Source organism: Macaca thibetana, chromosome 2, assembly GCF_024542745.1.
Source record: "Macaca thibetana thibetana isolate TM-01 chromosome 2, ASM2454274v1, whole genome shotgun sequence".
In the NCBI taxonomy this organism is placed as follows: domain Eukaryota; kingdom Metazoa; phylum Chordata; class Mammalia; order Primates; family Cercopithecidae; genus Macaca; species Macaca thibetana.
This window is the reverse complement of record NC_065579.1, coordinates 84619829-84691917: the sequence shown is the minus strand read 5'-3', so window position 1 is coordinate 84691917 and position 72089 is coordinate 84619829. Positions and strand designations below refer to the sequence as shown.

The 72089-nt window shown below is 38.5% G+C and overlaps 1 long non-coding RNA gene and 2 pseudogenes across 1 annotated transcript; 1 reads left to right on the top strand and 2 right to left on the bottom strand.

The window, feature by feature from the left end:
* Nucleotides 1–2479: 2479 nt before the first annotated feature.
* On the bottom strand, nt 2480–4984 carry LOC126948400 (uncharacterized). Its single transcript, XR_007723429.1, has 3 exons — nt 4841–4984; nt 4328–4412; nt 2480–3094 (listed from the first exon to the last, which is right to left on the bottom strand). It is a non-coding gene; the product is annotated as an uncharacterized LOC126948400 (long non-coding RNA).
* A 36581-nt stretch (nt 4985–41565) lies between these two features.
* Nucleotides 41566–43400, top strand: LOC126948385 (FLYWCH-type zinc finger-containing protein 1-like; annotated as a pseudogene).
* Nucleotides 43401–49926: 6526 nt separating this feature from the next.
* On the bottom strand, nt 49927–50994 carry LOC126948949 (actin, cytoplasmic 1-like; annotated as a pseudogene).
* Between the last annotated feature and the right edge of the window lie 21095 nt (nt 50995–72089).

The following is a 72089-nucleotide window of genomic DNA, read 5'->3' as shown; positions in this document are numbered from 1 at the left end:
GCTGGGTACAAAATTAGTCTCTTTGTTCTATTTCTTTTGGTTTCTTGTCAGTTTTCAAGGCAGCTATTAATATATTACAGTTACTGCCTAAAACATACCGGCATTCCATCTAATTTCCTAAAACTCTCAGAGAAAACTCAGTTAGGAAGGTTCAAGGAGAAAAGTCCAGGAACTCTGCCGTTTGCTGGTTTTGGGATAAGATTCTCAAGACCTTAAAAAATAATTCTTTATTATAGTTTTTATTCATAATCATAATCAATTTAACAATTTCCTCAATATTCTTCTTATATAACAAGGCTTTTCTCTGAGGCTCTGAATGAATGAAGCTTAAACCTTCTAAATTAGGACTACTGAAATTTTCTTTCTTTTTTTTTTTTTTTGAGACAGAGTTTCACTCTCATTGCCCAGGCTGGAGTGCAATGGCGCCATCTCGGCTCACCGCAAACTCAGCCTTCCAGGTTCAAGCAATTCTGTTCTCCTGGCTCAGCCTCCCAAGTAGCTGGGATTACAGGCATGCACCACCACGTCTGACTAATTTTGTATTTTTAGTAGAGACGGGGTTTCTCCATGTTGGTCAGGCTGGTCTCGAGCTCCCGACCTCAGGTGATCTGCCCACCTTGGCCTCCTCAAGTTCTGGGATTACAGGCGTGAGCCACCACACCTGGACAGGACCACTGAAATTTTCTAAAGAGATATAAAACACACAAACAAATAGCAACTCTCCTCCCATTAAATTAAACAGGACACCGGGAAGATAAAAAATTTATGCATGTTGCTCTACCAGTGAAAATGCCTTTGGCTGCAGATAACCTAAAACAATGACTCGATTCACTTAATAAGGAAAACACATACCTTCACTTAGCAAGAGATTTTTCTAAGATTGCCTGGGAAGACAATGGGTCCCCAACAGAGCTTCTGAGAAGTGGGCTCTTGTTTCCAGCTAAGGGTGGATCAGGAACTATAAGAAAAGAACATTTGGCCCATGTCATAGGAGTTGTAGTTGGAAGGGTCCTGCAGGATAGTGTCCAAAGAATCTATGAAACCATCTTTAAGTATGACTCAGCTTTAAACATCTGCCAAAACCAGAGAGTGCAAAGCCGTCTTAAAATAGTACCAGTCAAGGAAGAACTTTCTGCTTCCCTTTCTTCTCCTCCTTCCTCGTTTTCCAACTAAGAGGGGTCAGCTACAGCAGCTGAGAATGTGAGAAGAGGTGAACAAATAAAACAATGATTACCACATTCCCTTTTGCAAAGACAGATGGCCTGCCACAATTACACACTAACTGGGTAAACGAGTGAGTGGAGGGAATCCTATTTTTAATGAAGGTTGCAGCTGGGTGCGGTGGCTCATGCCTGTAATCCCAGAATTTCGGGAGGCTGAGGCTGGTGGATCACCTGAGGTCAAGAGTTCAAGACCAGCCTGGCCAACATGGTGAAACCTCGTCTCTACTAAAAACACAAAATTAGCTGGGTGTGGTGCTGCATGCCTGTTATCCCAGCTACGTGGGAGGCTGAGGCAGGACAACTGCTTGAACCCAGGAGGCAGAGGTTGTAGTGAGCCGAGATTGCGCCATTGCACTCCAGCCTGGGCAACAAGAGCATAAAACTCCGTCTCAAAAAAGAAAAAAAAAAAGAAGGTTGAACTATTGATTAACATAATGGCCTGTGCATTGGAGTTTCACCTTCTAGTCTGTGTAATGTGGTTTAAAGTGGTGATTCAACTTTGTATTGCCTAAGCATGAAGAGGAAAGTTAATCCTCCAAGGATCCAGAAACAAATTCCTTTATTGAATATAATTTTCTGAGGCGTAGTGGGAAATAATAATTTCGTGAGATGTATTGATTAGAAATGTTCCATTTCTTTTGTGTCTTTAACTGCTCCCTCTATATTGGCTACTCTGCACAAGCATTTAAACATGTTCAAGTCACGTCTATTCTAAAGAAAACACCTCATCTCCACACTCTAGCTACATTGATCTCTTGCTCTCTTCTTCCTTTTAAAGTCAAACTTCCAGAAAACATTAGGTGGGTGGCACGGATGTCTGTCCCAGGACCCTGAATTCCTGATTTCAGCAGTGGGCACATGATTCTGACTCCTCAAATCATAATGAGCTATCTCTATGGGAACAGTGATTGGTCTAAAGAGTAGGTCTGTAACATAAACAGTTTCAGTCAGAGTATGTACTTCCTTGAGATTGCTACTCAGAAGTTGAGAAGCCTGGAGCTCCTGGGAAACCTAGTTGCCTCCACTACCTTACTGATCATGCATTTGCAAGATTAAGTATTTCCAATATTTATTATTTTTATTATATTTATTATTTATTTTATTATATTTATTATTATAAACCACATATTATATTTTTATGCTACTATCACTGTAGTATATATTACTAGACCTGGAATAGCTAGACTAAGGTATATGCATATTTTTAAAAAAATTACTTAGATATAATTCATATATCATACAGTTAAAGTACACAATTTAATAGTTGTTAGTATATTTATAGTTGTGCAACTATCACTGATACAGAACGGCTGGGCTCCCAGCTAAACCCTACCCGTAAGCCTGGAATCACGGCCTTGAAAACAGCTGACCCTGTTTTTCTGCGCAAATGTTGCTTTTTTGGCCTGCCACGCCCCTATCCTATGGCCATAAAAAAGACTTCAGCCGGCAAATCAACAGAAGCGGCTGAGCAGTGAGCAGAGAAGCAGCAACGGAGTGCTGAAGACTAGAGGTAGACGCAGCTAACTTCAGACGGTGCGGCTTCAGGGAAAGATGATCCTCTCTCACCATCTACTTTCCAGTTTCCATCCCACCAGGAGCCACCACTCAATCAAATCCTCCGCATACACTACTCTTCAATCCGTTCATGTGACTTAATTCTTCCTGGACGCCGGACAGGCACCCGGGTGCCGAGAGGGCAGGGCTTGGACGCTGCTGTGAAGCCCGTACAGAGCCTATTCCCGCCAGAGAGGGGTGACTGGCCGGTTCCAGTATTCGTTAGCTCCGGTTCCCGCACTCGCACGCTCTGCAGCCAGGTTCCCGCCCACGAAGGGGGTTAAGGTGAAGGGAACAGTCCTGTCTCATATGGGGGCCTGTCCAGGATATGAAAAAGAGTGAGTTAAAATGAGGAACTGTCGAATTTGTGTCTTTTCCAAGACCCTGCCACCTCTCTCTTTCCTTTAGGTAAAAGGAATGTTGGCTGTTTCCTTTCACCGAGGTCTAGCCGGTCTGAACCTGAGGAGGGATACAGTGATTAAAGAAACCCATTTCAACAGAGCAAGAGACCCTTCCCCCAGGTCCCCCCAACTTAGGTAATTCAAGCTTTTTTTCTTTTCTAAGCGAGAGGATTCTTTTCCTACCTCAACTTTGTTTATGACAGGGAGGCAACAGAGGAGCAACCCCTCCTGGCTGATAATTTGGCAAAGTCTTGGACTTAAATTTAAATGAATCCATGCAGCCTCTGAAATACCATTTGTGTGTGTGTGGGGGGGGGGGCGGGGGGGAGATCTAAAACTTGTTTCTAAACTTGAGGTTGAGGCCCTAGAAAGGAAAACCAGATCTGAGGGAACAAAAGCCACGCAACAGGCCCAGTGTAAATAACTGGGCAGGACCGATTCCTGCCAATTAACCCCCTGCTTCCTGGAAGGAGGCCATGCTACACGGCATAAATGAGACCAAGGGAGCTCAAAGGTTGTCGACAGTAGGGGAGGTAGAGGCACAGATGAGTGTGGGTAATTCTTATTTTCTAGGCCCTCCCTGCTTCTGGGTGCAAGCCTCATTGGCATGCATGGGTGGCACCTGCCAAGGTTGCCGAGATTCAGACAAAAAGAAGAGAAAGGGGGAATGCCTGCTTTCTTTCTCCCTCACACCCCAAGATTTCACTGAAAGAAGAAAGGGAATGAGAGACACCAAATTCCCTCTTTCAGAATGGGCAACCAATAAACTTGACCACCTCCAGTTTAAACTTAGAAAGGCACCCTGGGACCAGGTAGCATTTTAGGGGACCTCCTGAAAGTGGCAGCTTGGTCATTTAGACACAAGAAAGAGGAAGAAGCTTTAATGACCACCATGCAAGCCCACAGACCCCAGAATTCCTAGGGTTCACCTGTTAACTGCCACAGACGTGACAAGAGCAGTTATCTCTCAAAGTTTAACTGCTCTCATACAAGGTTTAATTTCTTTCACCAGGGTGAGAGCTTGGGGTACAATGTTACTAGCGTATTTCACTTTTTATTTCTGTAATATTTCACACTAGATTCTTTCCTTGTATAATACATGTTTGATGCATGCATATTTGGCCTTGTAAAGCTTGTTTTTTCTCTCACCTAGAGGCCATCAAAGCTCCAAACAGGCAGGCAGCCAGAGACTTGGACTATGGCTCCCTTTCGCTGGGGATCCTTGGGTGGACTTCTGGGAGGAAAGGAAAGACCGGTCGTTGTCCATATTCTAATGGCAGTTAGATGTGCCTCTTCAGAGGGGTGAAATGATACAGAATGGCTTGGCTCCTGGCTAAACCGCACCCTTAAACCTGGAACCACAGCCCTGTGTGAAAACAGCTGACCCCATTTTTGTACTCAAATGTTGCTTTTTGGCCTGCCATGCCCCTATCCTGTGCGCATATATAAAAGACTTCAGCTGGCAGACCAACACAAACGGCTGAGCGCCGGGTATATGCGCAGCAACCGGAGAAGCAGCAACTGAGTGTCAGAGACTACAAATAGGTAACTAACTTCAGATAGTGTGGCTTCAGGCAAAAATCACTTTCTTCCCGCACCATCCCCTTTCCAACTCCCATCCTGCTGAGAGCCATTACCCAATAAAATCTTCCACATAACTACCCTTCAATCCGGTTGGGTGACCTAATTCTTCCTGGAAGAGCTCGGGTGCCAAGAGGACAGGGGCTTGGATGCTGCTGTAGGGCCCGCACAGAGCCTGCTCCCGCCAGAGAGGAGTGACTGGCCAGTTTCAGCGTTCACTCCCTCCAGTTCCCACACTCGCTTGCTCGCGCACACTGTCTCGCAAGGAGTGGCTAGTGGCGGGCTAAGTGAAACGAGCCACTTTCATTCCCACCCACGAAGTGGGTCAAGGGAACTATCGTGTCTCATTTCTATAATCAAGTTTAGAACATTTTTATCACCCCAAAATAATATTCTATGCTCATTAGCAGTCACTCCCCATAGCAGTCAGTCCCCATTCCAACCCCAGTCCTTGGCAACCGCTAATTTACTTTGTCACTATAGATTTATCTATTCCGGACATTTCATATAAACGAAATCATATAATGTGTTTTTTTTGTGGTGGTTTCTTTCACTTAGCATAATGCTTTCAAGGTTGATCTATGTTGAAGTGTGTATGATAATTTCATCCTTATTGCTAAATAATGTTCTACTGACTGGATATACGACAGTTTATTAATCCATTCATCAGTTGATGGTCATTTGAATTGTTTCCTTTTTTCTGGCAGTTGTGAATAATGTTGCTCTGAACATTTGTGTACAAGTGTTTGTGTAGATTAATGTTTTCATTTGGCCTGAGTATATACCTAGGATTAGAATAACTGGATCATATAGTAACTCTATGTTTAACCTATTGAGGAAATGCCAGACTATTTTCCAAAGCTGTACCATTTTACATTCCCACCAGCAATGTACAAAAGTCCAAGTTCCTCCACATCCTCACCAACACTTGTTGTTGTCTGTCTTTATATGTATGTGTATGTATATATACACACATACATATATACATACATATATAGTGCAATCCTAGTAGTTTTGAAATATCTCATTGTGGTTTTGATTTTCATTTCGCTAATGGCTAATGATGTTGAGCACCTTTTCATGTGCTTCTTGGCCATTTATACTTCATGGAAATGTCTATTCAGACAATTTGCCCACTTTTAATTTGTTATTTATCTTTTTATTATTGAGTTGTAACAGTTCCTTATACATTTAGACCCTTACCTGACATATGATTTGCTAGTATTTTCTCCAATTCCCTGGGCTGTCTATTCATTTTCTTGGAAGTATCCTTTGATGAACACAAGTTTTTTATTTTGATGGTATGATTTGTTTAATTTCTCTTTGGTTGCTTATGCTTTTGGTGATGCATCTAAAAAACCATCATTGGAACCAAGGTAAAAATATTTACTCATTTTTCTTCTAACTTTTTTTAATAGCTTTAGCTTTATATTTATGCATATATCTTGTGTTATTTTTTGTATATGGTGTGAAAAAGGGTCTAACTTCCTACATTCTTTTACATGTAGCTATATAGTTGTCTCAGCACCATTTGTGAATATTCTATCCTTTTACTCATTGAATGGTCTTGGCAACTTCATTAAAAATCAACTGACTGGGCCAGGTGTGGTGGCTCACACCTGTAATCCCAGCACTTTGAGGGGGCGAGGCAGGAGAATAGCTTGAGCCCAGGAGTTTGAGACCAGCCTGGGCAACATAGGGAGACTCTGTCTCTGCAAAAAATAAAAAAACAGCAACAAAATAGCCAGGCATGGTGTTGTGTGCTTGTGGTACCACCTGTGGTACTTGGGAGCCTGAGGTGGGAGAATTGCTTAAGCCTGGGAGGTCGAAGCTGCAGCCATGATTGTGCCATTGCACTCCAGGCTGGGCAACAGAGTGAGACCCTGTCTTTTTTTTTTTTTTTTTTTTTTTTGAGACGGAGTTTCGCTCTTTTTGCCCACGCTGGAGTGCAATGGTATGATCTCGGCTCACCGCAATCTCCACCTCCCGGGTTCAAGCGATTCTCCTGCCTCAGCCTCCCGAGTAGCTGGGATTACAGGCATGCACCACCATGCCTGGCTAATTTTGTATTTTTAGTAGAGACGGGGTTTCTCCATGTTGGTCAGGCTGGTCTTGAACTCCCGACCTTAGGTGATCCACCCGCCTTGGCCTCCCAAAGTGGTGGGATTACAGGCGTGAGCCACCGTGCCAGGCCGAGACCCTGTCTTAAAAAATAAATAAATAAATTGGCCAGGTGTGGTGACACACATCAGTAGTCCCAGCTACTCAGGAGGCTGAGGCAGGAGGATTGCTTGAGCCTAGGAGATTAAGGCAGCAGCGAGTCATGATTATGCCACTGCACCCTAGCCTGGGCAACAAAGTGAGACCCTGTTTCAAAAAAAAAAAAAAAAAAAAAAAACACTGTAAACTGAGTGGGATGGCATGTGCCCATAGTCCCAGCTGCTCGGGAGGCTGAGATGGGAGGAATTCTTGAGCTCAAAGTGTGGTGTTGCAGTGAACTATGACAGTCCCTCTGTACTCCAGCCTGAGTAACAAGGCAAGACACTGTCTTAACAAACAAATCAACAGACTGTAAATGTAAGGGATTCTTTCTACACTGTTAATTCCATTCTACTGATGTATATATCTGTTCTGTTTCATGACCATACTGTCTTTATTACAGTAGCTTTGTAGTAAGTTTCAAATGAGAAAGGGTGAGTCCTCCAATTTAGTTTTTTTCCTGATTGCTTTGGTTATTCTGAGTTACTTGAATTTCTACATTAATTTTAAGATCAGCTTGTCTATTTCTGCGAAAACTTCAGTGATATTTTGATAAGGATTGTGTTGACTCTATAGATCAGGGGAATATTGTCATCTTAATAATAGTAAATCTTTTAATCCATTATGAAATGTATCTTTATTTAGATCTTCTCTAATTTCTTTCAATAATGTTTTGTAATTTCCTGTGTATGTATCTCAGATTTTTTTTTTTTTTTTTTTTTTTCTGAGGCGGAGTCTCGCTGTCGCCCAGGCTAGAGTGTGGTGGCGCGATCTTGGCTCCCTGCAAGCTCCGCCTCCCGGGTTCACGCCATTTTCCTGCCTCAGCCTCCTGAGTAGCTGGGACTACAGGCACCCGCCACTAGGCCCGGCTAATTTTTTGTATTTTTGATAGAGACGGGGTTTCACCGTGTTAGCCAGGATGGTCTTGATATCCTGACCTCGTGATACGCCTGCCTCGGCCTCCCAAAGTGCTGGGATTACAGGCGTAAGCCACCGCGCCCAGCCATGTTGAGTCTTATTTACCTTATCCAAATCTGACAATATCTGCCTTAAAATAACTTTTTAAATTTTTATAGATTTAGCAGGTACACACGCAGTTTTGTTAAGTGGATATATTGCATAGTGATAAAGTCTGGGTTTTTAGTGTACCCATTGCCCAAATAGTGAACATTGTACCTAATAGGTAATTTTTCAACTGTCATGCCTTCTCACCTTTTGGAGTCTCCAGTGTTGATTATTCCCTATGTCCCTGTGTACCCATTATTTAGCTTCCACTTATATGTAAGAACATGCATTTATTTCAGTTAGGGTCTTGGCCTCCAGTTTTTCTATACACATTGCTGTACAATACATGATTTCATTCTTTTTTTTTATAGCAGAGTAGTATTCCATGGTGTATATATCCTACATTTTCTTTATTCAGTCATCCATTGATGGACATTTAGATTGATTCCATGACTTTGCTATTGTGAACAGTGCTGCGATAAACATTCAAGTGCAGGTGCCTTTTACGTAAGAATTTCTTTTTTTGGGGGCAGACACTAGTAGGATTTCTGGATTATAGGGTAGTTCTACTTTTAGCTCTTTGAGAACTCTCCATACTGTTTTTCTTAGAGGCTGTACTAATTTACATTCTTATCAACAGTGTATAGCATTTTCTTTCTCCACCTTCTCACCAACATATATTGTTTTTGACTTTTAGTAATAGCCATTCTGAATGGTATAAGATGGTATCTCACTGTGGTTTAAATTTGCATTTCTATGATGATTAGTAATGGTGAGCATTATTTCATATGTTTGTTGGCTGCTTGTATGTCTTCTTTTGAGAACTGTCTGTCCACATCCTTTGCTCACTTTTTAATAGGGTTATTTGTTTTTTTCTTGTTGACCTGTTTGAGTTCCTTGTAGATTCTGGATATTAGCCCTTTGTTGGATGCATAGTTTATGAATATTCTCTCCCATTTTGTAGGTTGTCTGTGTACTCTGTTGATTGTTTATTTTGCTGTGCAGAAGCTTTTTAGTTCAATTAAGTCCCATTTGTCTATTTTTGTTTTTGTTTCATTTGCTTTTGAGGACATAGTCATAAATTATTTGCCTAGGTCAATGTCCAGAAGAGTTTTTCCCAGGTTTTTTTTTTTCTAGGATTTTCAGAGTTTCAAGTCCTATGCTTAAGCCTTTAGTCCATCTTGAGTTAATTTTTGTATATGGTAAGATAAACGGGTTCAATTTTATTCTTCTGTATATGGCTATCCAGTTTCCAAGCACCATTTATTAAATAGTGTCATTTCCCCCCAGTGTATGTTTTTGTCAACTTTGTCAAAGATCAGTTGGTTGTAGATATGTGGCCTTATTTCTGGGTTCTCTATTCTGTTCAATTGATCTATGTGTCTTTTTTTATACCAGTACAATGCTGTTTTGGTTACTATAGCCTTGTAGTATAATTTGAAGTCAAGTAATGTGATGTTTCCAACTTGGTTCTTTTTACTTAGGATAGCTTTGGCTACTTTGTCTTTTTTTGGGTTGCATATGAATTTTGGAATTGTTTTTTCTAAATCTGTGAAAAATGACCTTAGTAAGTTGATAGAAATTGCACTGAATCTGTAGATTGCTTTGGGCAGTATGGTCATTTTAATGATACTGATTCTTTCAATCCATGAGCATAAGGTATTTTTCCATTTGTTTCTGTCCTTATGATTTCTTTCATCAATGGTTTATAGTTCTTCTTGTAGAGATGTTTCATTTCCTTGATTAAATGTATTCCTAGGGGTGTGTGTGTGTGTGTGTGTTTTGTAGCTATTGTAAATGGAATTGCCTTCTTGACTTGATTTTCAACTTGATTATTATTGGTGTATAAAAATGCTACTCATTTTTGTTCATTGATTTTTGTATCTTACAACTTTATTAATTTATCAAATCTAAGAGTGTTTTGAAGGAGTCTTTAGGGTTTTCTAGGTATAAGGTCTTATCTGCATCAAACAGATAATTTGACTTCTTCTTTTCCAACTTGAGTGTCTTTTATTTCTTTCTTTCTGTTGCCTGACAGCTCTAGCTGGGACTTCCAGTACTATGTTGAATAAAAATGGTAAAAATGGGCTTCCTTGTTCTGTTTCAGTTCTTACATGGAATGCTTTAAAATTTTCCTCGTTCAGTGTAATGTTGGCTGTTGGTCTGTCATAGATGGCTTTTTATTATTTTAAGGTATGTTCTTTCAATGCCTAGTTTGTTGAATTTTTTTAACTATGAATGGATACTAAATTTGATCAAATACTTTTTCTGTACTTATTGAGATGATCATACAGTGTTGGTTTTTAATTCTGTTTAGTGATTCATATTTATTGATTTGCATATGTTGAACTATCATTGCATTCTCGGAATAAAACCCACTTGATCATGGTGTATTAAATCCACTTGATCATGGTGTATCATCTTTCCAATGTGCTGTTGGATTTCGTTTGCTAGTATTTTGGTGAGGATTTTTCCATCTAGGTTCATTAGGGATATAGGTCTGTAGTTGCCTTCCTTCCTTCCTTCCTTTATTCCTCCTCTCCTTCCTCCTCTCCTTCCTCCTCTCCTTCCTTCTCTCCTTCCTTCCTTCCTCCTCTCCTTCCTTCCTCCTCTCCTTCCTAACTTCCTTTCTCCTCTCCTTCCCTCTCCTTCCCTGCCTCCCTCTCTCCTTCCCTCTTCTTTCCGTTCTGTTCTTTCTTTCTGTTCTGTTCTTTCTTTTCTTTCTTTCTCCTTTCCTGACTTTGGTATCAGGGCAATCAATATTGTATTCATAGAATGAGCTAGGAAGGATTCTCTCCTTCTCATTTTTTTTGGGACAATTTCAGTAAGATTGGTACCAGTTCTTCTTTGTAGCTCTGGTAGAATTCAGCTATAAATCTATCTGGTCTTGGGCCTTTTTTTAAATTGGGAGATTTTTTTTTAAATTACTGATTTAATTTCATGACTTACTATTCATCTGTTTAGGACTTTTATTTCTTCCTGGTTCAATCTTGGGAGATTGTATGTTTCCAGGATTTTACCCATTTCTTCTAGGTTTTTCAGTTTATTCCTGTAGAGATGCTCATAGTACTTTCTGATGATCTTTTGTAGTTCTGTGATACCAGTTTTAACGTCATCTTTATCATTTCTGATTGTGCTTTATTTGAATTTTATCTTTTTTTCTTGGTTAATCTAGTAGCAATCTATCAATTTTGTTTACCTTTTCAAATAACCAGCTTTTGTTTCATTAATCCTTTCTTTTTCTTTTTTCTTTTTTGTTTCTATTTCATTTAGTTCTGCTCTTACCGTTGTTATTTCTTCTGCCAGCTTTGGGTTTGGTTTGTTCTTGTTTTTCTAGTTCCTTGAGGTGTGACATTGGGCTGTAACTTGAGATATTTCTAATCTTTCAATCTGGTTTTGTTTGTTTGTTTGAGATGAAATCTTGGTCTGTCCCCCAGGCTGGAGAGCAGTGGCACGATCTTGGCTCACTGCAATCTCTGCCTCACCACTTCAAGCAATTCTCCTGCTTCAGGCTCCTGAATAGCTGGGATTACAGGCACCTGCCACCAGGCCCAGATAATTTTTGTATTTTTAGTATAGACGGTATTTCACCATGTTGGGCATGCTGGTCTCTAACTCCTGATCTCAAGTGATCCATCTGCCTTGGCTTCCCAAAATGCTGGGATTACAGGTGTAAGCCACTGCATCTGACCTTTCTGCTTAATGTAGGCATTTAACCCCATAAACTTCCCTTTCAGCACTGCTTTTGCTGTATCCCACAGGTTCTGATATGTTGTGTCTCTATTTTCACTCGTTAAAAATTTTAAAATATTTTCTGCCTTAATTTAATCATTTAACTAAAGATTATTCAAGAATAGGTGTTTTTGTTTAGTTTTGAGAGCACATCTTCATATTGATTTCTATTCTTGCTTCCACTGTTGTCCAAGAAGATATTTGTTATGATTTCAATTTTTAAAAATTTATTGAGACTTACTTTGTGGGTTAGCATATGGTATATTTTGGAGACTGTTCCATGCACAGATAATATTCTGTGGTTGTTAGGTAGACTGTTCTATAAATGTCTGTTCAGTGTATTTGATCTCGCTCTGTCGCCCAGGCTGGAGTGCAGTGGTGTGATCTCGGCTCACTACAACTTCCGCCTCCTGGGTTCAAGTGATTCTCCTACTTCAGCCTCCCAAGTAGCTGGGATTACCGGCAGGTGTCACCATGTCTGGCTAGTTTTTGTGTTTTTAGTAGAGATGGGGTATCGCCATGTTGGCCAGGCTGGTCTCGAACTCCTGAACTGAGGTGATCCACCCACCTTGGCCTCCCAAAGTGCTAGTGCTAGGAGTACAGGCATGAGCCCGACTAGTCTATTTGATCTTGAGTCCAGTTTAAGTCTAGTGTTACTTTATTGAATTTCTGCCTCAGTGATCTGTCTAGTGCTGTCAGGTGGGGTTTCGACATCCCCCACTGTTACTGTATCGCTATTTTCTTATGTGTAGTAGTATTTGTTTTATGAACTTGGGTGCTCTGGTGTTGGGTGCATATATATTTAGAATTGTTACATCTTGTTTAATCGGTCCCTTTATCATATAATGACTTTTTTTGGTCTTTTTTCACTGTGATTGACTGTTTTACCTGTTATAAAGTCTGTTTTATCTGAGGTACATGTAGTTACTCCTGCTTGTTTTTGATTTATGTTTGCATAGAATATATTTCCCACCCCTTTACTTTGAGTCTGTGAATGTTTTTACTCATTAGGTAAGTTTCTTATAAACTGCATAAGGTTGGATTTTTTTGAAAAAATTCATTCCCCCAGACTGTATCTCTTAAGAGGAGAATTTAGTCCATTTAAGTTCAAGGTTAGTATTGATATGTAAGCTTTTGTTCCAGTTATAATGTTGCCCTGTAGTCTCAATTGTGTAATCGCTTTATAAGATCTGTGAGTTTTAAACTTTCATGTGCTTTTATGATGGTAAATGTTACCCTTTCATTTCCATCTTTAGAACTCCTTTGAATGTTTCTTGTAGAACCAGTCTGGTGGTGATGGATTCCTTTAGGGTTTGCTTGTCTGGGAAATACTTTATTTCTCCTTCATTTATGAAACTTAGTTTTGCAGGACACGAAATTATTGGCTGGCAGTGTTTTTCTTAAGAAGACAGAAAATAGGGCTCCTATTTCTTCTGGCTTGTAAGGTTTCTTCTGAGAAGTCCGCTGTAAATCTGATGGGATTGTGTGTATATATATACACGTGTGTGTGTGTGTGTGTGTGTGTGTGTGTGTGTATGTTATTAGATGCTTCTGTCTTGTTGCTTTTAGGATTTCTCCTTTTATAATGAGTTTGGAAAGCCTGATGATTATATACCTTGATGAAGTTCATCTTGCAAAGTATCTCTCAAGTGTTCTTTGAGTTTCTTGTATCTGGATGTCTGAATCTCTAGCAAGACCAGTGAAGGTTTCCTGAATTACTTTCTCATAGGTTTTCCAAGTGCTTTACTTTTTCTTCTTCTCCCTCAAGAATACCTATTACTTTGAGATTTGGTTGATTTACATACTCCCATATTTCTTCAAGTCTTTTTACATTTCTAAAAGTTCTTTGTTCTTTATTTTTGTCTGACAAGGTTAATTTGAAAGAACTGTCTTCAAACTCTGGAATTCTTCTGCTTGGTCTAGTCTATTGTTAAAGCTTTTCAACTGTATTTTGTAATTCCTTCAATGAATTTTTCATTTCCAGAAGTTTTTTTTTTTTGTTGTTGTTAAATCTCTTTAGTAAATTTCTCATTTATATTCTGAATTTTTTTTTATTTATTTGTATTGGTTTTCTTGAATTTTCTTTCTCTTTCTCTTTCTCTTGAATTTCTTTTCTCTTCTTTTCTTTTTCTTTTTCTTTTATTTTTCTTTTTTCTTTTTTTCTTTTTTTTTTTGAGAAGGAGTCTCACTCTGTCGCCCAGGCTGGAGTGCAGTGGCAAGATCACAGCTCACTGCAAGCTCTGCCTCCTGGGTTCATGCCATTCTCCTGCCTCAGCCTCCCAAGTAGCTGGTACCACAGGCACCCACCACCACGCCTAGCTAATTTTTTGTATTTTTAGTAGAAATGGGGTTTCACCGTGTTAGCTAGGATGGTCCCGATCTCCTGACCTCATGATCCGCCCACCTCAGTCTCCCAAAGTGCTGGGATTACAGGCATGAGCCACCACGCCTGGCCCTCTCTTGGATCTCATTACAATCTATATTTTGAATTCTTTATCTGTTATTTCAGAATTTTCATTTTGGTTAGGATTCATTGCTAGAAAGCTAGTGTGATCCTTTGGGTGGTGTTGAAGCACTCTGCTTTTTAATATTGCCAAAATACTTATGCCGGTTCCTTCTTATCTGGAGAAGCTGTCACTTCTTATTTTTTAATTTACTTTTGCTTGACTGGGACTTTTAAAAAGCATTTTCCCCACTTGAGGGTGTGACTGTAATGTATATTGTGTGGTTGTTTGGCTTTGATTCTGTGTGCTTTCAGGGGCCCAAGTCTTATGAGTTTCTTGGTTATAAATAGCCTTTGTACAGTGGCTTTCTCAGATGCTGGTTGTAGTAGTGATATACTGAGCATATAAACACGCTTACTGCACATGGTGGGACTAGAATTGCAGAGGTCTTAAGGAACTTATTTTATTTGCCAGTACTGTGCACTTCTGTCAGCACATTTGATTTTTATTTTTTATTCATCTATTCATTTCTTTTGAGACAGGGTCTCCCTCTGTCACTCAGGCTGGAGTGCAGTGGGATTATGTTGGCTCACTCCAGCCTCAACCTCTTGGGCTCAAGCAATCCTCCCACCTCAGCCTCCTGTGTAGCTGGGACTACAGGTGCGTGCCACCACACCTGGTTACTTTTTGTATTTTTAGCAGAGATGGGGTTTTTGCCATGTTGCCTAGGCTGGTCTTGAACTCCTGGGCCCAAGCAGCGCCCCCACCTTAGCCTTCCAAAGTGCTGGGATTACGGGCATGTGCCACAATGCCTGGCCTCTATCAGCACATTTTAAATAAGATTATGCAGTTCAACCTCCATATCAGTAGGTGGCACTTATGGGTAAGAGCCAATTGTGGCAGAAGCTGACTGGTATGCTTTGATCTTTGTTTTCCGGGAGGGGCACTCTGTTGTCTCAGCTGGTGGGCTGGTCTGTGGAATGCCAGGTGTTCTGAGTTCTCTGCTCACCCCTGAGGTGGGGACAAAGCTGGGCAGTACTGCACTGCTAAATTCACCCACAGATACCTCAATGATCCATTCAAGTACCAGACCTGATGGGATTGATGACAGAAGCTGTGGAGGGGAGGGATTCTGCACCAACTCCGTATCCTGAGCAGTCAGGAAAACAACCCACATCCCTATCATACCCCTGTCCAGAGGCCCCTGCTTTCAGTTCAGATAGAATCTGTCATTTATCTCCAGTCTGCAATGTAGCTGAAGGCTGTGGAAGACACCAGTACAAAACCTCTCTGTGTAAATGACTTCAAGGTGGAACCTCTTCCCTCAGACCCAAGCTGACAGTTTTGCAGCTTGCCTAATCTCCACTGCAGGAATGCTGATACTCCCTATAGAGAGGAGGAGGGGTCAGCCATTCATGCAAACCCAGGCCTGGTGGGCACATCCTCAGTGGAGGTACAGCTGCCCCTAATAACATTGGAATGGTCATCTATAGGCATACCCATGCCAATCTTTTGCCAGAATAGCTGTGGTTGCATCCAGAGCAATGGGTAAGGGGGAAGAAGTCTCCCTCTCCACATCTGTTTGCAAGCACTGGTACCATCTGGCTGCACCCACGTCTCCACTGGGAGAAGAGCAGTCACCTTCAACTCACAAGTGAGGAGCTCTTAGGCACAGGAAAACACACGCTTTGGTGTCCTTAGTCCCAAGGGGTGCTTTGGCACACTGCACTCTTTCTTCCTGTAGGAAGTTTGCACTGAGGGTTAGACCTCTGAGAATCCTGCAGCTCCCTGGGTCCTGCCAGTCCTTTGTGGTTGCCACAGTCCAAGGTGCTGGGAAATGTTTTGCAGAGGGTCCAGTGATGCAGAGACACAGGGACTGAGATGTCCAGGGCGGGACAGAGGCCCACAAAGAGGGCACAACCAGTATGGTGCCTACCATCTCAGCTAAGGTCTGGACTGAGGGCAGTGACCCTGCATGAGCTAGTAGCCTGGTGCTCAGCGCTCAAGAAGTTCCCAAATCACTGCCTACACCAGTGCTAGAGCTTGCAAGTGCAGAGTGGCTGTCCAATAATTCAGGAAAGAGTAGTTTGCTGCAGGAGTGAGGGGAGCAAACAACACCCTCACCTACCTTTTCCATAGGACTCCAAGTTCCTCCGGATTCAACATCTGCCATAACTTTGCTTCATTTTTCTTTTCATTCATTTTTTTCTTTTCTTTTTTGTTTTAGAGACAGGGTCTTGCTTGTCACCCAGGCTGGAGTGCCATGGAGCAATCACTGCTCACTGCAACCTTGACCTCCTGGGCTCAAGCAGTCCTCCCACTTCGTCTTCCTAAGTAGCTGGCATGCACCACCACAGCCAGGTAACTTTTTCTCTTTTAGAAGAGATGAGGTCCCTGTATGTTGTCCAGGCTGGTCTCAAACTCCTGAGCTCAAGCACTCCTCCTGCCTTTGCCTTCCAAAGGATTGGGATTACAGACATGATCCACTGCGCCCAACCTCATTTATTTTCTGCATCTCAACTTTTTCTTGTGATTTCTCTAATAGGCCCTTGCACTCTTCTCTCAGTATTTTACTGGGGCCATGATTATTCACCCGTAACCTTGGTTCATTTTTATCTGAGAACGGGCATCCATTGTCTCTAGTGAGCCATCTTGAAAAACCTCTGTCTGTTAATTGAGGTGTTTAGATCATATACATTTATATGATACTATGAGTATTGAAATGTTTGGGTTTAAATCTATCATCTTGTAATTTGTTTTGTTCGCACTACTGTTTTTCACTTTTTTTTTCTTTTTCTGCCTCATTTTAGATTAACTGAATATTTTATTCTGTTTTATCTCTGTTGTTAGCTTATCAGCTATGATTCTTCTATGGTTTTTTAGTGGTTACTTTATGGTTTACAGTATACATCTTTAACTTAGCACAGTATATCTTAAAGTGATATTAAATCACTTTTCATATAGTATAACACCTTATAACATTATATTTGCATTTGTTTCCTCCCAGGCTTTGTGCTATTATTGTCACACATTTTACTCTTTCATATGTTATAGACCCCAGAATATATCGTTATTTTTACTTTAAGCAGTCACTTATCTTTTTAAGAGATTTAAACAATAAGAGATAGTATCTCTGTAATTATTCACGTAGTTGCCATTTCTGGTGCTCTTCATTCTTTTGTGTAGATGCAGATTTCTGTCTGGTATCTGGTATCATTTTTCTTCTGATTGAAGAACTTCCTTTAACTTTTTTTTTTTTTAGATGGAGTTTCACTCTTGTTGCCCAGGCTGTAGTGCAATGGTGCGATCTCGGGTCACTGAAATCTCTGCCTTCCAGGTTCAAGTGATTCTCCTGCCTCAGACTCCTGAGTAGCTGGGATTACAGGCTTGTGCCACCAAGCCCGGCTAATTTTGTATTTTTAGTAGACGCGGGGTTTCCTCCATGTTGGTCAGGCTGGTCTCGACCTCCCAACCTCAGGTGATCCACCTGCCTCGACCTCCCAAAGTGCTGGGATTACGGGCGTGAGCCACCTCACCTGGCCCTTTAACATTTTTTATAGTGAAGTTCTGCTTGCTGGTGATGAATTCTTTTAGGTGTGAAAGAGCTTTTGTTTGCCTGCATTTTTAACAGACATTTTTTCTAAGTATAGAGTTCTAGGTTCATAGTTTATTTCTTTTAGTATTTTAAATATGTTATTCCACTGTCTTCCAGCTTGGATTGTTTACAATGAAAAATCTGTGCTCTTTTTTATCTTAGTTCCGAAGTACATAGTGTGTTTTTCTCTGCTGCTTTTAAGACTTTTCTCTTTATCAATAATTTTAAGCAATTTGTTAATGATATGATTTGCTATATTTTTCTTCATGTTTTTTGGCTTATGGTTCATTCATATTTTTAAATATATGAGATTACAGCATTTATAAAATTTGGAAAATTCTTAGATGTTATTTCTTCTAATGTTCTTTTTTGCCTTCTCATCTCTCCACTCCTTTGGAGACCTCAATTATACTTATATTAGACTACCTGAAGCTCTTCTGCAGCTTAAAAATGTTCTGTTAATTTTTTTCATCCTCTTTCCCCCTCTAGATTTTTCATTTTGTATAGTTTCTATTTCTACATTTTTCATTCGCTAATCTTTTCTTCTGCAATGTCTTCCTGTAGTTAATTTCATTCCATATATTTTTCACCTCAGACATTATAGTTTTCACTCATGTTCAATCATTTCTGTAACTTATTGAACATATGGAATATAGTTATATGCTTAAAATATGTGTTTTAATGTCCTCTATTAATTTTATAATCTGTGTCATTTCTGGATTTTGTATTGATTCATTTTTATTCTCATTAAGGGTCATTATTCCTCTGCTTATCTGCATGCCTGGTAATTTTTGACTATATGTAAGAGATTATAATTTTACCTTGTTGGGTAAAATAAATTACTTTTCTATACCTATGAATATTATTGAATTTTTCCTGGGATATGGTTAAGTTACATGGAAATGATTTGATCTTTCTGGATCACATTTTGTTAGGTAGTACCAGAGTAGCATTTACTCTCAGACTTATTTTGCCCTCCTTCTGAGGCAAAATGCTTTTGTGTAATGTACCTTGTATTACACAAATTATGAGATTTTTCCAATCTGAGTGATGAGAACAGGAATGATTTTCAGTCTTGTTGGAGGATTGTACCTCTGAACCATTGAATGTTTCTTTTCCCTGGTGTCTTGTATTTTCCTTACATGTATACATTGATTAGTACTTGGTTGAATATGCTAAAAGCATCCTCTGCAGACGTCTGGAGTTCTCACTCAGTGCAGATTTCTCTCTCTAGCATTCTGCTTTGTGAATTCTACCTGCTTGGCTGGTCTCGAACTCCTGGCCTCATGTGATCTGCCCGCCTCGGCCTCCTAAAATGCTGGAATTACAGGCGTGAGCCACCACACTTGGCCACTTTATCTGTTTCATATTTAATTGTAAAGCTCACCTAATTTATTTCTTTTCTCTCAGATATGAGTGTCCTTTTTTGTCTAATGTCCAGTGTATTTTAAGCTGTTGTATAAAACTAAAAAGTGTCTACACAGTACAGGAAGCAATCAACAGGACGAAGGGACCACCTATGAAATAGGGGGAAAAATTGTAATCCACATATCTGATAAGGGGCTAATATCTTATAAAACATAAGAAACTCAAAAAATTCAATAGGAAGAAACCAAATAACCTGATTAAAACATGGGCAAAGGGTCTGAATAGAAATTTCTAAAAAAAAAAAAAGACATCCAAATGGCCAACAGGTGTGTGAAAAAATGCCCAATATCTCTAATCATCAGGGAAATACAAATCAAAACTACAGAGATATTCATACCTATTAGAATAACTATTATCAAAAAGATAAAAGATAACAAGTGTTGGTGAGGATACGGAGAAAAGGAAACACTTGTACACTGTTGGTGGGAATGTAAATTTGTAGAGCCGTTTTAGAAAACAGCATGGGGGTTCCTCAAAAAACTAAAAATAAAATTATGTGATCTAACAGTACTTCTACTGACTATCTATCCAAAGGAATTGAGGCTGGGCGCGGTGGCTTACACCTGTAATCCCAGCATATAGGGAGGCTGAGGCAGGTGGATCACTTGAGCTCAAAAGTTTGAGAGTACCCTGACCATGGTGAAATCCCATCTCTACTAAAAATACAAAAATTAGCCAGGTGTGGTGGCAGGCACCTGTAATCACAGCTACTCAGGAGGCTGAGGCAGGAGAATCTCTTGAGCCCAGGAGGCGGAGGTAGCAGTGAGCCAAGATTGTGCCATTGCACTACAGCCTGGGTGACAGAGCGAAGTGAGACTCTGTCTGAAAAAAAAAAAATTGAAATCTATATGTCATCAGATATCTGCACTCCCATGTTTGTTGCAGACAAGATGCATAATCAAGCTTAGTGTCTATCAGCACATGAATGGATAAAGAAAATGTGGTACGTGTGCACAATGAAATACTACTCAGCCTTAAAAAGGAGGAAATCTTGTCATTCACAGCAACATAGGTAAACCTAGGGGACATTATGCAAAGTGAAATAAACCAGGCACAGAAAGGCAAATATAATCTCTCTCATATGTGGAGAATAAAAAAATTGAACTTGACTGGGCATGGTGGCTCACACCTGTAATCCCAGCACTTTGGGAGGCCGAGGCAGGCAGATCTCGATGTCAGGAGATCGAGACCATCCTGGCTAACACGGTGAAACCCCATGTCCACTAACAATACAAAAAATTAGCTGGGCAGGCCGGGCGCGGTGGCTCAAGCCTGTAATCCCAGCACTTTGGGAGGCCGAGACGGGTGGATCACGAGGTCAGGAGATCGAGACCATCCTGGCTAACACGGTGAAACCCCGTCTCTACTAAGAAATACAAAAAAAAAAACTAGCCGGGCGAGGTGGCGGGCGCCTGTAGTCCCAGCTACTCGGGAGGCTGAGGCTGGAGAATGGCGTGAACCCGGGAGGCGGAGCTTGCAGTGAGCTGAGATCCGGCCACTGCACTCCAGCCTGGGCTACAGAGCGAGACTCCGTCTCAAAAAAAAAAAAAAAAAAAAAAAAAAAAAAAAAAAAAAAAATTAGCTGGGCATAGTGGCGGGTGCCTGTAGTCCCAGCTACTCGGGAGGCTGAGGCGGGAGAATGGTGTGAACCTGGGAGGCGGAGGTTGCAGTGAGCGGAGATCGTGCCTCTGCACTTCAACCTGGGCAACAGAGTGAGACTCCATCTCAAAAAAAAAAAAAAAAAAAAAAAAAAATTGAACTCATGGAAGCAGAAAGTAGGATGGTGATTGCCTGGTCTGGGAGTCAGGGAGTGGGGCAGCAGAAATGAGATGTTGATCACAGGGTACAAAGTTTCAGTTAGGATGAATAAGTTCTGGGAATTTATTGTACAACATCGTAACTATAATTAATAATTATTATATAATTGAAAATTGCTAAAAGAGTAGGTTTTAAGTGTTATCACCACAAAAATGCTAAGTGAGGTGATGAATATGTTAATTAACTTGATTTAATTCACAATGTATACCATATATCAACATGTTATGTTGTACATTGTAGATCTATATAATTTGTCAATTATACCTTAATAAAGCTGGAAGGAAATAAAAAATCATATTTTAAAACACCGTTATTTGATATATCTTATCTGATTTTTGGTTATTTCTGGTGGGGCAGTATATCTGGTCCCTGGTACTTCACATTGGCCAGAAATAGACGTCCCTCATACCATTTATTTAACTGCCTATTTGCCCAATCAAGTGTAAAGCCTCAGCTTCCTACCTTTGTAAATCAGACTACTCAAAATAACTTCAACTCCAAGAATTTCTGACATCTTCCTCCCATCACCTTATTCCTGCTCATTATTTCTTTGTGTCATGTATTAACTGACTTGTTAATAAGCCAGTGTTAATGAATGAATGTTTTCTATCCTATGCATTGATTTTTAAAGAAAATTTAAAAAAATCATTCTTCTGTTTATAATAGTAAAAATGCTCAGTCTAAAGACACTGTGTCAAGAATAATTTAAAAATCACCTGTAATTACACCACTCAGAGAGAAATGCTGTAAATATTCTGTTGTTTATCTCAGAATTGTTTCTATATACAGATGCTCCTGGACTTTTGATGGGGATATGTCCCAGTAAACCCATTGTAAGTTGAAGATATTGTCAGACAAAAATGCACTAATACATCTAACCTATTGAACATCACAGCTTATCCTGGCCTACCTGAAATGTGCTCAGAACACTTACACTAGCCTACAGTTGGAGAAAATAAACAAAAAGCTTATTTTATAATAAGCTATTGAATATCTCATCTAAGTTATTGAATACTGCATTGAAAGTGAAAAACAATATGTTGTATTGGTACTTGAAGTGTGGTTTCTACTGCATGCATATTGCTTTCACACCATTGTAAAGTCAAGCATTGTAAAGTTGAACCATGGTAAGTCAGAAACCATCTGCATCTATTTTTTTAATGGAATCATATAAATATGCAATCTGCATTCTGCTTTTTTTTACTCAATATTTTAATAAACTACTGTATGATTGAAACTTTTTGAGAAGTGATTTAAATGGCTGCAGAGTATTTCACTTCACTATAATCATATTCAAATAATTTCTAATACTATTATATATAACACTATACAAAAATATTTTTTGTACCTCTGATTATTTTTAGAATAGAGTCTTAAAATGGAACTACTAGATCAAACAGCATAAGCTTGTGTAAGGCTCTTAGTGAATATCATTACTTTCTTTTTCTCCTGTGATTTCATACCAACTTTTACTCCTGTCAGTTGTATGGGAAAGTGTCTATCTCATTATCTTACTTTAATTGAATATCAAAAGATCAGGGGCTTCCTAGAGAGAGGGAAAACGTTTATTCACAAGGCATTATTTAAATGTTGGGAATCTTAGGTGCCATTGTTGATAGTAGCTACCAATGCTTCTGAAAGTAGTTGTGCAGTTTGTCCACTGAACAGAAGCACCTAACTAAGGTGGCTAGGGGAGGCTAAAATCCAGCTCATGTTCTGCTTTCCAAGTTGAATTACCCACAGGGCTTTTTCTAATTGAAAAGAACTGGTGGTGGCCCTGATAGCTACTATTTATCCCTGTAATTACTATGTGTCTGATACCAGGCTAAGGATTTTAAACATATTATCACATAATCCTCATAACAACCTTATATGGAAAGTATTATTCTCATTTTAAAAAGGAAAAAACTGAGAATTAGGGAATTTATATTACCTGATTTAAGTCACAGAATTCATATGAATTGTAGTCTAAATTTAAATTAGATTTGTCTGATTCTAAACCAACTATGTTATATTGCCAATGATAGATTTTTAGTTAAGTGTTCCTCAAGTTTCCCTATTAGGTTTTATAGCCAGATAAAATAATCATGATTTATCAGTCACTAAGAAAAAATATAAAATATAATTGTTTGAAAACCTTTGTACTCTGACTTGGAATGAGAATATCTACTTCGATTACCCAGTGAAAACTTGTTTGTGTAATATGAAGAGAAACAAATTTATAAAATTAGATAATCTTGGAAAAGAATATTGCTGCTTTCTGCCTGTTGTGTTTCATGATGAAACCACTCACAGAATAGTACTTGTTCATACCTCTCACAGAATATTATAACTATATTAATTTTAGTAAAGAGGTATGGGAGAGAGGATTGTGGACAACGTAATGACAAAGTAGGAAAATTATTTATTTAATGTCTTGCTAACCTTTTTTCGAGGATACCTGTACTAGATTATTGCAATACAATTTTTTTTTTTTTTTTTTTTTGACAGAGTATCACCCCACCTAGGCTGGAGCACAGTGGTGCAACCTCAACTTACTGCAAGCTCCGCCTCCTGGGTTTGAGTGATTCATGTGCCTCAGCCTCCCAAATAGCTGGAATTACAGGTATGCGCCCCAACGCCTGGCTAATTTTTGTATTTTTAGAAGAGACGAGGTTTCACCATGTTGGTCAGGCTGGCCTCAAACTACTAACCTGAAGTGATCTGCCCGCCTCGGCCTCCCAAAGTGCTGGTATTACAGGTGTGAGCCACTGCACCTGGCCTATTGCTATAATCATTAACAAAACTAGTGACAACAAGAGTTATTCATTACAAGGAGATAATTTGGCAGGGTCTACCATGCCTATCTTGTAATTTCCATTAAATCTTGGTTCTGGCTCTTGCTCCATTCAAGAGTGTATGCCTTCCTTACTTAGAGGGAAGCAAGGTCCACCGCAGAATATCATGTTTCCTCACTTGTTATTTGTCTTTCATTAGCTCCATTCTACTCAGGGAAGTGTAACTCAGAAGGTCAGGTTGCTTCTGGCTAAATATTATATTCGTTGATATTTGACCCTTGGGAAATAGGGAGGTTATCCATAGAAGTTCCTCCACATCTAACAAGATTTGGTTATATATATTTTTCCTGCTCCCCTCAGCAATAATAATATCTACCTTTTGGAGGCTCCAAATAATTCTGAAGTAATTATTTTGTGAAAGGTAGAAATCATTGAAATTTTACTTACTAATAGAAAATTAAATATAGAGGAGATGCTAGTTATGATTTGAAAGAAAAAAAGCATGGTTATTTGCTGTAATTAGTTCAGAGAAGATGTTTGTGAATGTGTTGAATTCTGTGTTTGGACTTCTCATGAGTACTATGTCTTAGATAAACATGTTAATTAAAAATGCAGTAAAAAAAAAAAAAAGACAAAAATCCAATTAAGAGTGACATCACCAAGATAGGAGAGTAGAAGATACCAGCTTTAATCCACCAACTCCTTCTAACAAAAACAAATATGGACAGGTATTCCCTAACCAAAAGAGCCCAGGGAGGGCTTGAGAGGCCATTAAATAATCTGCAGCAAAATGGTGGGACCAAAAAACCCCCAGAGAATATCCACATAGGAAAGATCAGTGGTGATTCTGGCATACTGAGATGCCAGAAGATGGCTAGGATCAAAGAACAGGGTGGAGGCTATTAGCCACGCAGTGGGAGCCACTATGGTCCCTGGGGGCCTGTTCCACAGAAAACATCAGGATCTTTTGCTATTTCAGTAACCAACAGCTATTCGAGGGATTCCCAAAGAGGGCAATGTGGCTCTACACCTCTCCCTTACCCAAGAAGTTACTACTGTTGAGGTACTTTAAAAAAAAAAAAAAACCTTACTTCTTCCAATCCTGTGTGTGCCCCAACTGTGGAGCAGTGGCTGCTCTGAGTGCCCACACTCTGGACCCAGGCTGTATGGTTTCATTGGGCCTGTCCATATCTCAGACACTGAAGCCATCACCAGAGTAAGCTAGTTCACATTCTGGGCCCTGAAGCCAAACCCTCACTGGGCATGCCCATGTTTCAGGTACTAGAACCCTAACCCCAAAGCTGCTTTAACTCTGTGCACACCTATCTACCCATTCCCAACTTCCCTGACTGCTTCACAAATCTTCATGCCTCACATTCTGTTACCAGCATTACAGAAGAGGTGTCTGTGCTTCAGGCACCAGTGCCATTATCACTGCTGATCCTAGATCTGTAGTTCCTCCATGCATGCTCATGCTTCTGGGTTCAGCTCTGTGGCCACTCCATGGGCACCACTCATCTGATGCTGGCGCCACTATCACTCCAAGCAAGCCCATGAACCAGACCCAGTGCCAAGAGGGATCTCTTCAGACACAGTTTCCCTGGTGGGAAAAAAAAGTGGGAGGATCTTAGTAGCCATTGCCACTGAAGACTTCAAAAACCCTCACTACCACTGTGGAAACCCACAGCCTTGACCACTGAGGACACCTGGAATCTTCATCAACACTCTCCCTGGCTGATAGAGCTGCACAGAGACTGCACAGCTGGCACATTCATTGGTACACCCCAGTGAGCAAGTGCCCTCATACCCTTCAAAAATATTTCCAAAGTGTAACTAGCCTGTAATGTCTGCAATAGGTGACTGCTCAACCAAATACATGGACATCAATGTAAGACAACAAGAAACATGACAAACCAAGGAGACATAAAACCACCAAAAGAACACAGCAATCTTCACAGTAGCTGACCCCAAAGACACAGATATATAAACTGCCTGACAAAGTTGTTTTTTTGTTTTTTTTGTTTTTTTTTTCTGTTTGCAGATGGAGTTTCGCTCTTGTTGCCCAGGCTGGAGTACAATGGCACGATTTTGTCTCATTGCAACCTCCACCTCCTGAGTTCAAGTGATTCTCCTGCCTCAGCCACCCAAGTAGCTGGGATTACAGGTACCCGCCACCATGCCCGGTTAATTGTTTTTTGTATTTTTAGTAGAGATAGTGTTTCATAATGTTGGCCAGGCTGGTCTCAAACTCCTGACCTCAGGTGATCCACCCGCTTCGGCCTTCCCAAAGTGCTGGGATTACGGGTGTGAGCCACTGTGCATGGCCAAGAATTTAAAATAAATGTCTTAAGGAAGCTCAGTTAACTTCAAGAAAATATAGAAGAACAATGGAATGATACCAGGAAAATACAAAATGACCAAAAGAAGAAATTTAAAAGAGATTAGAATTACTTTAAAAAAAAAATCCAGAAATTCTAGAGCTGAAATATACAATAAATGAAGTTTAAAATGCAATAGAGAGCATCAACAGGAAAATCGAATAAGCTGAAGAAATCTGTGAACTCAGAGACATGTTATTTAAGAAAATTATCAGAGGGCAAAAAGAATGAAAAGAAAGCTTACAGGATGTATAGGACAGCATCAAAAGAGCAAATATTTAGTTAAAGATATTAAATAAGTCAAAGAGAAAGACAGAGGGTAGAAGGCTTATCTAAAAATAGCAGAAAACTTTCCAAATCTGGGGAGAGATAATATCCATGTACCAGAAGATCACAGATTTCCAATCATATTCAATCCAAACAAGATGACACCAAGGCACATTATACTCAAACTGTCAAAAATCAAAGATAGAAGATAAGCAAGTCACATATAACAGAATTTCACCAACACTAGCAGCATATTTCTCAGAAGAAACCTTATAGGTCTGGATAAGGTGAAATGATATAGTCAAAGCACTGAAGGATATATTCAAAAATTGCAAACCAAGAACACTGTAGCTAGCAAAACTGTCCTTCAAAAATGAAGGAATGACAAAGACTTTCCCAAACAAAAGCTGAGGAAGTTTGTCACCATCAGACCTACTTTAAAATAAATGCTATAGGGACCTCTTTAAACTGAAAGAAAAAGATGCTAATTAGTAACACATATGAAGCTATAAAACTTATTGCAAAAACTAAGTACACAGAATGTTTACTACTGAAATGGTGGTGTGTAAATCGATATATTTAGCATGAAGGTTAAAAGACAAAACTATGAAAAATAATAGCTACAATAGATTGTTGCAGGATATACAATACAAAAAATTATAAATTGGGACATCAAAAACATACAATGTGTGAGAGATGGAGTAAAGTCTAGAGTTATTTTATGTGATCAAAGTTAAGTTATCAGTTTTGAATATCCCATTATAACTTTAAAATGTTTTGTGTAAGCCTCATGGTAACCACAATAATGTCGATAGTACATATACAAAAGATAAAAAGTAAGGAATCAGGCTGGGCACGGTGGGTCACACTTGTAATCCCAGCACTTTGGAAGACCTAGAAGGGTAGATCACAAGGTCAGGAGTTCGAGACCAGCCTGTTCAATAAAAAAACCCTGTCTCTACTTAAAAGTACAGAAATTAGCTGGATGTGGTGGCACACACCTGTAGTCCCAGCTACTTGGAGGCTGAGACAGGAGAATCACTTGAACCCAGGAGGTGGAGGTTGCAGTGAGCCAAGATTGCATCACTGCACTCCAGCCTGGGCAACAGAGTGAGACTCTGTCTCAAAAAAAAGAAAAAAAAAAGAATTGGCCAGGCGGCCAGGCATGGTGGCTCACGCCTGTAATCCCAGCAGCACTTTGGGAGGCCAAGGTGGGTGGATCACCTGAGGTCAGGAGTTTGAGACTAGCCTGGCCAACATGATGAAATCCTATACCTACTAAAAAAAATTAAAAAATTAAAAAATTAGCTGGGCATGGTGGTGCATACCTGTAATCCCAGCTACATGGGAGGCGGAGGCAGGAGAATCACTTGAATTTGGGAGGCGGAGGTTGCAGTGAGCCAAAATCGTGCCATTTCACTCCAGCCTGGGCAACAAAAGTGAAACTCCCTCTTAAAGAAATCAAAGCATACCGATAAAGAAAATTAATCCCAAAGGAAGGCAGCAAGAGAGAATGAAAGAAATGATCTAAAGAACCACCACAAAATAGTTAACAAAATTGCAGTAGTAAGTCCTTACTTATCAATAATTATCTTGAATATAAATGGATTTTATTATCCAATCAAAAGACAGTGGCTGAATGGATAAAAAACAAGACCCAACTGTATCCTGCCTATAAAAGGTTCAGGTCACCTTTAAGAACACAGATAAATTGAAACTGAGTGGATGAAAATATTCTTTGCAAATGGAAAACAAAGGAAAGCAGAGATAGTGATAGTTATATCAGATGAAATAGAGTGTAAGTCAAAACTATAAAATGATAGAAGGGTCATATAATGATAAAGGAGTCAACTCATCAAGAAGATACAACTGTAAATATACATGCACCCAACTTCAGAGCACCTAAATATATAAAGCAAATATTAATAGATCTGAAGAGAATAATAAACTGTGACACAATAATGATAGAGGACTTAAATACTCCACTTTCAACAATGAAAAGATTGTCCAGACTGAAAATTAATAGGGAAACATTAGACTCAAACTACACTTTAGACCAAATGAATGTAACAGACATGTGAAGAACATTTCACCCAATAGCAACAGAATACACATTCTTAAGCACACATGGAACATTGTCCAGGATAAATCACGTGTTAAGACATAAAACAAGTCTTAATAAAATTAAGAAGATTGAAATCATATCAAGTATGTTTTCTAGGCACAATGGTATAAAACTAGAAATCTGTATTAGAAAGAATTTTGGAAAATTCACACATGTGGAGATAAAACAGCATGTTCCAAAACAACTAATGGGACAAAGATGAAGTTAAAAGAAAAACTGAAAGAAATCTTAAGACAAACAAAAGTAAAACACAACATGTAAAAACTTAAGAGATGTAGCAAAAGCAGTTCTAAGAGGGAAGTTTGCCTACATCAAATAAATAAATAAATGACTACATCAAAAAAGAAGAAAGATTACAGATAAGCAACATAATGTTATACCTCAAGGAACCAGAAAAAGAAGATGGAATGAGCCCAAAGTTAGTAAGAGTAAGGAAATAATAAAGATTAAAGCAGCAATAAATGTAACGGAGACTAAAAAAATAATAGAAAAGGTCAATGAAACTAACAGTTTTGTAAAAAGACAAATTTGAAAAGCCTTTAACCAGGCTAGGAAAAAGGAGATAAGACTCAAATCAGAAATTAGAGAGAGGACGTGACCACTGACAACATGAAAATACAAAGGATCACAAGAAACTACTATATAATTATATGTCAACACATTGGATAACCTAGAAGAAATAGATACATTCCTAGACACCACCTACCAAGATTAAATCTGAAGATATAGAAAATGTGAACAGACTGATAACTGATAAGAGACTGAATCAGTAATAAAAAGTCCCCCTTCAAAGAAAAGCCCAGGACATGATGGTTTCACAGCTGAGTTCTAGTAAACATTTAAAGATAACTAATATAAATATTTCTCAAACTTTTCTAGAAAATTGAAGAGGAGGGAATACATCCAAACTCATTTTGCAAGGATTATACTGGTACCAATGCCAGACAAGGATACCTAAGAAAATAAAATTATAGGCCAGTATCCCTGAAGAACATAGATGCAAAAATCCTCAACCAAATACTAGTAAACTGAATTCAGCAGCACATTAAAATGATCATTCACTGTAATTGAGTGTGATTTATCCCATGGGATGCAAGGATAGTTCAACATATGCCAATCTATATATGTGATACACCCTATTAACAGAATGAAGGACAAAACCACATGATGATCTCAATGATGCAGAAAAGGCATTTGAAAAAATTTAACATTCCTTTGTTATAAAAACTCTCAAAAAAACTAGGTACAGAAGAAATGCATCTCAACATAAAGACCATATGTGACATACCCATCACTAAGCCTTTGTTACTTCTTTATTTCTGAAGGACAGTTTTGCTGGGTGTAGTGTTCTTGGTTTACACTTTTTGAAGATACCCTTCAGTGCTTTGAATATATCATCCCTCTTTATCTTGTTCTGTAAGGTTCCTTCTGAGAAATATGCTGCCAGCCTTAATAAAGTTCTGTTACATGTGATTTGCTTATCTTCTCTTGCTGCTTTCAGAATCCTCTCTGTCTTTGATTATAAAGATAAAGACAAGGACATCCCACTTTCTACTTTTATTCAACATAGTACCAGAAGTCTTAGCCAGAGCAATTAGGCAAGAGAAAGAAATAAAAGGCTTCTAGATTGGAAAGGAAGATGTTAAACTGTCTCAGTTTTCAGGCAACATGATCTTATATAGAGAGAACCCTAAAGACTCCACGAAAAATGTTAGAACTAATAAATGAATTTAATAAAGTTGCAGGCTACAAAATCAACACAAAACTAAAAAACAAATTAAGGTAACAATGCCATTTACAATAGCTACAAAAGATATAATACTGAGGAATAAATGTAAGCAAGGAAGTGAAACATTTGTATATTGAAAACTGTAAAACATGGATGAAAGAAATTGAAGATATAACAAATGGAAAGATATTCCCTGTTCATGCATTTACAAATTATTATTAAAATGTTCATATAATCTACAGATCCAATATCATCTCTATCAAAATTCCAATGTCTTTCTTCACAGAAATAGAAAAAACAATCTTAAAATTATATGGAACCCACAAGAGATTCCAAATAGCCAAAGCAATCTTGGTAAGTAGAATGAAGTAGGGGGAATCAAACTACCTGGCTTGAAAATGTACCATAAAACTACAGTACCCAACGCAGTATAAAACAGACACATAGACCAATGGAACAGAAAGACAGTCCAGAAATAAATCCCTGTATTTATGGTCAATTGATTTTTGACAAGGGTGCCAAGAATACACAATGGGGAAGTAACAATCTCTTCAACAAATAGTATTGGCAAAACTGGATATCCACATGCAGAAGAATGAAACTAGATTCTTATCCCAAACTATATACAAAAATCAACTCAAAATGGATTGAAGACTTCAATGTGAGACCAGAAATGGTAAAGCTACTAACAACAACAACAACAACAACAACAACAACAAACCATAGGGAAAATGCTCCATGACACTGGTTTGGGCAAAGATTTTTAAAATATGATGCCAAAGCACAGGCAACAAAACCGAAAATAGACAAGTGAGATTACATCAAACTAAAAAGCTTCTGCAAAGTAAAGGAAACAATCAGAGTGAAGAAATAACGTAGAGAATGGAAGAATGTATTTGTAAACAATCTCAGAAGGGTTTAATAGCCAAAACATGTAAGGAACTGAAACAACTCAGAAGTAAGAAAACAACCCAATTAAAACATGGGCAAAGGGAACCTAAATAGAAATTTCTCAAAAGAAGATATACAAATGGCCAACATGTCTATGAAAAAGATCCCAACATCTCTAATAATCAGGGAAACACAAATCAAAAGCACAATGAGATATTACTCCACACCTGTCAGAATGGCTATTCAAAAAGACAAAAGATAAATACTGGCAAGAATATGGAGAAAAGGGAACCATTATATACTGTTGGTGGGAATGTAAATTTGTAGAGCTATTTTGGAAAACAATATGGAAGTTCCTCACAAAAGTAAAAATAGAATTACTATATGATCTAACCATACCACTACTGGTTATATATCCAAAGGAATTGAAATCCTTGTCAGTCAGATATCTGCACTCTCATGTTTGCTGTAACATTATGCACCATAGCAAGATATGGAACCAACCTTAGTTTTCATTGACAGATGAATAAATACAGAAAATGTATTATATATACACAATGAAATACTATTCAGCTTTAAAAAAGAGAGAAATCCTGTCATTTATAGCAACATGGATAAACCTAGAGGACATTAAGCTAAGTGAAATAAGCCAGGCGCAGAAAGACAAATATTACGTGGTCTCACTTATATGTAGAGTGTAAAAGGTTGAACTCAGAGAGAGTGCAATGGTGGTTACAAGAGGCTGGAGGTTGGGGGATTGGGAAGATGTTAGTGAAAGGACACAAAATTTCAGTTAGGAGGAATAATTTAAAGAGATCTATTGTACAGTCCAGTGACTAGAGTTAGTAATAATATATTGTATATTGAAAAGTGCTAAAAGATTTTGTGTTCTCACCACAAAAAAATGTGAAATGGTGCATGTGTTTAGTAGTTTGAATTTATCCATTCCACAGTTGTATATGTATATAAAAACATTGTGTCATATACCATAAATATATATAACTTTTACTTGTTAAGTTAAAAAATCCATTGAACATTTTGTGTGGAATCCTGGTGGAAAGTAGAACTTGGATGTAATATAAACTCAGCATCTTTTTAGTATGTGATATATGTCTTGAGACACTAGATTGATATATTTAAGAATTTGGGGCTTCCAGTTTAAAGTAAATGAAAGTTGGCTTGAAGTATGATAAATACACACACACACACACACACTAAAAATTTTTTTTAAAGACAGAATCTCACTCGATCACACAGCCAATCACAGCTCACAGTTCACTGCAGCCTCAATCTCTTAGGCTCAAGTTATCCTCCTGTCTCAGATTCTCAAGTAGCTAGGACTACAGGTACACACCAACACTCGTAGCTAGTTTTAAAATTTTTTGTAGCGACAAGGTCTTGTTATGTTGCTCAGGCTAATCTTGAACTCCTGGGCTCGTGTGATTCTCCTGCCTTGACCTTTATGGACATGAGCCACTGTGCCCATCTTGGCTCACTGCAACCTCTGCCTCCCGAGTTCAAGTGATTATCCTGCCTCAGCCTCTTGAGTAGCTGGGATTACAGGCACCCGCCAACACACCTGGCTAATTTTTGTATTTTTAGTAGAGGTGAGGATTTACCATGTTGGCCAGGCTGGCCTCGAACTCCTTACCTTAGGTGATCCATCCACCTTGGCCTCCCAAAGTGCTAGGATTACAGGCTTGAGCCACCACGCCCACTTGTAGCGTAATACTTTTAAAGGACATTCATTATTTGGATCTCACGTAACCAGGGCTTATACTTTCATTGATTTATACATAAGTTTTAGACAATTTATAAAACTAAGCAAATTTGGAAATCTTAGAAAGTGATTATTCTTTTTTTAAATTTCCATTTTTATTTTAGATTCTGCAGTTATATGTGTAGGTTTGTTACAAGGGTATATTGTGTGATGCTGAGGTTTTGGGCTTCCATTCATCCTGTCACCTACATAGCCAACATAGTACCCAATAGGAAGTTTTATATCCCTTGTCTTCCTCCCTCCTTCCTTTCTTTCAGAGTCCCCAGTGTTTATTGTTCCTTTCTGTGTCCATGTGCACTCAATGATTAGCTCCCACTTATAAGTGAGAACATAGGGTATTTGGTTTTTGTTCCTGTGTTAATTTGCTTAGGATAATGGCTTCCAGCTGCATCCATGTTCCTGCAAAGGACATGATGTCCTTGTTTACTATGGCTGCATAATATTCCATGGTGTATATGTACCACATTTTCTTTATCTCACCCACTGTTGATGGGCACCTAGGCTGATTACATGCCTTTGCTATTGTGAATAGTGCTGCAGTGAACATACAAGTGCATGTGTCTTTTTGGTAGAACAATTTATTTTGGGGGCATATATACCCAGTAATGGGATTACTGGGTGGAATGGTAGTTCTATTTTTAATTCTTTAAGAAATCTCCAAACTGCTTTTCACAGTAGCTCAACTGTTTTGCCACTTTTAATAGTAAAAACCACAATTACTTTTGCACCAACCTAATACTTTACATTCCTACCAGTAGTGTATAAGCATTCCCTTTTCTCCACAGCCTTGCCAACGTCCGTTATTTTTTGACTTTTTAATAATAGCCATTCTAACTGGTGTGAGATGGTATCTCATTGTGGTTTTGATTTGTCTTTCTTTGATTATTAGTGATGCTGGGAATTTTTTCATGTTTGTTGGCTGCTTGTATGTCTTCTTTTGAGAAGTGCCTATCCATGTTCTTTGTCCACTTTTTAATGTGGTTGTTTGTTTTTTGCTTGTTAAGTTTTTTATAGTCTGGATATTAGTCCTTTATTGGATGCAGAGTTTGCCAATGTTTTCTCCCATTCTTTAGGTTGTCTGTTTACTCTGTTGATAGTTTATTTTGCTGTGCAGAAGCTCTTTAGTTTAATTAGGCCCTTTTTGCCAATTTTTGTTTTTGTTGCAATTGCTTTTGAGGACTTAGTCATAAATTATTTGCCAAGGCCGATGCCCAGAAAGATATTTTTAGGTTTTCTGCTAAGATTTTTAAGGTTTGAATCTTACATTTAAATCTTTTGTCTTTTTGTATATGGCGAAAGAAAGGAGTCCGGTTTTATTCTTCTGCGTACTGTTAACAAGATTTTCCAGTACCATTTATTGAATAGGGAGTCTTTTCCCCATTGCTTGTTAGTGTCAACTTTGTCAAAGATCAATTGGTTGCAGGCATGTGGTTTTATTTCTGAGGTTTCTATTCTGTTCCATTGGTCTATGTGTCTATTTTTGTACTAATATTTTGTTGTTTTTGGTTACTATCATCTTCAAACTGTGTATGAAGTCAGGTAATGTGATGCCTCCGGCTTTGTTCTTTTTGCTTAGGATTGCTGTGGTTGTTTGGCCTCTATTTTTTTTTTTTTTTTTTTGGTTTCATATGAATTTTAGAATAGTTTTTCAGAATTCCGTGAAAACTGATGTTGATCATTTGATAGGAATAGTGTTGAATTTGTAGATTGCTTGTGACACTATGGACATTTTAACAATGTTGATTCTTCTAATCCATGAGTATGGAATATTTTTCTATTTGTTTGTGTCATCTATGATTTATTTCATCAGTATTTTGTAGTTCTCCATGTAGAGATCTTTCATCTCCATGGTTAGATGTATTCCTAGGTGTTTTTTTGTGGCTATAATAAGTGGGATTACCTTCTTGAGTTGGTTGCATGTTAGTGGTATATAGAAGTGCTACTGGGTTTTGAATGTTGATTTTAATATCCTGAAACTTTACTGAAGTTGTTTATCAGGTCTAGGATTCTTTTGGTGGAGTCTTTAGGATTTTCTAGGTATAGAATTATATTGTCAGTGAAGAGAGATAATTTGATTTCTTTTCCTGGTTTAATGTCTTTTTATTTTTTTCTTTCTCTTGCTTGATTGCTCTGACTAGGACTTCCAGTACTATGTTGAATAGGAGCAGTGAGAGTGGGAATCCCTGTTTAATTACAGTTTTCAAGGGGGGTGCTTCCAGCTTTTGCCCATTCAGTATGATGTTGGCTATAGATTTGTCACAGATGCCTTTATTATTTTGAAGTATTGTCTCTTCATGTGTAGTTTCTTGAGGTTTGTTTTTTTTTTCACTCATGAAAGGATTGGATTTCATTGAAATATTTCTCATCTATTGAGATGATCATATGAGTTTGTTTTAATTCTGTTTATGTAGTGAATCATGTTTGTTGATTTGTGTATTGTGAACCAACCTTACATCCCAAGAATAAAGCCCACTTGATCATGGTGAATTAACTTTTCAATGCACTGCCGGATTTGGTTTGCTAGTATTTTATTGTGGATTTTTGCAACTATGTTCATCAGGTTTAATTGGCCTTTGGTTTTATTTTTTCTTGTGTCCTTGCCAGATTTTGGTATTAGGATGATACTGGTTTCGTAAAATGAGTTAGGGAAGAGTTCCTTCTCCTCAGTTTTTTGAAATAGTTTCAGTAGGATTGGTACTAGCTCTTTTTACGTCTGCTAGAATTCAGCTGTGAATCCATCTGGTCCACAGCTTTTTTTGGTTTGTGGATTTTTTTTTTTTTCAAATTACAGATTCAATTTTGGAACTTGTTATTGGACTGCTCAGGGTTTCAATTTCTTCCTGTCAATCTTGGGAAGTTATGTGTTTCCAGGAATTTATCCATTTCTTCTAGATTTTCTAATTTGTATGCATAGATGTGTTTATAGTAGTCTCTGAGGATCTTTTGTATTTCTGTTGAATCGGTTATAATGCCACCTTTGTCATTTCTGATTGTGTTTATTTGAATTTTCTCACTTTTTTCTTTGTTAATCTAGTTTGCAGTCTATTGGTCTTGTTTATCCTACCAAAGAACCCACTTTTTGTTTTGTTGATTCTTTCTATGTATTTTGGGTCTCAATTGTATTTAGCTCTACTCTGATTTTAATTATTTCTTTTCTTCTGCTTACTTTGGAATTAGTATGTTCTTGTTTTTCTAGTCCCTGTAAGTGGTAGAGTGTTAATCTGAGATCTTTCTAACCTCTTGATGTAAGTATTTAGTACAATAAATTTCCCTCTTAACACTGCGTTGTTGCATCCCAGAGATTTTGTCATGCTGTGTCTCCATTATCATTTGTTTCAAATAATGTTTTGATTTCTGCATTAATTTTACTGTTTACCAAGAAGCCATTCAGGAGCAAGTTATTTAGTTTCCATGTCATTGTGTGGTTTTGAGAGTTCCTCTTGGTTTGATTTCTATTTCCATTCCACTAAGGTCTGACAATATGCTTGGTATGATTTCACTTTTTTTGAATTTGTTGAGACTTGCCTAATGGCTGAGAATGTGGTAGATTTTAGAGTATGTACCATGTGCAGATAAGAAGATACATATCCTGTGGTTATTAGGTGGAGTATTCTGTAGATGTCTATTAGAACCAATTGGCCAAGGGCCAAATTTAAGTCCAGAATTTTTCTGTTAGTTTTCTGCCTTGATAATCTAATACTATCAGTGGGATGTTCAAGTCTTCCAGTATTATTGTGTAGCTATGTCAAAAATGGATTAATCTTATCAGTTGGCATATCCTGACAATGTTTCTAGCATTTTAAGATTATTATTTATTGACATTATAATATCTTCTGGGGGTTTATTTTAATATTTAGTTTAATGAATAAGATAAAGTAGCTGTGATGAAGGTCTGGAACAGCATCTGCCTAAAAGGCAAATATAGTGATTACTCTTTACATATAACCTAAAATCTGGAACAATATAGCATCTAAGGATAAAAGAATTTAAATTGTAGGTGCATAAGGCTTGCATCCTGATATATCTGAAATGTGTTCCATATTGCCCTGGCTATCAATTTCTCTAATTTTTCTATTTGATTAGAAGTTACTCATTTTGGAGGAAATGATGCAATTCCAATTTGAACTGTCTCATACCTTTTAATCAGAATTTTCCCAAAGCACAAAAGTGAAAATGTAAAAGTTGCTGTGTTTCATTAGTTTCGTTCTTTTGAATGTTGCTACACTGAAAGCTCTGTGTGAAATTATTAGAAGACAAGTTTTCAAATGGTTGTAAAAGAAGATGCATATATGGGGACTCACTCAAAGGGCATTATTTAAAAAAGAAATTTCCAGCCACCCAGATCTCAGGGTAGCTATGTCCATTCAAGGATAGAGAATCCACCATCTGTATGATTATTTTTACGTCTGAACTTTTTTATACACCAGAGAGACTCAAAACTTTCAGGGTCATTTGCCCAGCAGGTAGTGGAATGTCCTGTGCAATAGATTCCAATTAATATGACCATGTTCAATGGCCCGTTACCACCAATGATGTATAACTGCTTTCCACTTGGCTTTATATGGTACTTCTTTGTTACAGCTGCAACCAGGTCTATCGCCCCTTTGATAAAAATTTCAGTTACCCCAGGGAGAAGCTTTCAACTTTATTAAGTATTGAAGTCTGTACATTTGTTCTTCTTTGGAAGAGCAGATCAAAAGCACGCTTTCTAAGTAAGTAATCTGATAAATTAGGATAGCATTTACAGACTTGGGCAAAATGTTTTTCCGTAATTGAAACCTGAGAAACTGTGTCAACTGACTATACTATTATAAACTTCTTAGCATTTAACAAGAGTTTCTTTTATTTTTTGAAAGTAAATAGAATTCCTTGATTTGATTTAACCAATTCTTTAGCATGCTGTTTCCTTTTTGTTGTGGTTAGGAAAACTTCAGTGTAGGTTTAGAGATAGAAAACTGATGATCAAGAAAAAAAAGCAATTAGATGATCAAGTTGTGGTATAGACAAGAGCCCATGTTGTCGTCTTATCTCTGGCATTAATTTACTGTAAAAACTTGAGGAAGCCACTTAATTTTTCTGGGTCACAGTTTCCTTATCTTTAAAAAGGGATGATTGGCTGGATTATGTGTAAGACTTCTGCTGATTCTGAAATTCTCTGATTCTAAGTCTTAGGCAGAATAAGGCTAGAAACAGAATACCTTATATTTGCATGCAGCCATTTTTACTTTGCATCTCCTCCCTGCTTCAATTCCAGGTTGGGTTTGGCAATGGAATAATATGGTGCTATTTTATCTTTGGGTAGGAATGATCACTGGTTAAAACCAGAGTAGTAATACCTTCACAAAGGAGACTAGACAGTTGTATTTCTCCCACTCTACTAGAATGTTGAAAAGGCACCAGATTTATTGAGAAAATTGGCCCTTCTTCGCGTACATTTACAATAAAAATACAAATAAATTCAGATTTCTCCATAGCTGATGGGACAAATTTTGCCTTCTGTGTTAGTCTGAATCTGAGGGTTACCCCTGTTATTAGCATTTTCAAAGACTTAGATTGAGACCTTTGAATTCCAATTTGTGGGATTTGGATGCTTAAAAAGGATAGCTTGGGCTGGGCATGGTGGCTCACTCTAATCCCAGCACTTTGGGAGGCCGAGGCAGGCAGATCTTTTAGGTCAGGAGTTCTTGACCAGCCTGGCCAACGTGGTGAAATCCTATCTCTACTAAAAATATAAAAATGAGCCAGGCGTGGTGGCAGGCACCTGTAATCCCAGCTACTTGGGGAGGCTGATGCAGGAGAATGGCTTGAACTTGGGAGGTGGAGGTTTCAGTGAGCCAAGATCGCGCCACTGTACTGCAGCCTAGGTGACAGAGTGAGACTCCATCTCAAGCAAAAAAAGAAAGGATAACCTGAATCAAAATGTACATCATATGTTGCCAAAGACTAAATATAATTTCTTACAGTATTTTGTCAATGGATGCTTACAATATGAACACTCCATGTAGACATCCTAAAAATGTTTTAGCATTAAAAAGTTGGAAACTATCTTTCTAAATTTTAAGTTCTGATGATTGGGGATCAAGTAAGGGCTATGTTCTTCAGAATCTTAAAAAGGCTAAATACTAATACAGTTGTGATATTAGTAGAAACTTTTCCTGGGAGGTAGGGATTTAAGAGCCAAGTTTCTCATCTCAGATCCTCAGCAATTCGTTTCTGATATTGGGCTATTCACTTGTTCTGTCTGTTACTGTTTTCTCATTTTTAACATTATATCAAACCTGTGCAAGAGGTTCCTTTTCTTTCCTGTCCTGTCCTGTCTTGTCCTGTCCTGTCCTGTCTCGCTCTGTCGTCCAGGCTGGAATGCAATGGAGCGATCTTGGCTCACTGCCACCTCTGCCTCCTGGGTTCAAGCTATTCTCCTGCCTCAGCCTACTGAGTGGCTGGGATTACAGGCACCTGCCACCATGCCCAGCTGATTTTTGTATTTTTTGTAGAGACAGGGTTTCATCATGTCGGCCAGGCTGGTCTCGAACTCCTGACCTCGTGATCTGCCCGCCTCAGCCTCCCAAAGTGCTGGGATTATAGGTGAGAGCCACCATGCCCACCCAAGAGCTAGTTTCTTAAAGGTTAACTGCACTGTAGAACCTTAAATTATATAAATAAATTTTATGTATGTGGTTGTGTTTAAAATCCTCTTATTTGTTTTGAACTTAGAATGGGTATTTTACTCATGCATGACTTTGTAACATTATTCAATGATAAAAATATTGGTTCACGGACTTATTCAGATTTTCTGAATCTTGACCCATTTCATTTTACAATATCAAAAATTATTTTGTTAATATCACCACTAATCTCATCAGGAAAGCTTGTAAGTATTGAAAAACTACCAAGTTCATAGCAGTAGATTCAAGGTTTCTAAAATTTTAATTTTCTAGCTCACATTTTGATCATAGGCAATAAATACCATCTGTTGTTGTTCTTGAAGTGACAGGCTTACTTTGTCCATTAAAATTAAAATCTGCCAAATAATCTGAAAATTCATTTGTCTGTCAGTCTTCTTTTTCAAGTAAAAATGATGTTGTATGAAAATGTATGCTGGTTCCATTTGTAACTCAGTTGCATGAATTTCTTTTCCTAGAGACAACTATCATATTTCAATATGTGGTAGAAATGCTTCATATGCATTTCCCATTTTGTAATATGGAATATTAATAAGGTGTATACTCAAGGGTTTAGATTTAATAAAGTTAATCATTTTTATTGCTTTATAAAGGACATTATTAAGTGAAACTGACGTTTTATTTTTATTGTGAGCATGTGGTGGTGAAGATTGTGCTAACTGCCAGTGTACTTTGGTATCACAGCCTTGATTCTTTCTAAGGAACCTACAGGTTTACCTACCATTGCCTTAGCAACACTGGCAATTACAGCATAATGAAGAAGAAAAATCACATCTTAGTTTTATCATAAAAACAGCTTTGGCCTTGTAGACTTCTTGAAATGGTCTTGGAGATCTCGGGAGTATTTGAATTGCATTTTGAAAATCTCTGAACTAAGCCTGGCCAACATGGCAAAAACCTATCTCTACTAAAAATACAAAAATTAGCTGGGTGTGGTGGCGGGTGCCTGTAATCCCAGCTACTCAGGAGGCTGAGGCAGGAGCACTGCTTGAACCTGGGAGGTGGAGGTTGCAGTGAGCCATGATTGTGCCACTAGACTCCAGCCTGAGAGTCTAGACTGGGCGCAAGAGCACAACTCTGTCAAAAAAAAAAAAAAAAAAAAAAAAAAAAAGAAGCTGACTAGAGTTCAATATTGTTACAGTCTTGAATTTCCCCTTCTGTTGTCAGAAAAATGGGCCAGCTTCTTACTGCTCCATTTCCCATGAAGTTAAAACATCAAAAGTAAGAAACTATTAACACTGAGGCCCACTCATTAAAAGCAGGGACCGGCTTCTTAATGACTAGATTGCCTTGTCTTGCTGAGACAAAATTTAATAGCAGTAGGTGGGAACTTGAACTAATGTAGTCAATACCTGGTAAGCAGTACATAGTTGCTTGCTTCTGACTATACTTGCCTCATTTTCCAAAGTGAAATAATAATAAACAGACCTTTAAGAAATTTTTGGACAGGGCTAGCTCCCAAGGGGCAGTTCGGGACGGAGAGCAGGTGCCGGGGTCGGGGTGGCAGCGGTGGCCTGAGCCTCGAAGTCCACGCCTGCTGCTGCTGCAGCAGAGGCTGAGGGACCCGCCGAAGCGCTGTCGCCGGAGAGTGAGGGCCCTGCTGCCGTGGTGAAACCAGCCCAGATAAGTTACAGGACTGTCCCCCAGGTCTCCTGCCCAGCAAGCCAGCGCCGTGACCAGGTGTGGGGGATGATGGTGGCGTCTCTCACTCACTTGTGAAGGCTGGAACCCAGGGAACGCGCGGTGATCTAAGGATTCTCCAGACATCGCCGCAGCCCCACCACGACCAGCGAGGCAGCAACAGCAACAGCTCGGGCACATGAACGGAACCGCTGGACTCCAGGTTCCTTGCTGGGGGTTGAGCGTGGCCTGAGGGACAGGCCCTGGGTCCCGGGATGCCTCTGACCAAGGCCAGCGAACAGGAGGGTGACAGTGGGAAGGCCGGCCAGGAGCCATCCCCCGAGCCAGGCACTGAAATCGTCCTGGCAGCTCAGGAAGCCCGGGAAGTTCTCCAAACTGGTCCTGCTCACAGCATCCAACCAAGATGAGGATGGGGTGGGCTTCAAGCCCCAGGAAGTGCACTGCGTCCTGTCGCTGGAGATGACTGGCCCGGCCACCTTCGCCAGCACCTTGCAGATCCTGCCAGCTGAGGAGCAGGGAGGGGCGGTCCAGCCAGCCCCCCAGATGCCTAAACAGAAGAGCAGCAAGCTGGACACAGCACCCGCATTCCCTGGAGTTCCTGAGGACACCATTCGGGGGTCGCCTCCTGGTGCTGGAGTCGTTCCTGTACAAGCAGGAGAAGGCTGTGGGGGACAAGGTGTACTGGAAGTGCCACCAGCACCCTGAGCTGGGCTGCCGGGGCCGGGCCATCACCTAAGGTCTGCGGGCCACAGTGTTGCGGGGCCACTGCCACGCGCCCCATGATGAGCAAGGCCTGAAGGCCTGGTGCCAGTGGGAGAAGCCGCCCAGCCTGGCCCTGCCAGAGGGCTTGGGAGATCCCTGGGATCCTGAGGGCCCTGGAAGCTGAGTGCAGGAGCTGCTGGAGGGGGTGGGCCTGTGGCACTGCCCCAAGGAGCCGGAGCCAGAGCCCACCCCTGGGCTGGTGCTGAGCAAGCCGGCCCAGAGGAGGGCGACGGACCCCAAGTCTTGTCGCTGCTGAGCCTGACGCCCAAGAAGTGCTCGATCCTGGGGCTGGGACAGGCCCGGCCCCTTGAGTTCCTGAGGAGGTGCTACGGGGGCAGCTTCCTGGTGCACAAGTCGTTGCCCTACAAGCAGGAGAAGGCCCTGGGGGAGAAGGTGTATTGGACCTGCCTGGACCATGCGCTGCACAGCTGCCTGAGCCGGGCCATCACTCAGGAACAGCGGGTGACCGTGATGCGTGGCTACTGCTACCCACCTGACGTGGAGGGCCTGGAGGCCCGGCAGCAGCAGAAGGCCATGGAGACTCTGCAGGCTATGCAGGACGGCCCTGGGAGCCAAGTGGACACGCTCCTCCTAGGCGTGAACAGTCTTCTCTACCGCAGAGGCCCCGGACCCCTGACTGTCACCAGGCCCCAGCCTGGAAAGCGAGCGAAGGTCGAAGACCAGGAGCTGCCAACCCATCCCCAAGCCCTGGAAGGATCCATGGATGAGGACCAGGACATGGATGCAGACCCCGGAAGCCCTGAGTTCCTGCGGTCCCCGCTGGGGGGCAGCTTCCTGGTGTAGGAGTCCTTCTTCTACAGGCAGATGTATTGGACCTGCTGGGACCAGGCCCGCATGGGCTGCCGCAGCCGCGCCATCACCCAGGGCCAGCGGGTCATGGTCATGCACAGGCACTGCCACCCACTGGACCTGGGTGGCCTGGAGGCCCTGCGGCAGCGGGAGCACTTCTCCATCCTGTCACAGTGGGACTGCCCAGAACCCTTCTGGAATTCTGAGGACTTCCCTGGGGGGCAGGTTCCTGGTGCCCAAGTCCTTCCTCTACAGGAAGGAGAAGGCAGCCAGGAATAAGGTGTACTGGATATACCAGGATTAGGCTTAGCTGGGCTGCCGCAGCTGCGCCATCACCTGGGGCCAGCGGGTCATGGTCCTTCGCAGCCACTGCCACCAGCCCGATCTGGAGGGCATAGAGGCCTTGAGGCAGTGGGAGCGGCTCCCCAGCATGACCCAGCAGGAGGACCCAGAAAAGATTCAAGTTCAACTGTGCTTCAAGACGTGTTCTCCTGAAAGCCAGCCGATTTATGGGTAATTGTATTAGTTATCTAATGGTGCGTCACCAATTACAACATAACGTAGTGGGCTTAAAACAACAATGACAAAAACAAAAATAAATTTTTGGTACAGGGGTAAGGCCAGATGTGCATCTTGCCTGAGGCCAAAGCCCATGTACTTGGCCACTACTTTATACTGATCTCTAGGCTGCTACCTAGCTCTGAAAGTCAGTGATTCTGGAAGACAAATATCTTTCTAAAGTGGCAAATAAGGCTGTTGGTAGGATTTGCGGTGGAACTGTAAGGATTTCAGCAAATACAACATATAGTTTTTAACCATATGGAATGTATACTGTGGCCTGGTAGTTAAAAGAGCAGGCTTTGAACATAAGCTGTTCAAAGCCCAAAACTATCATTTACCAGCTTTGTGATTTGGGGAAGTTGCTTGACCTCTTTTGCTTCAGAGTACTCATTTGTAAGATGAAATGATGAGGGATAATGATAATAATGCTACCTATTGGGGCTTCAATTAGTGATGGTTTGGTAGGTAGTAGAACACATGGTAAGCATTAGTAAATCTTGGCTTTTATAATTATCTGCTGTGCTGAACACGTGATAGCCATGCAGTACAAATTGGCTATTATTATTTAACACACTTCCTCCTTCTTCTCATTACTGGTGCAAACACAAGCGTCATTTGTTATTCATTTATATGTTCATTTGTCTGTTCTACAGTGATCTTCTGAACCTAGTATATAACAGTCACTGTGCCAGGCGATGACCCTGATCTAGTCCGATAGTTGGCAACTCCAACATAGCTATTATTTCCATTTTACTCTAGTTACTAGGGAAGAAAAGTAGTACATTGCTTTTTCATAGGTTTCCTCAGATCATGCAGTTCGTGTCGCGCATCCCACCATTTTCCTCTATTATTTCAGATTAAAGATAGGTGCTAATAATTGCATCTTGATCTTTAAGCCAACATTTTAAATCAAACAAACATAGATAGGAAAGTAAGTGTCTCCCATTTTCTAATATTGTTGTAAAGGTTGTAAAAATTCAAGCCAAAAAAACACTTTATATGGTATATATATATTTTTTATGAAAGTTAAAACATAAGCTAATATTACATTGATAATTACAAATATATTCTTTGAGAGGAATATCTCTATTTTTCACCATGTGTGATGCACTTGGTGCTTGAAGATTTCTTAAGAACTGCATATATACAGATGAAAATGAAGTTCTTTACTATTATCCTTATCACAAATAAATTTCTTGAGAATGTAAAGATTCCGCGTGAGAACCCAAAAATATAACTGCTAACAATTTATTCACTGAAACTGAAACTAAGATTTGAAAATTTAAAGAAGATAATCTTTGAATGGTAGGAAAAGCTAATCATTTTCCTTTAATAGTTCTTAAGCGTCATTCTTCCTGAAAATTTAAATTCTTCCTAATCTTAGCAAATACTACAATCAGTAAAAATCATACAGGTGTACAGCAAATGTGTCTTTAAAATTTTATGTCCTACAGATTTGAAAATTAAATTGTATTTTAAATGTATTAAGAGAAATCCCCATATAAGAGAATGCTAGGATGAATCATTTCAGTAAGGAATTCTATAGTTAGCCACAGGAAAATTCTCTCTAAATTATATTTTGAGTGTCTGGATTTGTGTATTTCATGTATTTTAAGGCAAGATATGTTTATAGTAGAAGCTATTACAAAAGCATTTCTTTTCTATTTATCAAGTTAGAATCACACCTTAAGTTATTCTAGTAAAGTATCCCGAAGGAAAATAACAACAACAACAACAACAACAACAAAAAACAACTAGGAGTCATGAGCTGAGTCTTCTACCAGTAATAGAATTAATTTTAGTATGCATTTTCCTTGACCTCACACCATTCGATACCATTGGTTACTCCCTCTTTCTTGAATGTGCTCTTCTTTTGACTTATGCTGACACTTGTTTAAACTGTTTCTCTCTTACCTCTTTGGCTGCTGCTGCTTCCGAGCCCTTTTCTCTCTTCTCCTTTACTACCATTAGCGATCTCTACCTCTAGATATTAGAGCTATTTAGGTAACAGTCCTGGGCTGTTCTGTTTTTACACAGCTAGACTTCATGGATCCAAATCCTGGTTACAGGGCTTGAACTCACTACAGGCAAGGCTTAAACTCTGTTTGCCTCAGCTTCCTAAAATATAAAAGAGAATAATAATAGTTCCTATTTCATGGGGTTATTGTGAGGATTAAGTAAATACATTTAAAGAATTTAGGCTGGGTGCAGTAGCTAACGCCTGTAATCCCAGCACTTTGGAAGGCCTAGACATGTGGATCACTTGAGATCAGGAGTTCAAGACCAGCCTGGTCAACATGGTGAAACCTGTCTCTACTAAAAATATACAAAAATTAGCTGGGCGTGGTGGTGCATGCCTGTAATCTCAGCTACTCAGAAGGCTGAGACCAGAGAGAATCACTTGAACCTGGGAGGCGAATGTTGCAGTGAGCTGAGATTGCACCACTGCACTCCATCCTGGGCGACAGGATGAGACTCCATTAAAAAAAAAAAAAAAAAAAAAAAAAAAAAAGACCTTAGAACACTGCATTTGGGTTGTTTATTTGGTTTTTGAGATGGAGTCTCACTCTGTCCCCCAGTCTGGAGTACAGTGGCGTGACCTTGGCTAACTACAATCTCCACCTCCTGGTTTCAAGCAATTCTCCTGCCTCAGCCCCTGGAGTAGCTGGGATTACAGGCGCCTGCCACCATGCCCGTTTAATTTTTGTATTTTTAGTGGAGATGGGGTTTCACCATGTTGGCCAGGCTGGTCTTGAACTTCTGACCTCAGATGATCCACCCACCCAGGCCTCCCAAAGGCCTGGGATTACAGGTGTGAGCCACTGCGCCCAACTGGTATTTTTAATTGTTTTTATTCTGTAGCATATTCGTTCTCTATGTAATGCATCAATTCCCATCCACATGTTGACAAATCCTAAATTTATATCTCCAGTTGAGGTCTCTCTGCTGAGGTTCAGACTGTATATATCTGACTACTAGTATCTTCACTTGGATGTCTCTCAGATACATCAAATTATGTTCAGAACTGAAAGTTAAATTATTAATCTTCCTTTTTCTAGATGTCTTCCCCACCCGCAAATTGGTCCTTCTCAAAATATTACAAAGTTAGTAAATAACATCTCTATCCCCTCGGTTCAAACAGAAATAGGACAGGTATTTAAACTTTTTTTAAAAAGTTTTTAATATGAAAATTTATAATATATATAAAAATAGAGAGAATCCCTAGCTTCAACAATTAGCATGGCGAATCTTTTTTCATTTATGTTTCCACCCACTCCACCACGTCCCAAACTAGATTATTTGGAAGTGAATTCTAAATACCATACTATTTTATGCGTATTTAGTTGTGCATGTGTCTCTGAAACAATCCTCTTAAAATATTTATGAAAATATTATAACTTGTCACAAATTTTTCCTTTTATTTCACTGTCAATTTAAATCAGAATCCACACAAAGTCCATAAACGGCAAATGTTGATATATGTCTTACATTTTTTAAATCATTCTCATTCTTATTCACCTCATCCCAAATATATTTGTTGAAGAAATGTTTGCCCTGTAGTTTTTTTTTTTGACCCTCTAATTTCCTGTAAATTGGTAGTTTGAGCTGAAGGCTTAACTTGGTTTTGTTCAGGTTTGCTTTTTTATAGGAATAGTTTATGGAAAGTGTTGGGTACTTTCATCAGGAAGCACAGAAAGTCAGATCGTCTCTCCTTTTTGTGTTGTGAACAACTGTTGATGGTTATTGTTTAGAATAGATCCATTATATCATTAGTGGTTACAAAATGTTAATATTCTATTTTTAAATCAGTGTTTCATTTATTGGTTGAAATTCTTCTATAAAGATAAACTTCCCCTTACAACTTTTGGTTATCCAGCAGTACCATTCATATAGGAAAGACAAAATATTCTTCTCCTTTATTCATCAGCTTTCAGTGTGATTAGTTCATTCTGTATCATCTTCCATGAGTGATCAGTGAATTTTTTTTTTTTTTGAGACAGAGTCTTGCTCTGTTGCCCAGATTGAAGTGCAGTGGTGTGATCTTGGCTCACTGCAACCTCTACCTCCCGGGTTCAAGCAATTCTCCCACCTCAACCTCCCAAGTAGCTGGCACTACAGGCGCACACCACCACACCCGGTTAATTTTTTGTATTTTTAAGGTAGAGACAGGGTTTCACCATGTTGGCCAGGCTGGTCTGGAACTCCTGGTTCAAGTGATCTCCCCTCCTTGGCCTCCCAAAGTGCTGGTATTACAAGCATGAGCCACTGTGCCTGGCTGATCAATGAACTTTTAAAAATGTTTTTAAGTGTTTTAGTCCACTGCATTAGTTATTTTTATTGATGCTCAACTTATGCCATCTTTAAAGAGTAGAGGCTTCTTCAGTTTGGCTCCTGAGTCCTTTTGACAAATTTCAATTGTACTTAATAGCTTAATGTTTTCAATATTATAAGATATATCAAGATTATCATAGACATCTTCTGCTGTAGTAGAGATATCATCCATTTCTCTAAGGTATTTAGTATTGGGAAATGGTATTTAGAGACCATGGTCTGGGTTTTAGGAGTGCTCATTGTTGCTTCATTGGTCATTGTTTCTACACTTGTTCAGTGAACGTAGCTAAGGAATACATACTTTTTTGTTTGTTTGTTTGTTTGTTTGTTTGTTTCGAGACGGAACCTCACCCTGTCACCCAGGCTGGAGTGCAGTGGCCTGATCTTGGCTCACTGCAAGCTCTGCCTCCTGGGTTCACGCCATTGTCCTGCCTCAGCCTCCTGAGTAGCTGGGACTACAGGTGCCTGCCACCATACCCTGCTAATTTTTTGTATTTTTAGTAGAGATGGGGTTTCACCGTGTTAGCCAGGATGGTCTTGATCTCCTGACCTCGTGATCCACCTGCCTCAGTCTTCCAAACTGCTGGGATTATAGGCTGAGCCACTGCGACCAGCTGGAATACATATATTTTTTTAAGAGAAAATCTGATTTCATAATATTTTAATTTAGTTTAATTATTATTATTTAAATTTGTTTCCTATCAATTTTCATTTTAGGTTAAGGGGGTACATATGCAGGTTTGTTATATGGATAAATTGCATGTCATCAGAGTTTGTGTACAGATTATTTCATCATCCAGGTAAGAAGTATAGTACTCAATAGGTAGTTTTTCAGTTCTCACCGTCCTCCCACCCTCTGCCTTTAAGGAGGCCCTGGTGTCTATTGTTTAATTTTTTGTGTCCATATGTACTCAATGGTTAGCTCCCACTTATAAGTGAGAACATGTGATATTTGGATTTTCTGTTCTGCATTGCTTCAATTAGGATAATGGCGTCATGCTCCATCCACATTGCTGTAAAGGACATGACTTCATTCTTTTTTTATAGCTGTGTAGTATTCCATGATATATATATCACATTTCCTCACCAGTTCACTGCTGATGGGCATCTAGGTTGATTTTGTGTCTTTGCTATTGTGAATATTGCTTTGATAAACATACATGTGCATGCCTTTTGATAGAATGATTTACATTCCTTTGGGTGTATATCCAGTAATGGGATTGCTGGGACAAATGGTAATTCTGTTTTATGTTCTTTGAGAAATCTCCAAACTGCTTTCCATGGTGGTTGAACTTGTTCACATTCCCATCAGCAGTATATGTGTTCCCTTTTCTCCACAACTTTGCCAGCATCTGTTGTTTTTGACTTCTTAATAATAGCCATTCTGACTGGTGTGAGATGGTATCTTATTGTGTTTTTTTTTTTGTTTCTCTAGTGATTATTGATGTTGAACATTTTTTTTCATATGTTTATTATTGACATTGTATAAGTCTTCTTTTGAGAAATTTCCAGTTATATCCTTTACCCATTTTTTAAGAGTAGTGTTTTTTTTTAAGGTGTGTACTTTTATTGCACTGGTATCAAGTTAGTGTACAGGGAAGCCCAGGCTGCCTCCACCCTCCACCCACTCCCAGGGAGACCAAAAGCCTTCATACATCTCAAGTTGGGAGACAGAAAACAGGGGTCACAATGCCAATCATTCAAAATAAAACAAAATTAAAAAGTACTAAGGCAAAGATTTAAGAATTGTGCATTACATAATATACATGAAAGCAATGCTGTCTCCTTCCTGGACTTGGAAGAGGATTGGACCATTCTCCCTAGAGAGAAATATGGAGGCTTTTTGGAGGGCAAGGGACTTCCTGTAACAATGAATCTCACAATATTTGGAATGACTATTAAAAAAAAGAACAATATACAATCAAAGTCTTCGGCCACATTGTAGAACTTTGAGGGATGCTGGCTCCAGCCGATTGCTGACACTGTCATGGTCTAGTTTTTAAATCCTGAGTCAAACCAAAGACAAAAACAAAAACAAACAAAAAACAAAAACAAACTAATGCGTGCCAGTGTCATCTTGTTTTCTGCACAGGTTTGGTTTTTGTCAAGAAAGAGTGTAACGAAACAAAGGAAACTAAGTGACAGTCTGCCTAGAGGCATCTGCAGTGGACGATGCAGGGGTGGGACTTATGGTACTCCTGCTTGCTGATCCACATCTGCTGGAAGGCTGGCAGCCAGGCCAGGATGGAGCCACGGGACCCATACAGAGTATTTGCACTCAGGAGGACCTATGATCTTTATCTGCATTGTGCTGGAAGCCAGGGTGGTGATCTTCTGCATCCTGTGGGGGATGCCAGGGTACACAGTGGTGCTACTGGACAGTACTGCGTTGGCGTACAGGTCTTTGCAGATGTCCACGTCACACTTCATGGTGGAGTTGAAGGTAGTTTCATGGATGCCACAGGGTTTCATGCCCAGGAAAGAAAGCTGGAAGAGAGCTTTGAGGCAGAGGACCTGCTCGTTGCTGATGGTGCTGACCTGGCCTTCAGGCAGCTTGCAGCTCTTCTCCAGGGAGGAGCTGGAGGCCACAGTGACCATCTCTTGCTGGAAGTCCAGGGTGAGGTAGCACAGCTTCTCCTTGATATCTCATGCTCTCTTGCTCCACGGTGGTGGTACAGCTGTAGACATACTCCCTGGGGCTCTTCATGAGGTAGTCAGTTGGGTCCAGATGCAGGATGGCACTGGGGAGGGCGTGCCCCTTGCAGATGAGCACAGTGTGGGTGACCCTGCCAGAGTCCATCATGATGCCAGTGGTACAGCCAGAGGCTTACAGGGAAAGCACGGCCTGAATGGCCACATACATGGCTGGGGTATAGAAGGTGTCAAACATGATCTGGGTCATCTCATGGTTGGTCTTGGGGTTCGGGGGGGGGGCCAGTCAGCAGCACAGGGTGCTCCTGAGGAGCCACATGCAGTTCATTGAAGAAGGTATGGTGCCAAATCTTCTCCATTGGAAACCGTGCCATGCTCAGTGGGGTATTTCAGGGTCAGGATGCTTCTCTTGCTCTGGGCCTCATTGCCCACACAGGACTTCTTCTGACCCATGCCCATCATCACACCCTTGCACCATGGGTGCCTCACGATGGAGGGGCATCGCTGCCTGCTAAGCTGGCCTTGCATATGCCAGAGCCATTGTCCATGATGAGCACAGCGATATCATTATCTCTGGTGAGCTGGCAGTGGGTGTGGACCCATGGCAGAGTGGCGAGGGCAAGACTCTGCTTATGGGGCAGATGCTGTCTCAGAGGTTAATGTAATCGTTCTTGGCTTGTAGATTTGTCTAAGTTGCTTATAGATTCTGAATATTAGACCTTTGTCAGAGGCATAGTTTGCAAATATTCTCTCCTATCAGTTGTCTGTTTACTTTGTTGATAGTTTTATTTGCTGTGCAGAAGCTCTTTAGGTCTCATTTGTCAATTTTTGTTTTTGTTGCAATTGCTTTTGGAGTCTTCATCATGAAATCTTTGCTAGGGTCTATGTCCAGAATGGTATTTCCTACATTTCTTCTAGGGTTTTTATAGCTTTAGGTTTTACATTTAAGTCTTTAATCCATCTTCAGTTGATTTTTGTATATGGTGAAAGGAAGGCCAGGTGGCTTAGGCAGGGCATGGTGGCTCATGCCTGTAATCCCAGCACTTTGGGAGGCTGAGGTGGGCAGATCACGAGGTCAGGAGATCAAGACCATCCTGGCTAACACAGTGAAACCCCATCTCTACTAAAAATACAAAAACATAAAAAATTAGCTGGGTGTGGTGGCGGGCGCCTGTGTAGTCCCAGCTACTCGGGAGGCTGAGGTGGGAGAGTGGTGTGAACCCGGGAGGAGGAGCTTGCAGTGAACAGATTGCCACCGCACTCTAGCCTAGCCTGGGCGATGGAGTGAGACTCCGTCTCAGAAAAAAAAAAAAAAGCAAGTTTCATTCTTCTGCATATGGCTAGCCAGTTGTTCCAGCACCGTTGTCAACTTTGTCACAGATCAGTTGGTTGCAGTGTACGACTTTATTTCTGAGTTCTATAATCTCTGCTATTGGTCTGTATATCTCTTTTTCTACCTGTGTCATGCTGTTTTGGTTACTGTAGCCTTGTCATATAGTTTGAAGTCAAGTAGTATGATGCCTCCAGCTTTAATCTTTTTGCTTTGGATTGCCTTGGCTATTTAGGCTCTTTTTTGATTCCATATGAATTTTAGAATAGTTTTTTCTAATTCTGTGAAATATTTCGTTGGTAATTTGATAGGAATAGCATTGAATCTGTACATTGCTTTGGGCAATATGGCCATTTTAACAATATTGATTCTTCCTACCCATGAGCTTGGAGTGTGTTTCCATTTGTTTGTATCATCTCCAATTTCTTTCAGCAGTGTTTTATAATTCCCATTGTTGAGATCTGTCACCTTCCTGGTTAGCTGTATTCCTAGGTATTTTACTCTTTTTGTGGTATTGTGAATGGGATTGCTTCCTTGATTTGGCTCTCAACTTGGATGTTGTTGGTCTATAGAAATCATGATATTTTAATTTTAAATTTAAGATTACAATAGTTTTACTTCTTTGATTTTAAATTCATATTCTCTCTACTATTGTAAAAAAAAAATTGGTTCCTAAATGTGTAATATAGTTACTTACTTTCTTTATCCTTTATCTATTTTTCTTCATCCTAGTTTGTATTATAATAGTTTCAGAAAATCATAACCAATGTTGTCACTAACAATATGATTGTTGAAAATTATTCAAGATCTTTTTTAAAATACATTTTATTTATTTATTTTGAGCTTCAGGGTATATCCAAATAGACGAATGAAATTATTGTGTTTTCAATTTATTTGAAATACTTCTTCTATGTATAATTATGCCATCAGCTCATTGCTTAGATTGGTTTCATTTTGCTTAGATTTTTAGGAATTTAAAAAATTTAACTTTAAATTTTAATTACGTAAAATAGTTACATGACTTAAAGAAATGTACCAAACAAGATCTATTGCAAAAAGTCCATCATTTATTCCTATATTCCTTATAGTTTCTTTCCTCTCCCTGTAAGTAGCCATTTAAAAACCTTTTTGCTTTAGCCTTACACTAAAAAAATGTGAAAACATATGTCTTTGTATCCTCCCTCCTTTCATGTTCTTCCTTTGTATCTCTCCTTTCTACCAATAAATGGTAACATGTTACACTCACTTTTCTTCAGCTTACTTTTTTCACTTTCCTAGAGATCACTTTTATATAAAGTATATAAAAATAGCCAGCTCTGCTAAGCTGGCCTTGCACATGCCAGAGCCATTGTCCATGACGAGCGCAGCGATATCATTATCTCTGGTGAGCTGGCAGTGGGTGTGGACTCATGGCAGAACGGTGAGGGTGAGACTCTGCTTATGGGGCAGATGCTGTCTCAGAGGTTAATGTAATCGTTCTTGGCTTGTAGTTTCCTTTTATAGTTACATATTTCTCAATTGAGTGGGTATATCATGGTTTAGTCAACCAGAACCTTTTGGTAGATATTTGCATTATTTCCAGTTGTCTGCTGGTAAATATTTAACTAGATCTCTATAGGGGAAAAAGTCCTGATTTGGAGTTTGCAAATGTCTGTAGTGTCAATACTCCTACCATGGCTGATTTTAAGCTACTAATATAATGTCACTGAATGAGAAGTGATGTACAGTAGCGTATCATTATATAGTATTCCCAGCGTTTGGATACAGTACATGTAAATAATCTGAAGAACATAGTTTTGCTTGTTTTTGTTTTTTGTTTTCTAAATTTTGAGACAGGGTCATGCTCTCTTCCCTAGGCTAGATGGTAGTGATATTATCATGGCTTGCTGCAGCCTTGACTTCCCAGCCCAAACAATTCTCCCACCTCAACCCCCCAAGTAGCTGGGACCACAGGTGTGTGCCACCATACCTGGCCAATTTTGTTTGTTTTTTTGTAGAGACAAAGTCTCATTATATTACCTGGGCTGGTCTTGAACTCCTGGACCCAAGTGACCCTCCCATCTAGGCCTCCCCAAATGCTGAGATTACAGGCATGAGCCACTATGCCTGACTTACCTTTGTTTTTAATATAATTTGTTTAATTGTAAGTCTATATAACATAATTTCAACAGTGACTGTGTTTAAAAACTAGCTTGCAAAATTACTGGAAATGTAACAATCAATTTTTGCAAGTGGATACAAGCAAGTTCTAGTATATTCATTGGTTGCTATTACAAATTTTTCTGTGGTGAATAGCATTGTACCTGTGTCAATTTGGATATTTGCTGGTATAATTTTGGAACAGATTTTTAGAAGTGGGGTTATTGAGTCAAAGGATAAATGTTTCTGTTGCTCAGTTGTCTTTGAAAGAGGCTATACCATTTGGTATTTCCACCAGCATTAAATGAGAGTGTTTGTTTCCCCAAGTCTCATCAACAGAGAATGCTGTCAAGATTTTGGATTTTTTCTTTTTTTCAAAAATAAAGGTGAGAAATGTATCTCGTTGTAGATCTCATTTGCATTTATCTTATTATGGGTGATGTTGACCATCTTTTTGTATCTGTTAGTCATTACTGACAGTTTCTTCCTTCCCTATTCTTCATATCTAACCAATTACCAAGTATGTTTTTCTTTCTCAGTGTTCATTGCAGCTGTATCAGATAAAACTGCAATCTCTTCATCTGGATTAATTTTTGAGCTTCCTATCTTGTCTTCCTGCATAAATTTTGCCTTCTCTAATTAATTCTCTACAAATCAGCCAGCGGAATCTTTCCAAGAAAAATGGACTTGTATAACTCACCTTCTCCTGATACTTCAGTGGCTTCCCACTATACTTTAGAAGCCAAATTGCTTAGTCATACCTATAAGGCATTGGAGACAACTTTATCACAAAAGCATACATAGTTATAAAGAAGGCTGGAATTATAGTATGAAAATGAAAGAAAATATTTTTTTTCTCATATTAGCACAAATTAAATATGTAATTAATTAGATAGTGATTAAGTAAGGTTGGAGTTTATTTGAGAAGCTCTCTTAGAGCAGATGATGAAAATAACCAGGGAAAGAAAGTAGAAGAAGACTATGTACAGGCTGGGTGTGGTGGCTCACACCTATAATCCCAGCACTTTGGGAGGCCAAGGTGGGAGGATTGCTTGAGGCCAGGAGTTCGAGACTACTTAGTCCTGGCCAACATACCAAGACCCCATCTCTATTGAAAAAAAGAAAAATAAGAAGAATGTATGCAAAGGCCATTAGGCCAAAATTAGCAAGAATTTCCTGGTATTTGGAGGCAAATGGCAGAGGTAAGTAGAGAAGTAACAGCTAAGTAGAGTCTCTGAGAAATTGAGAAAGACCTAAGCTATTTCCAGTTTTTGAGGCTTCTGACATATTAAAATAGAAATAAATTCCAAAGCAGGTCTGCAAAATTTATGGTATATTTAAAATACATCTATGTGATATTTGAAACACTAGAAAGTATAATGCAATATAATGGTAGCATTCACAAGATGATTACAGGATTTACGAAAAGATTTTAATTCATAATACACAGCAGGGGATGTTGAATTTTGTGTCTCCTGGATCTCTCCCACCCCTGTATTAGGGTTCTCCAGGGAAATGGAACCAATGGGGGTTGGGAGAGAGACAGAGGAAAATTTATTTATTTACTTATTTAGAGATGGAGTTTCACTCTTGTTGCCCAGGCAATGGTGCAATCTCAGCTCACTGCAACCTCTGCCTCCTGGTTTAAGTGATTTTCCTGCCTCAGTCTCCCAAGTAGTCTCCCAAGTAGCTGGGATTACATGCCTGGCTAATTTTTTGTATTTAGTAGAGACTGGGTTTCACCATGTTAGGCTGGTCTCAAATTCCTGCCTTCAGGTGATCCACCCACCTCGGCCTCCCGAAGTGCTGGGATTACAGGTGTGTGCCACTGCACCAGGCCTGAGAGAAATTTATTATTAGGAATTGGCTCATGCAGTTATGGAGGCTGGCAAGTACAAATGTGCAGTGTGGGGCCAGCAGACTGGAGACCCAGGAGAGCTGATGATGCAGATCAAGTATGAAGACAGTTTGCTGATGAATTCCCTTTTGCTAGGGAAGGCTAGTCTTACTGTTCTGTTCAGACCTTCAACTAATTTGATGACGCCAACCCTCATAATGGAGGGCAATATGATTTACACAAAATTTACTGATTTAGATGTTAATCTCATCCAAAACACCCTTCAAGATATATACAACATTAGCCTTCATGTACCCAGAGAGAGATGTTGAAGTCCTAAGCCTCAATATCTCAAAATGTGAAGCAACGTTGCTGACACTTCAATTTTAGACTTCCAACCTCCCAAACTGTAAAACGATAAATTTGTATGGCTTAAGCCACGCAGTTTGTGGTACTTTGTGACAGCAGTGCCAGGAAACAAATACAGACTGTATGTATGACTTCAGTTGGAGATAACATCAAATATGTAAATTTGAAGCCCTTCATTATAAAGTTGACAATTGGATTAAATGTCTTTAGGTCAATTCTAATTCACGATAAGTTCATTTTCTAAAACCTGTCAGGAACAGTTTAATGATAACCATTTCACCACAGTATCAGAGGAAAGACTAAGTTTTGGGAAATAGTTTAATAATTCACCAAACTGGCCTATGTTCACCACTTCAGTCCAACCATCAGTAGACTCTCGGAGCTGCACATGGTTAAGGTTCATATCTTACAAAGCAAGTGTGGTCATTTATGGGAGTGGCTGGTATAAGGTAGCTTTGTTCTACACTAGTCAACAGGCCCCCAACCAGTACCAGAGTGATTGTTGGGTTCAAGAGACCCATCAAATAGTTGAAACAAAGTTTTGGGAAGAAAGATTCTACTTTATTTAGCAAATTAAATTTCCCCTTAGAATGAAAAGAAGCCATTCTCCTAACAGTATGGTCTTAGTACTTTCTTCAGACCTAGATTCCTATGGTTGGTTTAAGTTGTAAAATTCTGTGTCTTTTCTTCTGTTTCTTGGCTGAAGGAATTGTGGCATAACAGATGTGCTTACCAGAGAGCCTGACACCAAGTTGATGCTCACTGGATTTGTTGAGAGAATAATCCACAAGTCTTGGGGTCAGACTAGTCTCCAATTCTAGCTCTGCCACTTTCTAGCTGATTGACCCAGAGTCAGCCATGGAATCTCTCTGACCTCAAATTTCTTCTTCATTAAAACCATAGGGAAAAACTCTCAACTTTCTCTCCTGTTGTTTTTCACAATATATTTGAAGAAACTTATCTTACTTTCAGAACTAGATAAAAATTAAGGTGATTTTTAAAAAAAGATAATAATTATTGCTTTGTTTGCTTCACAGAATTGGTATGAAGATTGAAATGATAGTACATATAATAGCACTTGCCAAAACATAAAGTAATATATAGATGTAATAGATTATCTTGCTAATAGCATCACCATTCTCAAATTTCTGATTCAATATTGTCAATGCATATGCTCTTTTGAAAGCTTTAGATAAGAAAATTAATACGAATAGTAGTTTGTACAAGTATATGCATGTGTATATTTTTGTAGGTTTAAGATGATTAATTTGTTTATTTAAAAATATAACATACACAGTATAAACAAATAAAACTCCTTTCTAGCATAGTATTGCAGGTCCACAAACTGGTATACTGTATCTGTAATTTCTACATCCAAAAATAACAAAACTATTTTTGTAAATAATTTGTTGAAAAATTGGACTTGAACTGATTATTTATAGTCTATTTCAATTAACATGACTATTCATACATTTTATTGTAGAAGTATATGAATCTTCCCTCTCATAAAAAGCTTAAGAAAGCCAGACCAACGAAGATGGGGCAATTAAAGAATAGTACAAGTGACATGTTTAAGCTGCATATATTCAAGAGCTGAAGAGTATGGTACAAATAATAAGTCCTGTGTATTGTCAAAAAGGGAATAAAATAATTGTAGACTCTAGATCTACCTTCCAGAAAAGCAAAAACAATTTTATTGAATGATTCCTGGTATATTTGTTTAACATAATCCCTTTAAACAGAAAAGGTAGAGTTTCATTTCAGAAACCCTAATTTGTATTTCAAAAAAAAAAACAAAAAACCCTAAGTTTTATTTCAAAACCCTAATTTTTCTTGAACAAAGAAAAGTAGCCCGGATTCTTCAGAACTTTACTTTCATCAGAGTTGAACCATAGAATAACAAAGGCTGTGTGTCCTGGATGCTTACAACCCCTTATCACTCCATGAATTGGCCCCAAGAAGTGTAGGATCATTGTAAATCTTAAGAAATAGATAATTCGATTTCCAGGAGTTGGATTGAACTTAGAATAAGACTCATATAGGGTTCTTGACCTCAATATTTGCTCAGCTATCTTTCATGGCCCTGGCTTGTTCCATCTCATTTTTACAAGGCAGAGCCCTTCCAGCCCTCGGTTTCTACCCTGTCTGGTCAGTTTCACAGCAAGGTCAGAGTGCCCTGCATTAATTCCGGAAGCACAGTCCTTGCTGCCAGTCTCCTCCATAATGTTTTGCTATTTTCTCTCTCTCTCTCTCTGTCTCTAACTCGCTCGCTCGCTCGCTGTCGCTCTCTCTCTTTAAGCTGTATTTAAGCCTTAGACTACAGATATAAGCTCTTGGGTACTTATTTAAAAATCTAAAATACCTTGAATTTTCAATTCATCTGTCCTCCTTCACAAGGTCTTTTTACAATGTGCAATTTATAAAATGAAATAGTATTTTTTTCAATAAAATTTATACAACTACCAGAAGATATGATCAAAAGCATTTCCACTGAACAAATGATTATTGTAGGATAGTGGCTAGAAGAAGGAAATTTAGAATGCAAGAAGCTGGATTCAAATTTCAGCTCTACCACACTTACTAGCTTTGTGACTTTGGGCTAGTAACTCAATCTCTTTGCCTCAACTTTCCCATCTGTAAAATGGAGGTAATAATACAGCAATAGACTATTCTGAGAAATAAATATAAAACACTTAGCCAAATTGTTGACATTTCAGAAACTCAAGAAATATTAACTTTTTGCCATTATCAGCAGTGAATAACCCTCCATCATTCCAAAGATTTTAGCTTGCAAAATGCTCCTAAAGGGTGTAACCCCATTTCACTATTGTCTGCTTCAGTGGCTGCCACACACCTCATGTTCTGATCCTAACACGGTCACCTACCTATGGAATCATGACATTCAAAGTCTGCAAGAACTGTGGGGAAATCTCATGCTTCATTTATTCAAATGCCACTGGCAAGTGTGACTGTGACCCAGAGTGTTAGCATCACTCTTTAGCTTATTTTACTTTATTTTTTCAGCTCTCAATTTTAACATTTCTGTTAACTACATTCATGCTGTGTCATTTCACTTGAAACTTTCTTTTTCCACCCCCTAATTAGAGACCAGAGACAGTGCTGGTAAGTTTGGACAGTTTGGACAGAACTGGCAGGAGGTCTACCTAAATACAACCCTTTAAAAACCCTATTTCTATATCTTATTAGTGGACAATGACAGAAGTAAGGCTTGTAAGCATCCAAACACTTGTGAGACAGCAAGTCAGCTTTCAAATAGCATGCATTTAGACACACACTCAACTGTATGCACTGGTTCTCACATTCATTCCATTTTTGAGAATATAATACATCATCTAAAGTGAAAACTAACTTTTGAATTTCTCTTATTTACTACCTTCTGTGTGTGAGGCATTTAAAATATTTTTTATTAAGGTATTATTTATGAACAGTAATATTCACTCTGTAAGTTTTAACAAATGTATATAAACGCATCACAACTAAATCATGGAACAGTCCTATCACTCCAGAAAAATTTCCCTGGGCCCTTAAATCAACTCCTTCCCCCACTTGCAGCCCCTGGCAAACACTAGTCTGCTTTTTTCCTCTATAGTGTAGTAATTTTTCACATACATTATCTCAGTTAATATTACTGATGATCTTCTGAGATAACAATATTACTCTATGTTATATGGCTATTTTATCATTAAAATAATATTTCTCATTTTCAATTATAAAAGTAACTGTTATTATAGAAAGTTTGTTTGGAAATTTTGATTATTTGTAACACAACTGCATACTGTTCTAAAGAATAAAAAAGGCTATTATACAGCTAAAGATATGGCCCTAGTTCCTTTTTATTAAAACTCATTCAATCTTAAAGGAGCACTTATTCAGAATCAATTTACTCTTAAATACCAAAATGGTAGCCCTAAATCCAAATATGTATCTGTGATGATAGTAAGTATAAATTACCTAAACATACCAGTTAAAAAACAGAGATTGTCAGAATGAGGAAAACAATGATATGCTGCCTATGAGAAACCCACTCTAAATATAACAATATGATAGGTTAAAAATGAAAGAATGGAAAATTATATACAATGCAGACACTGTGCAACAGAAAACTGAGTAGCTGCATTAGTATAAGACAAAGTAGACTTCAGAGAGAGGAAAATTACTAGGGATAAAGAAGGATACTACATAATTATAAAATGATTAATTTACTAAGTAGATTTAGGAAAGATTTATTAAGTAGATAACAATCCTAAATATATATGTGACTTATAACAGAGCTCTAGCAAATACTGATAAAACTGGACAAATAAAAATTATAGTTCGAAACTTCAGCTCAATTTTTCTTGTTCTGTCAACTCAGTAATTGACAAGGCAAGTAGAGAGAAAATTAGCAAAGATGGACTAAAAAACACCATTAACCAACTGAATTTAATTGACATTCACAGACTCTACCCAACAATAGCAGAATACACATTTTCTTCAGGTTGACCAAGAGCATTAACCAAGGTAGACAATATTAAGTATCATAAAACAAAACTCAGCAAATTAAAAAAATGAAAATCATACAAAGTATGTTTTCTGAATATAATATAATTAAGCTAAACAAACTCAGAAATTCTAAATTTTAGCTGGTAAATGGTACAGTTTAGTAGATAAGAACTTGGGCCCTTGATTCAAATAGAAATGGATTTGATTGTATTACTCACATATTTTGGAAACGTTGACAGTTTAACTCTGGGTTGCTTTATTTTCTAAGTTATAAAATGAGCTTAGTAATTCTACACAGTTTTATAAAGACTAAAGTGATAATACATTTACATTAAGTGCTTAGGACAGTTTCATCACCTGAAGGTATTTAGTATGCATTAGCTCTTATGAGGAGGAAGGAGCCTTTGCTTGAGGCTTTTTTTTTTTTTTTTTTTTTTTTTTTTGAGGTGGAGTTTGGCTCTTGTTGCCCAGACTGGAGTGCAATGGTGCAATCTAGGCTCACCGCAACTTCCACCTCCCAGGTTCAAGCAATTCTCTTGCCTCAGCCTACCGAGTAGCTGGGATTACAGGCATGCACCACTATGCCCAGCTAATTTTGTATTTTTAGTAGAGACGGGGTTTCTCCATGTTGAGGCTGGTCTCGAACTCCTGACCTCAGGTGATCCACCCACCTTGGCCTCCCAAAGTGCTAGGATTACAGGTGTCAGCCACTGGGCCTGGCCGAGGCTCTTTATTTTAAAATAATGAAAAGTTTGAAAAATGCCTTTCCATTGATCCAACATAACTTATTTTACTTGAGTATCTTCACTTATCATTGTAAAAACACATACATACTGGGGACTGATTCACATTCCAGAGACCAAATTTTGACTAACTGATAGACTGTATTTTTTTCAATTTATTCACATAGCCACCCCCTTGACAAGCCCCCTTGACTGATTAATATTTTTATAAAGAGTTAGGGTCTTGCTCTGTCATCCAGGTTGGAATGCAGTGGTGCGACCATAGCTCACTGTAGCCTCAAACTCCTGGGCTCAAGGGATCCTCCCACCTCAGCCTCCCAGGTGCTGGGATTATAAGCATTTGCCAACTTGCCTGGCTCCAATTCTGTTAATAAAAATGGAAACCAGGATTGAGAGAGATGATTCACTCGTTTAATAAGTTACTATTCAGTACCTAATTTGTAGCAGGCTCTATGTTAGATAATGGGGAAATAGCAGAACTTAGGATCCAAAGGGGAAGCAAATATAGTAAATTGTAATTAATTGAGCAATTACAATAAAAGGTACTGAATGCTGTGACTGTTGAAGTATAGTTTAATAGACAAAGAATACTTTCAGTTCAGCTTCCTTTTGCAGTTGCTAATCCATTATCCACCCTGGGAAGCATGAAGGGTAGAGAATAAGAGTACACCAAAACAGTTGGCTGAACTGGTGGATGACAGGCAGGTTGGGGAAGGGAAATACCCCTCAGATGTGTCCTAGTGTGTTCATAATGGTGTCATAAACCCAAAGAAGATTAGAATACATAGTTATAGGCTCACTACCCAAGTCATCTTTGAAGTTTAGAGATGCCAGAAGATTTTAAGATTCCAAAATTAGAATCTTCTTGCTTTCTCCAAGTGAATATGCTTACCAGTATTGCCAATGTGATTTTATGAGTATTTATCAAAAGCTGACCTAAGGGAAGGACTATGCTTGTGAAAAGTAGAAAAAAAATTTTTATAAAGAAGAGGTTTTCAATAACTAAAGATTCTAATGTCATATTACATTGCGGTTTTTCAATAATGTAAAGGAAACAGGTGTCTTAAGCCATTAAAAAAAAAAAAAAAAAAAAGAGCTAGAACTCAACAGGTGAAATGAGGTGAAATCAGATCTCTTGGTCAGCATGTTTAAAAGTGGTTTCTCCAGATTAGGGAGGGCATGAGGAGCTAGACTGAGAAAAGAATTCCAATGACTGAAATAACAGACTTTTTGACTATACTAGGGAAAACAGTGACTTTGGTTTTGGATCTTTGGGCAAATAGCTACAGAAAAACCAAATTAGCATGAGCATTTTCATTGGCTATTATGTTGGGCTTAGGACTGTTATAGGGACAATTAAATGCACTAAGAAGCTCGAATCAATTTCACAAAAGGTTTCAAGTAGCAACATGAAATTCTTTCTTTATGGTAGATTGCAAAAGCTGTAAGAGCAGTGGCCAAACCCCTTAATAGAACCAATGCAACTTTCTTGGGTTGGCAGTGTCTCCCTGGATTGAGTGTGACAGAATAGTAAAGAATGACTTTGTCATCTATAAAGCTATTGGACATTCTTAAAAATTAGAAGATCCCCAAAAGGAGAACTTAAGACCTAATATCTGATCTTAGTTAAAATTGCACTGACCACTAGTATGAAGTTTATAAAGCATGCACAAGTATATTTGCTCAATCCTTATAAGAACTGCTAAGATAGGTTTTTGTTCCTTTTTTTATAGATAATCACCCTGAAGCCCAGAGAGGTTAAGTGACTCACCAAAGCTCAAATTACTGATCAGTGGCAGATTGGAAACTTCTTCCTTTTTGGATTCTTCACCTTTATTGGAATAGGATATAATTTGGATATGTGAGTAATCTCTATGAAAATAGTGTTCAAAGATGCAAAAACAATTTTCAGAGATGCCACTCCTATATAAATACCAAGTTATTTTATGTTGAGTGTAGCTCATACCTTAAGATCTTGTTTCTTGGCTTGGCAAATGTAAACAAATGACTAAATTATAAATTCTTGTCAATAGCACTGTAAGATCTCATTTTTGTTTATTTGATTCAGTAATATGATCTTATTGTAGAAAAATTTGAAAATAGAGATAAACCAAAGGAAAGGTTATCCAATCTCCAAATTTTTGGCCAGAAAAATTACTGAATTAGTGTATCTCTTTCCAGTGCTTCATATAAATATATATATATACACATATATAAACTAAACATATGTACAATAAAATACATGTCTATAAAGACAGTTACACATTTAAAAATATGTATACATTTTAAATTTATATACACATATTTGTATATATTCAGTTATAAAGTAAAATAGAGACCATTTTATATATTCTGTTTATATATTGAATATTAAAAACTTGTTATGGACATCTTTATACTAAATAAATATGCTTCTACACCATCTTTTTGTGATATTGTTGGACAATTTCAATTTAGATTGTTATAAAAATACTGTGATGTGGTAAAAGGAATTTGAGGAGATACGGAAAAAAAGAAAAAAATTAGAAAAGAAAAATACTGCGATGAACATACTTGTAGTTATAACCTTGCCTAAATTCTCAGTTATCTCCTTAAGACAAATTTCTAGGAGTAATTTGATGCACATTGACAAATTGTCCTCGAGGAAGTTATACTTCCATCAGCAGTAGATAAAAGCTCTTGTTTTCATACATATTAACATGGAATATTTTCAGTTGATTCGTTGTCATTTATTAAAGTCCCTGTGTGCTTGTAGTTCTGTTCTAAATGGTTGGCGGGTCCTGAGATATATATGGGCAATGGTATGACAAGCAGACCAGTTGGGCTGTAAAGTTTAAATGAGATAATCCATGTACACCATATGTCAGAGTGTCTCTATATGCAGTAAATATTAAGGATATGGTAGCTATTTATTATTGTATTTTAGCTGGGAAACTTCCTCTTCATCTCCATGAAGAAAAGTCTTTTTTTTTCAACATCCAAATAGAATATAATCACCTTTTTGATGCCTTTCTTAATTTCTCAAAGGGATGATTTAGATCCTTTTACTCTGCACTTAGCACACTCTATATATACTTCTGTTGTATGTCATATCACATTGTAACATAATTATTCTTTTATCTCTTTGACTCTCTCAGTACATTGTGAATGCCTGTGAATAAGGACCATGTCTTATCTCTGCCCACAGCACTAAGTACAGGTCCTGACAATTGATAGAAATGCAATAAATGTTTGTTACATGAGTGAACGGATGAAAAAGCAAAAGAATAAAGATTTTGCTCTTCAGATGGGTGACCTGAAACTTCCTCATGACTCCTTATCATAGGATGTAAAGTATGGAGAAAGTGGAGAAGGACTATGGTCCCAGTTCCCTTGGAAGTTGGCAATAGAATGAAGAAACTACAAGGCAGCTGTGCTGAAAACTATGGTTGAGGGTATCATTGGAGGTATGATCACAATACTTCTGATGTGCAGGTAAAAGCTCCTTCTTTTCTGCCTATGTAGTCAGAGTATGTCATTGAAGAGGAGAAGCTTGTCCAGTTCTCTGTGAAGGAGGGAAAGCTAACAAGCAGATTTTGATGAGGCTATCTACCCAGACTACATTCTCGTTTCCTAATTCACATGGGTAGACCATTTCATTACTGTTATTCCCTCGCTCCCTGGCCATAACTGACAGAGTTAGGGTGGACACCTAATCCAGGAGGAACCAATCCATTCATTGTACTGAATCAACTAGATTCTGTCTCTTAGAAATTAAGACCCAGAGCCTGGCCAGACTCCATGTACTAAATGTTGGGAGATACCCTTAGATTAATTGCAAATTTTTCATTTTCACTTGTTATTTGAGCATGTTTGTTACTTCTAATTCAAGGAATTTTAGCCAAGGCAGTAGGATCATTGATTTTACATGTATAGTAGTACTTTGAAAAATATTCTCTCTCATAGTAGTGCCAGGGTTCTGTCTCAAAATACATGTCAGAAGATGTCCTGCTGGTAGGGTGCCTTAAAGGCACTTCAGCCAAGGGGTTAAGATGGGCCTCAAAAATATTCTGTCTTGACTGATTTGGATGGGTCTTGGGGTATACCCTGGCCCATGCTGACCCTGGTGTAACCATGAGAATCTCAGGATTTCTGGACTAGCCTTGCATCTTAGCATATTAGTAGAGAGAAGGATTGAGATCCTTTGGATTGGAAGCAACCTGCTGATATAAGGACAAAAGTGGCACAACTTGCTAGGGGTAAAAATCTAAAAATATACATGTAGGGTGACTTATTCAGAGTTTTGGAATGAAAGGGGCATTATTCACAGTTATATCAGAACAACAGTTACAAAGTGAAATTGTCTTTGGCAGATAGGGCTATATTGTTACCATATCTCTGGGTGATTTGTAGCAATTTACATTTATTTAATTAATAAGGATCACAAGAACTGGTACTTATTTGGGAGTACTCATTTATTTTTCTTATTTTAAAATCAAATTTTTATTCATTGTGCACAAAAATTATAAAATGTACCTACATAGGAGGAAGGTAATAAAAAAATCCTATCATCCAGCTTTCAAGGATAATGACTTAATACTTTGGCATACCTCTTTCCAGATTTTTCTATTTATTCATATAATACATTTAAATAAAAAAATTAGACCATATTATTTGTATTATTGTATGTATTATTATATTATGTATTATCTCCAGTTTTACTAATTGTGCTTTAAAAGGCCACTCATTCTCCTGCAATATTTTTTCTTGTGAAATAAATGTGAGGAAGTCGGAGTGGTTTGCACACAGGATCGTGCTCTCAAAGATCTCTCAGGTTAGAAATGCGCTGTGAACTGTATACATAAGCCTATTAAAACATTTTAATTAGTCACCAAATCAAATGTCAGGTTTTTTTTTCCCCTCTTCTTTCCAAATAGACAAAGGGAAACATTTGGAAGCAGGGCCTGTGCACCCCCTTGTGTCACCAGAGTGGAATGTGCTGCTAGCATTCACATTCCTTCCCTGCGTAAGAACAGACAGGCCTTCCAAATGCTAGAGAGGAAATGAGCTTTGCAAAGGGACACTGTGATGGAAATCAAAATACAAAAAAAAGACAATGTAATTTGTCTTTATATCTGAAGGGATTTTCTGTACTCTCAAGTGACCTTGACTTTTAAGTACATTATTAAATTTTTTTTTCTTTTGTAGCCTACCTTTGGTAAAATGCCATTTTGTATAAATAAAACAGTAACATTCTCATTGTAGAAAATATTGAAAAGTGTATAAAAATTATTATGACAAAAGACCTAAAAATTGTTAACATTTTGATTTATTTTCTTCTAGTATTTTTTCTGCATATACACACATATACATATATCCATATATAAACCGTATAGTGGATAGTATGCTCTTATAAGGGCTTGCCTCTTGGTTTCTTTAAGTTGACGTTAAATTATCATAGGAAGGTCAGATTCCGTATCTATCTTGTTCCGAGCTGAATCTCCAGTGCCTAGCAGAATACATGGCATGTCGTAAACCTTTGATAAATGTTCATTTGATTACTGAATCTTACTGTATTTTGTAATTCACTTAACCATTTCCCTGTTGTACCTCATTTTCAGGTTGTTCATTATTATAAATCATACAGTGATGAACTTCTTTGTGCATAAAGCTTTTTCCACCTTCCTGATTTTTCCCTCAGGTTAAATTTCTTGAATGCAATGCTTAGATAAAGAAAATTTAAAAATTAATGTTCCAATCACATGATGCCAAGCTGCTTTCCAATTCACATAAACATAAGCAGGGCCTATGAGTAAATGACAGAGCTAGAAATCCAACTAAGATCTCCACTCCAGAGCCTGCTTCCTTGACACTATTCTATGCTGCCTCTCCATCTATCTGGTTAAATAATTGATTGGGCAATGATAATCTGAAGGCTCTGGTTAATAAATTCTTATTTATCAGGCCAATAATTCTAGCACAAAGCGGGAAGTTTTAGTTTGGCAGGGCTTTAATTTAGTGAAGCCATTCTGACTCCTGATAACACTGCCACCATTAGTCCAAATAGCACCTTTGTGTAATTTGGAAAAAGATAACCCTTCTCCAAGATATTTTGATGCCCTCTGCAGGAAAATTGTCTTAATAAATACATAAATCTATGAGTATAGAGGCATGAATTGCACCTTCTAGAGCCATAAGGCACAAAACCTGGACAATTCTATTTTCTAAGCTCTCGTGAATTCTGTTTAGACTGGAGTTTTGTGAGGCTATGATGTCAAGAAAAATAAACTATATTTTCAAAAGGAAGTCCCTTTTTGAAAATTATAACTTGCATCCTTCTTTTAATCTCTTGGTTCCTTTCCAGGTCTCTTTGTTTTTAAAATGTTTCCAGTGTTTCTGCAATCTCATCTACAAATTCTCTTGGATCATAAATCCTCACAGTTTAAAGTGTGATGGTGGAAAATGTTGTTTTACAATAAAATTATTTCTTTTTAAATGCTTATAAGCTATAATTTTAATATATTTAAATCCAGTTTCATGTGTATATTTGTATTTGAAATAACTTTAAAAGCATGGTTGTTAGAGAAATGTTAAAGTTTTATTTCTGTAATATATTCACCCAGATAATTTCTGTTATCCCTTCAATTATTTAGCCCTTATAAGATGTTTCCATCAATTTAAAAAGTATATTTGATATTCAAACATGACATCTTAGCCTTCAAGTGTAAATCTGTTAATATAAGCAGTGACTGTTTAAGGAAATATTGTTATAAAAAATTTCTGTAAATATCTTATTATCAGTGTCCTGACAAAATGAACAATTATGAAGACATCTGTACATTGATTTTTAATAATTGAAATACTGTTAAAGTATTTCTATAATGAAAGAAAAATTTTTAGTGGTATATTTTGTTTCTAATAACATTCTGAGATTTTTTTTTACATAGTAGACGAGGAATACATCTCAGTGAGAACAGATTTTTCTCTTCTATTTTGTTCTGCTGCTGCCATCTAGAGTGAAAGTGAAGCAAAGGAAGCAGGCTTCCACCAAGTAGTGCAGATTCTAGATTTAATCAGAAATAGGGAAGAGCTTAAATGATTTTTCTTAATTTTTAATTGATAAATAACAATTGTATATGTTTTGGGGTACAATGTGATGTATTCATGCATGTATACATTGTGGAGAAAGCAAATTAGACCAATTAGCGTATCCATCACCTCACATACTTACTACTTTTTTGTGGTGAGAACATTTAAAATCCACTTTTTTAGAAATTTTTGAAATATACAATACGTTATTACTAACTGAAGTCACCCTACTGTGCAAAACATCACCAGAACTTATTCCTCTTGTCTAACTGGAACTTTATACGCTCACACCAACGTTTCCCCTTTCTCTCTCCACCCTTTTCACCCCACTCAACTTCCGGTAACTATCATTCTACTCTGTGATTTTTTTAGATACCAAATATGAGTGAGACTACATGATATTTGTCTTTCTGTGCCTAGCTTGTTCACTTAACACAACGTCCTCTAGATTGACTCATGTTGGTGCGAACTTTTCTGCTTTTTATGGCTTAGTATTTCATTGTGTGTGTGTGTATATATGTATACATATATATACACACATACATATATATATATATATAACTTTAAATTCATTCGGCCAGGCGCTGTGGCTCACACCTGTAATCCCAGAACTTTGGGAGGCTGAGGTGGGTGGATCACAAGGTCAGGAGTTCGAGACTAGCCTGGCCAATGTGGTGAAACCCATTCTCTACTAAAGATACACAAAAATAACCAGGTGTGGTGGTGCGCACCTGTAATCCCAGCTACTCGGGAGGCTGAGGCAGGAGAATCACTTCAACCCGGGAGGCAGAAGTTGCAGTGAGCTGAGATCATGCCATTGCACTCCAGCCTGGGCAACAGGGCAAGACTCTGTCTCAAAACAAAAAAAATTATTCATCTGTTGCTGGACACTCAGATTGGTTCCATATCTTGGCTATTGTGAATAGTGTGGCAATAAACTTGGGGTACAGGTATTTCATTTACATATTAATTTCACTTCCTTTAGATATATACCCAGTAGTAGTAATGCTGAATCATATAGTAATTCTATTTTTAGTTTTTGGAGGAACCTCCATACTGTTTCCAAAATGGCTCCATGAATTAACATTCCCACAAAATGTACAAAGGCTCCCTTTCATCCACATCTGCAGCAACACTTATCTATCATCTTTTTGATAACGTCCACTCTAACAGGTACAAGGTGATATCTCATTGTGATTTTGATTTGCATGTCCCTGGTGGTTAGAGATGTTAAGCATTTTTAAAAATTTATTTTTTATTTCAATAGATTTTTGGGGAACAGGTGGTGTTTGATTACACGAATAAGTTCTTTAGTGGCGATTTCTGAGATTTTTGTGCACCCATCACCCGAGCAGTGTACACTGTACCCAATGTGTAATCTTTTATCACTTACCCCACTCCTACCTTTTCCCCCAAGGCCTCAAAGTCCATTGTATCATTCTTATGCCTCTGCATCCTCATAGCTTAGCTCCCACTTATGAGTGAGAACATACGATGTTTGGTTTTCCATTCCTGAGTCACTTCACTTAGAATAATGGTCTCCAATTACTTCCAGGTTACTGTGAATGCCACTATTTTGTTCCTTTTATAGCTAGGCAGTATTCCATGGTACATATATACCACAATTTCTTTAACCAATCATTGACTGATGGGCAATTGGGCTGGTTCCATATTTTTGCAATTGCGAGTTGTGATGCTATAAACATGCCTGTGCAAGTATCTTTTTTGTGTAATGACTTCTTTTCCTCTGGGTAAATATCCAAAAGTGGGATTGCTGAGTCACATGATAGTTCTACTTTTATTTCTTTGAAGAATCTCCACACTGTTTTCCATAGTGGTTGTACTAGTTTATATTCCCAGCAGCAGTGTAGAAGTGTTCCCTTTTTACCACATCCACACCAACATCTATTATATTTTAATTTTTTGAACATGGCCATTCTTGCAGGAGTAAGGTGGTATTGCACTGTGGTTTTGATTTGCTTTTCCCTGATCATTAGTGATATTGAACATTTTTTCATATGTTTGTTGCCGATTTGTATATTTTCTTTTGAGAATTGTCTATTCATGTCCTTAGCCCACTTTTTGATGGGATTTTTGTTTTGTTTTGTTTTGTTTTGTTTTTTACTGCTGACTTGTTTGAGTTCCTTGTAGATTCTGGATATTAGTCCTTTGTCAGATGTATAGATTGTGAAGATTTTCTCCCACTCTGTGGGTTGTCTGTGTACTCTGCTGATCATTTCTTTTGCTGTACAAAAGCTTTTTAATTAAGTCCCATCTATTTAATTTTGTTTTTATTGCATTTGCTTTCGGGTTCTTGATCATGAAGTCTTTGCCTAAGCCAGTGTCTAGAAGGGTTTTTCCAAAGTTATCTTCTAAAATTTTTAATGGTTTCAGGTCTTAAATTTAAGTCTTTGATCCATCTTGAGTTGATTTTTGTATAAGGTGAGAGATGAGGATCCGGTTTCATTCTATTACATGTGGCTTGCCAATTATCCCAGAACCGTTGGTTGAATAGGGTCTCCTTTCCCTATTGTATGTTTTTGTTTGCTTTGTTGAATATCAGTTGGCTGTAAGTATTTGGCTTTATTTCTGGATTCTCTATTCTATTCCGTTGGTCTATGTGCCTATTTTTATACCAGTATCATGCTGTTTTGGTGACCATGGCCTTATAGTATAAAGTCAGGTAATGTGATGCCTCCAGATTTGTTCTTTTTGCTGCTTCTTGCTTTTGCTATGCGGGCTCTTTTTTGGTTCTAAATGAATTTTAGTATGTTTTTTCTAGTTCTGTGAAAAATGATGGCGGTATTTTGATGGGCATTGCATTGAATTTGTAGATTGCTTTTGGCAGTGTGGTCATTTTCACAATATTGATTCTACCCATCATGAGCATGGGATGTGCTTTCGTTTGTTTGTGTCATCTATGATTTCTTTCAGCAGTGTTTTGTAGTTTTCCTTGTAGAGGTCTTTCACCTCCTTGGTTAGGTATTTAATATATTCCTAAGTATTTTACCTTTTTTTTTTTTTTTTTTTTTTTTTCAGCTATTGTAAAAGGGATTGAGTTCTTGATTCTCAGCTTAGTCACCATCGGTGTATAGCAGAGCTTCTGATTTGTGTGTATTGATTTTGTATCCTGAAACTTTGCTGAATTCATTTATCAAAAAGGAGCTTTTTGGAGAAGTCTTTAGGATTTTCTAGGTATATAGTCATATCATCAGCAAACAGCAACAGTTTGACTTCCTCTTTATCAATTTGGATGCCCTTTATTTCTTTCTCTTGTCTGTTTGCTCTGGCTAGGAGTTCCGGTACTATGTTGAATAGAAGTGGTGAGAGTGGGCATCCTTGTCTTACTCCAGTTCGTAGGGGGAATGCTTTCAACTTTTTTGGTTCCCAATGAATTTTAGGATTTTTTTCTAGTTCTGTGAAGAATGATGGTGGCATTTTAATGGAAATTGCTTGGAATTTATAGATTGCTTTTGGCAGTATGGTCATTTTCACAATATTGGTTTTACTCATCCATGAGCATGTATGGATGAGTAGAATCAATATTCTGTATTGATTCAGGTGCAGAATCATTCAGTATTAGGTTGGCTCTGGGCTTGTCATAGATGGCTTTTATTACATTAAGGTATGTCCTTCTGTGCTGACTTTGCTAAGGGTTTTAATCCTAAAGAG